At 43.5% G+C, this 70776-nt stretch overlaps 8 protein-coding genes across 8 annotated transcripts in view; all 8 read right to left on the bottom strand.

Moving 5' to 3' along the window:
• LOC133957277 (homeobox protein Hox-A4-like) overlaps positions 1-1585 on the bottom strand; it is a 2907-nt gene extending 1322 nt beyond the window's left edge. The window contains exon 1 of the mRNA XM_062392773.1: positions 1125-1585. Coding sequence (XP_062248757.1) covers positions 1125-1458 — 334 coding nt within the window. The 5' untranslated portion in view covers positions 1459-1585. The remainder of the gene's footprint in view (positions 1-1124) is intronic.
• A 9089-nt stretch (positions 1586-10674) lies between these two features.
• LOC133957278 (homeobox protein Hox-C4a) lies at positions 10675-14840 on the bottom strand. Its single transcript, XM_062392774.1, has 2 exons — positions 12185-14840; positions 10675-11657 (listed from the first exon to the last, which is right to left on the bottom strand). Exons 1-2 carry the CDS (start codon positions 12618-12620, stop codon positions 11296-11298), a joined length of 798 nt encoding a protein of 265 aa, XP_062248758.1. The 5' UTR covers positions 12621-14840; the 3' UTR covers positions 10675-11295.
• Positions 14841-21407: 6567 nt separating this feature from the next.
• On the bottom strand, positions 21408-24434 carry hoxc5a (homeobox C5a). Its single transcript, XM_062391064.1, has 2 exons — positions 23847-24434; positions 21408-22603 (listed from the first exon to the last, which is right to left on the bottom strand). Exons 1-2 carry the CDS (start codon positions 24319-24321, stop codon positions 22395-22397), a joined length of 684 nt encoding a protein of 227 aa, XP_062247048.1. The 5' UTR covers positions 24322-24434; the 3' UTR covers positions 21408-22394.
• An 803-nt stretch (positions 24435-25237) lies between these two features.
• LOC133956219 (homeobox protein Hox-C6a) lies at positions 25238-27820 on the bottom strand. Its single transcript, XM_062391107.1, has 2 exons — positions 26763-27820; positions 25238-26315 (listed from the first exon to the last, which is right to left on the bottom strand). The coding sequence occupies exons 1-2, from the start codon at positions 27157-27159 to the stop codon at positions 26008-26010; spliced, it is 705 nt and encodes a 234-aa protein (XP_062247091.1). The 5' UTR covers positions 27160-27820; the 3' UTR covers positions 25238-26007.
• An 8738-nt stretch (positions 27821-36558) lies between these two features.
• Positions 36559-40409, bottom strand: hoxc8a (homeobox C8a). The gene is made up of 2 exons (XM_062391055.1): positions 39635-40409; positions 36559-38210 (listed from the first exon to the last, which is right to left on the bottom strand). Exons 1-2 carry the CDS (start codon positions 40068-40070, stop codon positions 37888-37890), a joined length of 759 nt encoding a protein of 252 aa, XP_062247039.1. The 5' UTR covers positions 40071-40409; the 3' UTR covers positions 36559-37887.
• A 3450-nt stretch (positions 40410-43859) lies between these two features.
• On the bottom strand, positions 43860-46553 carry hoxc9a (homeobox C9a). Its single transcript, XM_062391071.1, has 2 exons — positions 45793-46553; positions 43860-44736 (listed from the first exon to the last, which is right to left on the bottom strand). The coding sequence occupies exons 1-2, from the start codon at positions 46334-46336 to the stop codon at positions 44492-44494; spliced, it is 789 nt and encodes a 262-aa protein (XP_062247055.1). The 5' UTR covers positions 46337-46553; the 3' UTR covers positions 43860-44491.
• A 7477-nt stretch (positions 46554-54030) lies between these two features.
• Positions 54031-57217, bottom strand: hoxc10a (homeobox C10a). Its single transcript, XM_062392231.1, is given in 3 exon segments — positions 54031-54314; positions 56346-57184; positions 57186-57217. Coding segments are annotated over 3 exon segments (1149 nt in total). The 3' UTR covers positions 54031-54036.
• A 7519-nt stretch (positions 57218-64736) lies between these two features.
• On the bottom strand, positions 64737-68052 carry hoxc11a (homeobox C11a). Its single transcript, XM_062392193.1, has 2 exons — positions 67188-68052; positions 64737-65744 (listed from the first exon to the last, which is right to left on the bottom strand). Exons 1-2 carry the CDS (start codon positions 68050-68052, stop codon positions 65512-65514), a joined length of 1098 nt encoding a protein of 365 aa, XP_062248177.1. The 3' UTR covers positions 64737-65511.
• Positions 68053-70776: the final 2724 nt, after the last annotated feature.

Below are 70776 nucleotides of genomic sequence, written 5' to 3'. Positions count from 1 at the left end.
CCAATAAGGCCCAGCGTTAATCCTCAACCAATCAACCTGAGACCATAAGGCCCTCAGCTCTTCCCGTGTATTCACTCATGCTTGAGACACTCTACAAGACTGGCTGTCTACTGTGTCATGTGTTCAGGGAAAGTTAGCACCCGAAGAAACAGTCTGGGGGAAACATCTGACGCCACTACGGCTGCCTGACAGGCCACATTAATCACAGCTACACACGGAAGCAGGCCTGTCAAATCCCCATCTCAGTCACTTAAAAGGTACCTTGGGACTCTACCACCGAAAATAACCACCATTAGAGATTCCATTTGACATGTATATCCGCGATAGCAGGGGCCTGTTAATAACAATATAACATACAGGGGTTAATGGATACTTAATAAGGCCTGGAGTGACCTCAGAGAGTAAACTGCACTGCTTAACAATCCTGCACCAGACTGAGAGGCTGCAGCTTCCCTGCTACAGGCTAGTTTGCAGCATCACTGTGAAAACTAAGAAGAATGATTAGTGAATATTGAAAAACTATTTGTCTGTTATATATTAAAAAATTATTCTGCAACTGTCTTTATTTCTTGTTGTATGTTTAATTAGACGCTGTGTGATATCCCCCTTAGAACAAACGTATTTGAACAGATTCTACATTTGACTTGACTTATTATCTTATGACTTGTGGGGGGGGGAAGAGATCAGTTATAATAATTCATATTAAAAGCCTGTTCAAGATGTTTTTGTGCAGCACACTGACAGAAGCCTTTCTGTTTTCCACTTTGCCTGCAGGAGTGGAAAAGACAAACAGCTGAGAGCACGACACACACATTTGTTTAGCTGTGCCGCAACATTAACGCTCATTCATACACTGGACTATTTTAATCTGAGAGGAGAGAGAGAGCCTTCACATGAACCTGCATTAAAAATGATGCAGGTGACACAGTAAACATATAACTGGTCTGGTGGTGAATGTTGTCGTTCAGTATGAAATGGTGTCAAGCAACCCAAAGTTACTTGATGAAGGTCAGATATGGTTTGAGTTGGAGCAGTTTCATGGCTTTACCCCACCTGTCAACAATATTCTGCTCACTCAGTTCAAAAAGTGAGAGACACTCAGTAATAAATTAGGGCAGAGTTACCAGATTGATCAGAGTCAGTTGTCCGTGGATTCATCCAGGGAAAAATTACTCCGGAGCGGCAGATGGTGAGTAGAGTGCAGCTCCTGCTCTTGATGTCCAGCTTGCCCTTGGCATGGCAGTGAACCGGGCGCTCCAGTGGGCTCGGAAACGGTTCATCTGGGCTCAACCTGGAACTGACATGAGCAGAGGAGGTCATGTTTTGCTGATGAAGTTCTGCGTCTTGGCCTCCACTGCCTCCTCCATTGTACTGTGGCACTGGCACTTGTCCAGGGCTCATAGTAAAACTGTTGCCATGCAGCTGCAGTGGGAGGGCGGAGGGCTGTTGGGGGTCCATTGAGCCAGCTCATCAAACTGTCTCAAATAAAACCAGGAATCCCTCAGCAGTAGTAAAAGACAAGGGGGGGGCTCTCTCTGTCTAATATCCCATCACAATTAACCTGACTGTGTAAATCCATGCAGGAAAGAACTTGGAGTAACCATGTGGAATATTTGAATAATATTTACCAGAAGGGGGCTGTGGTCACGTGTGGCCGCCTCCTCCAATGACAGAGCTCTGGAGCTGCAAAGTAATCCGCCTGCAATTTGGGGCGAACGATGAAGAAGAAGGAGAAGAAGAAGAAGCTTCAGACAACATTTCCGCGTGCCGCCCGCGTTTCTGCACCTGTAGGGACAGAGGAGGAACATAAAAATCACACCACGGAATATGAATGAACAGATTCCAAAAACTGTTAAGAGAAAGGGGAAAAGAAAGAAGAGGTGTTTGTAGTGTTGAGAGAGAGAGGGGGAAAGGGGGGAGATGACAGGGAGGAGGAGGAGGAGCAGGGGGAGACAGAGAGAGAGAGATTACATGTGTGGTGTGGAACGTCTCGCTGTTGATTTTCTTGTAATATTGTAAATCTTTGGACAGGACGCGTTTATTAGACGGAGCCGCCGCCTGCAGCTGCACGTCCATCCAGTCCTCTGTGTAGCGGTGGAAGGTTTTTACATTCAAGAGCAACGCGACGAGCTCGAGCCGCAGATTGCTGCTGCTGCTGCTGCTGCTGCTGCGTCTCACCCACTCTGGATAATTAGATCGACCACATGCAATTATTTTACTGAAGCTTTCCAGATGTGCAATGCAGACAAAAATATAATCGAATGAATTGCGTTCATGCGTATTTACGCGCAATTCGAATCTAATTATCAATAGTTGTGATAATGTGATGATGTTGCAGCTGTAGCGTTGCTTTTCACATTCTCCTCTGAGGTGGATTTCTGCCTGTAATATAATCAATTACGATAATTTTTTTTATGAACTTTATTCGCAAACAAATTTAGCAACTCATTATAAATCGGCGGGATTTTCCTGCAAATGCGAGCAGATGCTCATAACTGTCGGAGTGGAAGTGTGCAGCTTTAATAGGACTCGCTGGGAGTGGTCAAACAAAGGCTTGACAGTCATTGCCACACAAAGACAAAGGAGGAAATCATCAGAGAATTTGTCTTTTCTATAGGACGATTCGACGCGTTTGCATTAATCAGGCATCACTGTACAGTATCAAGTGTCCCCGAGTGTGTGGATGTGAGAGGCAACAGTCAAACACTGCACATGTTCTGATGGTAAACATCCCGCCTGCTGCTCGGCTGCATGGACAAAGAGGAGGAGGAGGAGGAGATGCAGAGCAGGAGCTGCTCCTGGCTCGTCTGAATGCATTCACAACGTGCACCACTGGAACCGCGAAATACAGCAACGAGGCTGCAAAGTATTTTAATAAAATGTAAATTCTACAACTTAATTTAAAACCTCCATAATAAATATTTTAGGGGGAATTATTTGGGCTGAAATCTGAATCAATTGTGGCCCAATTGAGTCACACAGAGGTGAAGAGCTCATTAGACGTAGTTGCTTAATTAAAAATATACACTAATGTATGCAAATTGGATACACAACTCGAACGATGAAGTGATCACAACATTTTTTTTTTTTTTTTTATAAATAGCAGCCAAAAGCACCCTCGCCCATGAGAGAGGGGATGCGCAGGCTACGGTGTTAGCATATTCCGTTTCCTGTATCCATCATAGTTGAACCATGGCTTTAGATTTAAGTTCTTTCTCGTGTTTCACTACAACAAAGCTGTCGAGAAAAGCCTCTTTAAACGTCTCTCAGAGGTGATGGATTATGCACTCAGGGTTGCATGGAAGGAGAGGAGCCTTCCCCCTTACTGCTGCTGCTGCTCCAACACTGAGCCTTTACCTGAACCTCCACACACATTGCTTTTCTATTTAATTCAATTTAAGCAGGCTGCCATACTTTTTATTTTTTCTTGCAGCTCATTGATTTCAATACAGTTACAATTAGTGCAGGGCTTATTGGCAGCCACAATCAGGATAAAAGTGTCTTGATTTTCCTGTAATTATTATTGATTAAATTTTAATTTTAATCAGAGGCTGGGAAGGAGCTAATGACTGCAGCCAGTTTCCAGCCCGGCCATTAAAATAATAGCAAAGTGCCAAATATCTCCACAGTCCATATAGAGACAGAGTGAAATAGAACAGGAATTAAACTATAACGACGTCAGCTTGTGCACCCAAAAAAAATCTATCAGCGCCTCTCCTTGTTGTTATTGTGATTATTGATGGAAACAGGTAGATTGGGCAGCACGGATAAGGACGCCCGCTCCGAAATGGGGGGGAAAGTAATTAAATTCGTTTTGTTTTCCTTACCTCACACCCTTGAACACACTCTCTGAATTGGAGATAGGATCTATGATTTACTTGCTCAGCAAGACCATAATTTAGCTCCTCCGCGCCTCCACCACAATTCTCCGTGAACTCTGTTTGAACCGCCTCGGTGGCGATAAATCATTTTTCTCTCTCGCACAAAAGCGAGCCGGTCGCTCTGGGTGTCAACCCTTTTACAATTCCTCCTTACACCTTCTGCGCTCCCTCGCTCGCCCGCTGACACAAACAGCCGAGGAGACTGTCGATAAACTTTTTTATTTTTCATAGCAATAAGTTCGCGCCTGCACAGAACGAGAGAGAGGGGTTGGGGGGGGGGGGGTCTCTGCAAATGCGCACAGGTCGAGAAATCCGGAGCGCGCCGCACGATCCATAGTATATTTTTATTTTCTACAAATTATAAACTCCCTTTCACTAACGAAAAACATAATTGGTTTCCAGGGCTCAAACCAAAGCACGAATCAGTTAATGTATTTCCAAAGGGACAGAGCGCGGCAGATAAGGGGAGACTGAGAGAGGGAGCTGGGGAGAAGACGTTAATGGGCAGAGGATGCTGTCGGTTAAAACGGTGCATACAAATGGCGCTGTCTTGGCAGAGCAAGCGGAAGATTTATGGGCCCAGTGCCCTATATTGCTGTAAACAATGCAGAGTGAAATGAAAGGACTAGAGTTTGCAGACTGCACTTCATAGGTGAGGGAAAAGACACACATTGTCATTTTCCCCCTCAAACAGCACCTGACTTTTGCATAAGCATGTGCATTAATTTGGGCCTATAGCTGCTGCTGCTGCTGCTGCTGGTGTGTGTGTGTGTGTGTGTGTTTGTGTGTGTGTGTGTGCGTGTGTGTGTGTGTGTGTGTGTGTGTGTGTGTGTGCGTGTGTGTGTGTCTGTGTGTGTGTGTGCGTGTGTGTGTGCGTGTCTGTGTGTGTGTGTGTGTGTGTGTTTGTGTGTGTGTGTGTGTGTGTGCACCACTGTAAATCCTGACCTCTCTGTGGATGAAGTACATGAAAGGTATTAATCCTGCAGCTCTGAGCCAATGAAGTTCCTCAAAGTCTAACATGTAGATATATAGAGATTTTTATTAAAAAAAAAATATTCTATACAGGAGAAATATAATTTTCATTATCCATGAACTTAAATTAAAAACAGTTACAAAAGAAAAATGGAGCTATTTTCTTATGTAAAAATCGATGGATGTGAAATAATGTGGAAAATGTAAACCCAATTTGCTTGTACCTCGGTTATATGAATGAAAGTGCGGTTTAATTGATTTACACAAACTTTTATGCCTCTAATTGAAATTAAGTCTTGTCAATCCATTCAGCAGGTTTGACTTCTATATTTTGAATTTTGGCAGTTTTTAAGTTTTGATTACAATCCGAAATTAATCCATTTTTTTTAATTGTACGCATCACTTTGCAAGGACGCGAGCTGAAACCAAGCCCTGGCGCTCCGAGGATAAAGATGAACTGTGGTATCGTGCAACTGGTGGCCGCACAAAATACATCAGAGGATCATTTTCAGGGGGAGCAAATCAAATGAAACGCGCGTTTTCACTTAACCTACACATAATTGTCGATCTATAGTCTCGGCGAGCCATATTCAGATCATTTTTGCTAATGAAAAGTGAATAACATAATCATAACTCAGTGCAGTGACTGGGCCCCCGGTGACACCTTGAACGGGGGGGAAATGACTGTAATTTCGAAGGTCCTCAACGATGCAGCAAATAGGCGAATGAAATATTCCTCACCGAGGCGTTATGATGACATAAAGTATTAACTGGCAAGTTTACCCAGGACACTATCATCCCCCCATGAGTGTGTGTGTGTGCGTTTGTTTGCATGTGTGCGTGTGTTTGTGTGCGTGTGTGCGTGCGCGTGTGTGTGTGTGAGTGACGTGGAACATCAAGAGTGTGAATCCCCGAGATGATGCTGCGTGCGTGTCCCCCCCTTTTGCTTTTTCAATGTTTTCCAGCACTGACAGTTAATCATTTGAACGTGTCTGATGGAGTTTTAAAATCTAGTTTTATGTAAATGAGTTTGCCTCTCCCCCCCTATACACACACAGACACGCACACACATACACAAAAAGACACACACACACGCAGAGAGACACACAAAGAGAAGACATGGTGCATCTGCTCCCCCGAGTGAACGGATGGGAGAGAGATTTACGGATTTATGACACACCCACTGCTGGGTCAATGCAAGAGAGTGTCTGTCCCTGGAAAATAGCAGCGTGACCCCTGTTTCAACTCTCAGCCTTTATGCAGCTGCCATGGCTGCCGTTTAAACACACTACACCATAACAATACACCGGGCCCGGGCCTTTCATTACAAAGCAAAGTGGCTGAAGAAGACACTCACCTGAGACGAGTGCAGTGGAGAGGGAGAGGAAAAACAAACACGTGTGCACATATACCCCGACGAGCAAGAGTAAAAACTAAATAAACAAAAGCAGGTAGTAAACCAGAGCCTGCACCAGAACAGCTGATCATTTCTGTATCAAACATTTCGATGTCTGTTTGTGTAAAGTTTTTATATCTCGAGAGAGGGAGAGGGAGAGAAGGGGAGAAACAGAGAAACGCAGAAAGAGAGAGAGAGAGCCCTCGCCTGAGGTGCGCTCGTAAATCACGGGGAGCCTGCAGCGGTGCAATGTGAGCTGAAAATCATGTGTGATTCAACAGTGTCAAGTCAGAGAAGAAACCAGTTAGAGCTGAGTAAGTGCTGAGGAATTTAAACACTGAGTCCGAGGCGCGTGAAATACACCGAATTCCTGCAATAACAACCCAACTGCTCCTTCTCCAAACTCAGAGGGAGCGAGCAGGCTGAAGCCGAGCAGCTGGAGGAGCATTCAAATCGTTTATTTTAAACTAAGTGAGAGAAAAAAACATGAAGCTGTTATTCTCGGATATTGTGTTTTGTTTTTTAATTCATTCTTCTGACAGGTAAGACCATCAAAGTTTAAAGTTTACGTGTACATAAGCCCACGAGAGCAGAAAAGTAAACGCGTAAAGTTTAAAATGTGCGTTTCTCTACTAAGATATATGTTCGTGTTTATAAAAGTTTCGCGCAAAGTGTAATAACAACACAAAAAGGGGGATTGGTCTAATTTATGACTGACACGATGACGTGAGCTTTTGTTTGACAAATTATTTTAAAACCACACGTTTTGTTTGTCCCCATCATATATTCACAACAGGGCTGCGCGTACAAGTTCCGTCCTTGGCGAAGCAAAGCCAACGAAAAGTCAAGAGGAGAAAAAAGTAATAATTTATGCCTCATGTAGATTTTAAATTACAAACGCTAAAAGCAAAAGTGGGACATCACGGTGTGTAATCAAAGATGCATCTAACCACACACCCCCACACACACTCACACACGAGGAGGATGAATGATCACACACATGACAGACACTGGGATTAGATGTTTGGCTCTTGGTGCCAACTGTTTATGTTGGAGGACGTGCTGTCTAATGTTGTTCCGTCACTGCGGAACATTTGCTCCGGGCCACAGACACAGACACAGACACACACACACCCGACTTGTTGCTTATAGTGGAATTGGAAATAAGAATATTAGAATAAATTCACGGCTGCTCGCAACGAGAAGACCGAGTCGGATTGTCCAAATAAACACAACAACAGTGATGCATTGGCTTCGCTGAGCAATATCTCAGGGGTTGTCAACATTCCTGACAATTTATTTTTATTTGGTTATGATCCTAAAGATTTTCGTTGGGGGCATTTTGCAGTAAATCTTTACTTCTCAGCAGAAAAAGCAGAAAAGATTATGTAGGTTATTCGGTTTCCTCAGAGGGAAAACATTAGCATCTGGATTAAAAATAAAACCTTGACGAGTTGTCGAGAGTTGGCAAGTTGAAGGTCCTTGTCTGTTCATAAACTAATCACAATGACCAGTTGACCCAGTCCTGTCAGACACACACAGCTACAACTGGCAGCTCACTTTCAAAATGCAAGTGCTGACCTGAGACCAGTTATTCTCTTAAGTGAAGTGACGACACAAAACTATTTTTACTGCCTTCTGTTTTAGGAAAGTTACAGGAATGTACCTGCTTTTTAAGATATTCCAAAAAATGGCTATGCAATACAATATTTTGCTTGTTTGCTAGGACAAACTTGGAAAATCTGATTTTTGCACATCTTGCAAAATCACTCAGAATATTACAACCATGTGTATTTCTCCTGTCAATGCATTAGCTCCTGTTAAAGTTACCACAAATCTGCAGCACTTGGGTTCAACATCAAATTGCGAGAGGCTCAAATTTAAGAAATAAAATCTTTATGATTATTGTAGAGGATTGTAGGGCTGGGGTTTTCAGCCTGCACTTCATGACTGACTAAAAAGATACACGTTGTCAGAAGCATTCGCATTAGTTTGGGCCTCAAGCTGCTGCTGAAGTTCACAACTGTCAATCCTGACCTACAAGACTTTTTTTAATGAGTTCTGAAGATCTTCAGAGGACTGTCCCAGAATTCAAAATTGTCCTGGGTCAACTGCGATGACAAATGGTGCAAAATGCTCAAATTAAAACAGTTACATGTTTTTTTTCTAATTCTTATTATTATGATAAGTCCTGTACATCTACAGGACGCAGAGTACTGTCCCAGAGTTCAACACTGTCCTGGGTCCATGTGTTGACAAAGGGTGCAACACATTCAGTGATGTCCCACCAAAAGAAAAACATGCAACATGCTCAATTTAAACGAGTTACATGCTTTTATATAACTATTATTACAATTATTACTACATCTACAGGACACGGAGGACTGTCCCAGAGTTCAACACTGTCCTGGGCCAATGTGTTGACAGAGAGAGCAACACATTCAGTCATGTCCCAACAAAAAATAAAATCCACCAAGAAAGAAAAGCGGCGGCCAAGGGGGACCAGCGAGGGCGCGCACAGAAGGTACACGCACAGAGCAGGGAGTCAGGTCACAGGGTTGGAGGGGTCGGCCATCCAGACTGAAACGAGCCTAATGGGACAGAAAATGTGTCCTCGAGCTGAACTCGGCCTTCTCCCACCTTCGCCCCCCAAACTTCAATAAAGTAGCTTTTCAGCCTCGCGACATGGAGGCGACAGGGCCTCGGAAAGGGGCTGGAGGGATGCTGCGACTGTGGCGAGCACATTAATTTCTCTAATCTGTCCGGCAACATAAAGGCTCCTGGATTCATTTCTCAGCGCCGTCTCATCACCATTCTAACGCCTCTCCAAAGGACCACAACCCCCCCTCCCCCAAAAAAACAGACAGCTGATTCTAGCCGCTATAAGGTCCAGTAGACGTGGTCCAGCTCAGATCTCAATGATAAGAATGGTGGTGCTATGGAAAGCAAACAGCCTGGCACATAATATTTGGTTTGGATCAAAACTGGCTGTTGTCTGAGCGTTTTTCTTTCTTTTTTTCAGAACGCGGCACAAAGCTGTGCAGTGAAAGATTGATGATGGAGAATACCTCTTCCTTTTGTGCTCCCCGTGCCCCCCCACCACGCCAGGCATTTTATATAAGGCCTATTCATGTCACAATTTCAATAATCTATCAAATTCTTGCGCTTCTTTGGGTTTCAGTCACGTTTAAACTGAAAATCCTCTCTGCAAAAAGGAAACTTAAAAAAAAAAAAAATGTAGAACGCACGAGTGTGAGAAAATAAAAAAAGCGTTCAGTTGAGGAGGAGGAGGGGTGGGCTCATGTTTAGGTGGTATTTTTGTATTATTATGGTTCTAGGAGTCCAGCAGCAGGTCTATACAGTTGTAAACACTCCTGTGGTGTGGTGTTGGTCCGTCTGCCAGATGAGAAGCGGACGATGACTTTGCACAGAGATGCGTTTTGTGCATTTTCCTTTTTTTTGTTTGTAGGTTTCTATGCGTTCTCAAGAGCTGGAGGCCAAGTGGCTATAGGGAAGGAGGGGGAGGGGTTGGCTGCAGGGGCAGCATGTAAATATGGAAAAAAAAAAAAAATATATATATATATATATATATACAAGCAAAACGTATAGATGGTTAGAAGAAAACGTCAACATTGCTGCTCACAAACAGCAGCCTGCAGGCTAACAAAGGTCAGCCATGCTTGACTCCCTCCCCAAACTCCCTGGCATTTTCAACGAAGACCATTATGTTGAAATATACATCTGCAATTCATGATTTTATTTTGATATTATTACATTTTCTATCTTTTTTTTCTTTACATTTGAAAGCTCAGTGGCACGTGTAGCACACTGGGTATTAAAAATTAGCATAGGTTACAAAATGGATACGAATATGTTCACAACTATCCCTAATCCTTAACCCATTTGTAAAGGTCGTCTAGATTAATCGCACGCAGCTTCGTTTTATTTGTGTGCTCAGGAGCTTCTCCCCTCGTGGCTGTAGCAGAGCTCAGGCAGTGTGGAGTGAAGGGCCTCAGTGGCTCGTCTTTACGGTAATTGAATGCCCTTCAGACTGATGAGGTTGCACATAATGCACAGCGAAAACTATTTAATTTTTCAGAGTTTGTTTTCTTTTTAGGAAGAACTCCAGTCCATTATTAGTGAGGCTTTAACACACCGACACACACACACACACACTAACACACACAACCACACACACACACATACACACACACACAAACACACACAATGTTTGTACACATTGCAAATTGAAAGAGGCAAAACAAAAAATGCTGATGCAGGTCTGATAAAAACACAGTTTGAAAAACACAGTGATTCTCGTTGCCCTCGTGAAAATGATCCAAACAGCCCAAAACAAAATGCCTCCAGACCTCACCCTGCCTCAAAAATGAAGTTCCACCAAACGTATTTAAAACTAGTAGACACTCACTGTTTTATTGACCAATATGATTAGCACAAGAAACACTAAAACTCCGTTTATTGCATTTCACAATAATCTGCTTGATAACTGTCTAATAAACACAACATCAACACCACAAAACTAAAAATTGCAAATCAGGTTCCTGTCTCTGAAATACACGAGGTAATTCTCACACTGTTATTCTCCTAAACATACAAGTTCAAGATCAATGGTGTGTTTCCAGCGTTCTTTTTTATATACCAAAAATAACTATTATTATATTGATTTCCTTCCAGTGTTGCTTGAAATAAATAGATTGTGCATTTCACCTGGGGCAGCAGGGCAAAAGAACGGCCCACAATAACATTTCGATAAAGTGTAAATTTTTCTACCTTTTTTTTTTTCCTTCATTCAAAACATTTTTTTTTTCAATAAAAAACATCATTTTAATTCAGCTTCAAATAAATTAAACCCTGTATCACGTAAAAATAATCCATCGGTATTCGCAGTAATCCATGCTATATAACATGCATTTTATATAACTTTGGACTTAAAGGAAACCGCACAAGATAGCTACGAAAACAAAATATATAATTGTTCTATAAATAACCAGTCCTTCTTCTAGCCACACTCGGTGGTCCGTGGTTTTATAACCTGGTAATATCCTCGCCATGCTGTGATCCGGAGAGTTCGTCGGGGGCCCCAGTGTTAGTGGCCGAGGCAGCGGCTACAGCGCCGGCTGCTGAGCCTGTGTTGGACCCGGAGGAGGAGGTGGAGGATCTCACTTTGGTGTTGGGCAGCCTGTGATCCTTTTTCCATTTCATCCTGCGGTTTTGAAACCAGATTTTTATCTGTCGCTCGGAGAGAACCAGGGTGTGGGCGATCTCGATGCGCCTCCGCCGAGTTAAATATCGGTTATAGTGGAATTCCTTCTCCAATTCTAAGACCTGCTGCCGGGTGTACGCTGTCCGAGACCGCTTGGACTCCGGCCCATTGTAACCAGGGTTCGCTGAGGGGAAAAAAAGGGGAGAGAAGTGGAGAGAAAGGGAGACGGAGAAGGGAGGAGAAAAGGAGGGGTAAACAAGAATGGCCTCAACTGAGATATGGCTGGAAAGATTTATTGGATGTGAATGTTTGGCTGTTTGAGAAATTTCAAAGGGAAGTTAAGAAATCTGTGCGTAATGAGAGGACACTCACTTCCAACTATGAGCTAAATTATTAATGCAAGATTACAAAGCTCCATTTTTTTTCTTTTCCCTTTTCGTTTCTCCCCCTTCTCTCCATCGCGAAATACATAACAGCAGAAGCCACATGGTGATACGGCTGCCCTGAGTATACCTCGGCTATAAAATTTATGGTGGGTGTAATTACCAATGCCGAGTCGTAAATCCGCCTCAATTGTGCCATTTCAAAGGCTTCCCTGCTATCGGAACAGGGGCTGGCAACGAGATGGGAGTCAGAGGGACTGATAAAGGGAGGGAAAGGGAGAGAGGAGCGAGAAGGGGAGCAGGGAACATAAACACACAAGTTGCCTACCGGTGCTGACGTGAATTTTCTTCATCCACGGGTACACCACGGGCTGCTTGGAGGAGGCTGTGCTGTTTGGATGCTCCGGGGTGGCTTGGTTGCAGGCGGAGGTGGCGGCCGGTGGGGTGGCGGGGGACATGGACAACTGTGGGGTATCACATGAAGCAGGCTGCCCTTTCCCTGTCAGCAGGTGCGCAGAGTGGGGTATTCCGTGTCCCCGTGGCGTGTCGGGTTCGGGGATGCTTGCACAGTTAAACTGGCGCTCTTGGTAGCTCGCCCGCGGAGGATATAACTCCTGGTGGTGATGCTGGAAGCCGGGGTCCCTTGCGCGGCTGTAATATTCTGGACTATGCTCGGGGATGTAGTTGTTTTGCGAATATTCCTCGCATGGAGGAAATTTCGGATCAATGTAGTTAGACTCCATCAAATACGAGCTCATGATCATTAATTTCTGGAGTGGAAAATAATTTTTCTAGCTTTGTCGTTTTTCTGCTCCATAAAGCCCTCCTACTTGCGAGCAGCCCTGTAAAGTTACTTTTACCACGTGACTCTATGGCCCAATAGCAGATGGAGAGGTAGTTCCCGGATAAGGAACCAGAGGTATTTAGCATACCTACAGTCGCCATTGAGGGCACAAACCTCCCTCTCTCTCCCTCTCTCTCTCTCTCTCGCGCTTTCTCTCTCTTTCTCTCTCGTCTCTCTCTCTCTCGTTTTCTCTCTCTCTCTCGCTCTCTCTCCCATTCTCTCCCCGGCTCTCTCTCCCCCTGGTTGTTTTACCAAAGCAATTGATCTTGGGGACAAAACTAGTAGCTAGTTGCTGACCAAGGAAAAAATAAAACAGGCAAGATCTGCCTCTCTCAATTATTCAAAGGGACAATAGGTGATTCGCCAAGGATAAGGTGCAACAATAGCAAACCAATCATTTTGTTAGGCTGCACGCCTCAAATAAAGGTTATCTGCTAATTAATGAGGGCTCAGTCTTTAACCAGCAGCACTTCAGCTCTGAAACACATTATGGTCCATTAATGCACTTAAGAATTAGAGCTGCATCACTTCTGTGAGTTGCTGTTCCTATTAAAACCATTTCTGCACAAATAGTGGAGGTTTACTGTGACTGTAAATGTCAAGAGAGGCAGTGGAGGTGTGGTGGGTTTCTGAAAATAGGCCCCGATCATTTATAATGTTAGAGACAGGAAGAGTTGGACCGCCTGAATTAAAGTCTCAATTGATTTGTCTGGTTGTTCCAGTTTATTCTTTCAAAAACTGGGCCCTCTTGTTTTCATTGATAAAAACTGCAAAAAGACGGAGGGATCCAGCCAAAGACTCTAAACAAAATTATTTTTAAAGCTGCTTTGAATAATTAAGCAGCAAATATAACAATCTTAAAAATCAAGATATATGGTTTGCTGATTTGTAGACAATCATGTTCACTTACTTTTAACTATAGCTCCATGTGCAGCTTATTCCAAAGGTGGCTGGAGTCAAAAGTGCGAGGTTCTGTACCACAGACTGAGCAGAAAAAGATGTAAACAATAAATAAAAGGGATGGTGTTAATGTTGAAATATTGCATTGAGTGAAAAACCCTGAATGCAATATAAGCTGTATTTATACCGTCTAATTCTAAAATGTACAGATATGACTCAATAACAACTGTATGTGTACAATTCAGTATCTCGCGTGTTGTGATTCCTCAATCCAAACAGTGAATGAGGACGAGCAGAGAAATGTCACAGAAACAGCCCAGGGTGGGAACCTCTACAACTGATGTCACAGACTGAACCAAAAGGGGAGCAGCCAACAGGCCAGAGCTCCCAGTGTGACATCCAACGGAAGCTAACACAGACCAGCACCATCATGGTGGGATATACCAGAGAACAGTCTGATCTGCTCACTTATCAGCAGTAGTACTGTGCACAATGAAACTAGGTCCACATACCAGAGAGTTGCATTAGAGCAGCAGTGCACTCACAACCCAGTATCTGAGCAATCTTCCTGCATGCAGGGCAGGTCTGCAGAAATACCATGCTGGATAGAGAGTAAGATCATTAAATGCAAACATGGTATTAACACAGTCAGGGGTTTTGCTGGTAAAAGCTTTGCTCCCAGCTGGATTCTGTAGATCTCCTCGTGACTCTCCTTCTTCACAGCATCCAAAAGTCCTTGTCTTTTAACTTAAGAGGCATGTGTTGGAGTTTATTAACAACCTAAATAAAACCCCATGAAGAATAAGAAAAGTAACTTTGTCTGTGTGTGGACAATCGCTTCCCTGTGACCAGCAGATGAGAGCAGGGCAGCTACAATCCAACTGTTGAGAGCAAGCCTCTCAAAGAATCCAACATATACAGGAAGAGAAATAAATGCAACCATGTTCACACTATCCGCTGGACACGATACAGTCAATCTCCTTTCAAAATAAATCGATACATACTGTAATATGTCAGCCCAACTGCCATTTGGAAATGCAGCCTCCACATGCTTCATGCTAATCCAGGCTGAGGCTCTGCTAAATAGCAGCCCCCATTACAGGAGGTATGCTGTTGCACTGTAAAGTGATACGGCCTGGTTGTATAAACTTGTCACGCTGCTGTAGGCTCCTCGTTCTTATCTCAGAGTCAACTTTGGTCAAAGAGACAGAAAGAGGTTAACTCCCAACAGCTCAGCGGCCTCCCAGACACATTAAGAAAAAATGCATTTGTTACCCCTGTCTTCAGTTAAAACCTTCAGCTGAGGAAAATATTCAAATCTGTAAGCATGTATAAATAATAAAAATAAGAAATGACAAGCAGCATGCACATTGTATGTTAAAGTTGCAACAATTACATAACTTGGGTCAAAGAAATCCAGGTCAAATGGCACATTTCTGTCGTATTTGTAGAGAATGCGCACGACATTTCTATTACCTCTAGCGAGGATGTTAGAGGCGTTTTATAGAGCAATAAAAGCCGTAAATCAGTCACTTTAAAACGACCCCGGTTCCTAACGTGTTTTACAGGGACTGACACAGTAGAAGGCGCAGACTGCACACATGGGTTTTCCCTCTGTGGCCGGTACGACTCAGTGCGTGCTCGTCTGGTGTGTGAATACAGTTTGTGACATAGTGAGTGCATTGCATAGTGTGTCTGTGTGTGATGCTCGTATATGTGCAGCAGCAGGAAAAGTCACGAGCGACGTGCAGAGAGGAGCAGGAGCGACAGGAATCCAGAGGCCGGCGTGGTATTTCAGTTGCCCATGTATTCCTGTAGAGACGTATTTGCGATTGTTTGTACTTTACACAAATTCGGTTCTACAGGGTACATATAGACAACTAATGTTGTTAGGATGCAAACTGCAAGAGGAGGTGGAGGTGGAATCTCTCAGGCAAAGATCCGAGCAAGCACGTCGTCGTGTGTGTAACTGGAGTAGCATGCAATCGAGTCTAGTCACAACAGATATTAAGGCTGCAATGGATACTTGAGGAACCGTGCGCCCGAACGGATGCTGTGCGCAAGGAGAACTCGGAATCCCACAAATCAATTCTGCAATTGACACGATACTTACAACATTTGAAATAACATCCCTGAAATATAAAAAATATCCGTTCACAAAGGCTACTAACGAATGCATACACACACACACACAAACACATACACACAAACGCACGCAAGAAAGCTCTCTCACATACACACGCACGCACACTCGCACGTCGTGTGCAGAGGACAAGAGGCTCTTTTCTCCACATTCAACCTCTGCCTTTGAGGTGGCTCCTCTATGAATATTCGCTCGCAAACACGGCGGATACAAAGGGACGGCGTGACAGCACGGATGAAAAATAAGTTTCTATTGTTCCCAACCATTTCTTCTGCTCGCCATTACCATACTGACCGCTCGGTAACCTCTCTTCCTGCCACTCTGGAAGCTAATGAGAAAGGCCTCGGATGACAAATGCAATATCAGACATGTGACCTGTTCCGGGGTTATTAAAAACAGCAAACATGCTCAGATTGTGAATCAATGGAATTGATTACAGTGGAAGTGCACGGGGGGGGGGGGGGGGGGGCGGGGGGGGGAATTCAAGCCTCTGTCAAAATACATCTCAATCTACATTTTTCTCCGCGTGCACTCTGTGGATCAGCTTGATAGATTTTTTTTAAAATTGAAGAACGAAGCGTCCCAAGACCAGGAGCAGTGAACTAACGAGGAGAGAGGACTAAACAAAACCACATTCATGCTCATCTTACCATACCGTGGGCTCATGTGCATGCACGCTGCTCGTCGTGCACCCAGCCATGTGCGCAGGAGCACAGCACATACTCCCCACTCGCCCCACGCGCTCTGGCGGGCGCATTTTAATATTAGTTAGACAGCCTGACCCGCGTTTCACCCCTCGCGTTTGACTGGCTCCAATAGTTCACTGCCACGGATTATTGATGGAGAGACAGCAATGAATTCTTTCTCCCCACAAATGGCTTTCAGATCTTGCACCTAGTTCAATAACTAGTTATAATGCAGAAGTACAAAAAATGAGGCCCTCGGGCGGACTAATTTGATGTTTCATTTGTTCATTTGAGAAATCGGTGAGCTTTTCTCGCCCCCCCCCCAGCCCCCTCCTCTTTCCCCCCAGCAAAATAACAGCGTGTACAACCGTGTTCACACATGTACATATGTAAACAAAATAAATCTGCGCAAAACTATGTGGAGGCGGCTGCTCTGTCCATGCATGGCTGTTTTTAATTTGGTGGACCAGCAGCACCTTGACAGTGCAGCACCCCCCCCCCCTCCCCCCCTCCCTCTCCCTGATGAAAATGGCTGCGATGCGCTTTTAATCAAACCCTTAACCTAATAGCCTTTTACGCGTTTACTCTCCCCAGGTGCAATAACGTTAGGCAGGATGGTCCAGTTAAAATAAAAAAGTTTTAATGAAGTGCAGACAGACTGGAGACTAGTTAGACCTGAATGCCCTGCAAAGGCAGCAGCAGCAGCAGCCAGGGGAGCAGAGGTGGTTGTAGATACTGGAAGTCCCACAGAAACCATTGGTTGGTTTGCAGATCATTATAGTGGCTCATTAGAGTCGTGGTGCACTGTTAAACCCAACTTTTAGAACTGTTAACTACACCCGACCGCAGAGAGACAGTAATCAGTGCTTGACTTGAAGGTTTTGTTGAAAATGTTGATATAAAAATGTGTTTAACATGGTTGTTGTCACTGCGCAGCCACGACACAAACACCAGAAACCTTCAAACACATTCGTTAAGAGCACGAACGTGAGTGTCAGTGGAGCCAGATGTTTGCCCACAGCCACATGAAAAGCTCCACCGGGTAGTGTCACATCCTCTGGCCGGAGCCAGGTGGACAGGCGAGGGGCGACGGGTAAACACTTACTGACACATCCACGGTGCGACTCGCCTTGACCCGATGAAGTGTCTGGAACAAACAAAAAGAAGAAAAGAAAATTAGGTCTGGACTGGCCCAAATATTATCGTCTATTTTAAATCAGAAAACGAGTTTTAGAAGACATTTTAATTAAGGAGGGGGGGAAAGGGAAATTCTACAATTTGTTAAATTGTTTTTTACGTTTAAAACAAATATATAATCGATATATTATTCATTAGATTAATTCCGTTCGTAGTTGTTAAGTAAAGACATCTAGAAGAAAACATTTTAGATAATAAAAGTGATATGAATAAATCACAAGAAAATATGAGCAACACAGGATATACATAATAACAGGAGAGGCAAATATAACCTGTGTATTACACCACTTAAATTACAAGAGGTTTATTCACTCAGACTCTAAACACCGATTTGATGTGTTGAGTTATTATTTAATCTTAATGACGCTTCAGTTTGACCCTGATCTCTGTTTGTCTCTTGATCGAAGGGACACAAATGTCCCAGAACAGCTCGGACATGTGCAGACTCCTGCAGGACATGAGACCGAGGACAGGGATGGAGGACGGGTCATTTTCAGACAGTCAAACTAAATATACAAGCATTTTGGTTTCTCCTCGGGCTGAAATGTTCCAGGAATAGAACATCCCTGGACTTGAATTACGGCGATCAGTCAATTAAAAAAATCACGACTTTGTGTTCACATTGTAAATAAATTGTCAGAGGTGTGCAAAACGATGGAATGGCACTTTGTGGATCTTATTTGGACTCAGACAAAGGGAAGTCTGCTCTCACCCGGAAATGACCTCTGCTATTTGAATGATGGCAGTGTCAGATCCACAGGTCACAGAAAGAGATACACGAGCTCAGGACGTGGCGGAGAAAACGGATGTTTAGACAGTTTTCACTTTTTCCTTTTCACTGGAGTCACATAAGATTGATTTGAGCTGGAATCTTGCATCTTTTTCATTTATTTATCCAGATTAGTTTCAACGAGATATCTGATTCAAACGTTCTCCAAAAGATGCAGTGGCTGAGAAACCACGAGGATCTAAACAAATTCAGATAATTCATAACAGAAGTTCTGCTAAATCTATGAAGATCTCCGATAACACATTGAATCTGTGTCTAATTTATGGCAAAACAGAAAATAATTTAAATGTCTTTATTTTCTTTTGGGAGGAAAACTGCTTTCTAGATGTTAGCTGATTGTTTTATTTTCTTGATATGTTATTACAATTTCTCTCCACCTGCCAACACAAGTAATATTAGTAATAACATCGATAAGAAAATGGCAAATTAAAATAAAATATTGAGAAGAAAGGAGCAATAATCGATGCTGTGGCTTGGAAACATTACCCCCCAACAGTGTCTAACCCACGCAGGAGCGTGTTACACAGTGCCCCCTATCGGAGGTGTATAATTGATCACCCTGCACACCTGAAAACAGAAATGTAATCCTGACTAAAACTCCACCAGACAGTGAGTGACATCGAACAGTAAACCAGACACTAATGCACTTAGTGGCCCTGACCTCACTTCATTTGTGCACCAACACTGAAGCCTGGAAAGTCGTTTAGACAAGAGTTGAAACAAAAGCGTTTCCATTTCTGTCATTTAATTCCTGCATTGAGATCAGATGCTGCAGCACAGCCGTGCATCAACGCCGCACCTTGTTCTGTCAGCTGAGCTGAACTCACCCAAATAGAAAGTATCAAACCACTTGCAGCTGCACACGCTGACCAAGGAAAGAATGTAACTTCATAAGCTGAACTGCTTTTTACAACATGTGGGCAATAAAATGATGTGCCGATCAAATAGCCTCTAAACGGATAAATATAGACAACAAGTAAAAAAAAGCACGAGGGCTATTTCTAACAAGAAAATCTAAATAAACAAGCAAATGAATTACAGAAAATATTTAGGAGACATTTTTGTACATTTTGTATTATTTCTAGCAGCAATGCAGTGAGATATATTTGGATTAGGACAATGCCAGAGATATATTGGATGGTATCTTTGAGTCAGACCTTTGCCAATAGGACAGACACGACCTCAAAAACCACAGGGACTGATGGAAACCTAAGCTAACCTCGTGTCGAGGTGAAACAACGAGTTATCAGCAGCTTTTGTATTTCAGATTCATTTTTAATGACGCACAAAATATTTAACCTACCTCACAACCTTTAAATCCCGTTTTATCATCATAACTTTGCCTCAGATGCATGTTCCACTTTACAAACTACAATACTTTACTCAGGATAAATTTTTTTTAAACTTGTTTTTACATACAATGTGTTAAAGCGACAGAGACAGTAGGTGTGTGTTGACTAGATACAGAGAGAGAGAGAGGGTGGGGTGCATGAAGTTGCACGCCAGATGATTTTTTGATCACTCTGGCCGACCTTCTATGCTTTTTAAAATTGTCCTCGCGTCTCCTTTCTTTCAAATTGTTGCCTCTTCTCTCGCTGACACGACGCGCAGCAAACTGTTGAATGACACTGATTTCAACATCTGCAGCGAGACGTTGAAAAGACGGTTGGTTTTATTTCTCGGGATTAAAGTGTGACACAAGCACGATGCTGCGTAAAAGAATAACCCTCATGACGAAACAATTTCCATTTACTACTCCTGTTTCCAATGCAATTAATATGCAACAGTACACGTATCGTAAAAATGCCTCATAATTAAATCCTTGCTATTATTAAAAACAGAAATGCTCCATGATTGGATACAAAAAAAACACATTTAATACCAATTATACATTAAATTAGCAATTAATGCGTTTGCACCCATGCGTTCAAAGTCACACTGATACAACGCAAACACTATTAGTATTATTACACGGGGAAATAAAAGCACAGTCTCAGGCCTGTAGGCAAAGTTAAAGGCAACTTACTGCAGCAGCTCTCAGTCGCCTCGCACCACACCGACTACACAGTCCGGAGAAAGGTACTGCATCCTCACTGCCACACAGCCCGTTCCTCCTCAGAGAAGGGGAAGCCGGCAGCTGCGATTCCGGACAGTTAAGATTATATATGATGTGTATATATCGAAGGTTTGTCAGCTCTTCCAGGCCATAAAACCCACTTAAATGACACCACGTGATCCCCTTGCACCATTCACAGGCCCTGCTCGGGGCAATTGGCATATGTAACCTTGTAAACTTTAAAATAGCCTAAAAGAAAGACATAGTAAAAGGGGATTGAATGCGTTGTCCACGTTTAGGTTTAGGCCCCAAACAGAGCACATGGGGAAGTGTACGCTGCGTCCACCGGTTTCTCAAACCAGTCAAGGAAGTTGAATAGGAAGCTGTTAGTTTGAGAGGTGAGTTTATTTTTATTTCCCTTTGAGTAGCGCTAGGGAGGAATGAGCTCATAACCTTGGGCGACACTGCGTCACACTGGATTTAACGCCACTGCTGATCACAGGCAGCTACTGGCGTGATTTGATATCCTCAAATAGGAGCAGACGGTGTTGTTTTTTAACTACAGTGTAATGATGCCAGGATTAAAGAGCAGGGCGACATCATAAAGTGGCCATATGGCCGCAACAATGATGGCGCGCAGCTCTGCGGCCAACAGGAAGCCGAAGTTTTGCATCCATGTTCTGTTGTGGGCGCGTGTTATCACAGGCTGTGTGTGTGTGTGTGTGTGTCTGTGTGTCTCTTCCTTCCCTGACTAAACAGGAAGCGGTGTCTGGCTGTGGTGGAGTGCTGGAAAAAGGGGCAATAAAGTTTTATGAGGGGCCTTAAACTTCTGAGCGCGTTTGTCAGTCAATGAAATTGTGGGGATTGCGAGTCAGACTAGAGAGAGAGAGAGAGCAGGAGGAGGACACAAAATAAAACGTAGCCTTTGGAAATAGTTTCTCAATTTCTAAGTAGTTTATTTCAGTGGATTTCATAACAAAACAATATTTAAATACACTTAATGTGCGTAATTCTACCATTAAAGTATAAAATCAGAAGAATAGAAATGTGCATATTGACAATATTCAGACTTTTAATGATGAGAGTTTATTGGTTACAATGAACAAAATGAAAGTGATTCCACAGCCCTCGTGTTAAACCTCCAGTTCACAAAGGAGAAGACAAATTATTTCATTGCACATCACAATATTTTCACACACACTCGCCGCATTTTACATCATGGTTTAGATTCACAGGGATTTGACAGGGACAACATGGATGAAAGTGAAAATCCACTCACTAACAGACACCACACGTCCAACAACATCCTAACTCGGCACTGCAACATGTTAGAGAGTCCATTTAAAAAGATAAGGGGAGGGAAGGAAAGTGGAAAAGTGGGTTTTACTGGTGGGAAACTATTTAACTGTTGCTCACAGGACACCTCATTAAAAGCACTCGGGGATATGTGTTGCCTTCATTTGATCCCGTTCCTCTCCAAGTGTTTATGATGATACACAACTGGAAATGTTGCATGCTGTCACTGCAGCCTCCACCGAACTCTGGTCCACATTGAAAACACGGATTAGTATAAGTATTATTATTGTGCAGCCTCTCAGTGCCCCGCAGACCAGCAGCCTCGCAGCGCGCAGGGCCCTGCTCCCCTCAACCTCTTGTCCCCATCGTGCAGTCAAGTGAGGTTATCATCGCATGGGCTGCAAATTAATTTAGAAATGTAAACCGATGGATCAAAGTGAGCGATATTCAATACATTAGGTCCCAAACTGCAGCGAGTGACACATAATTGGTGATAAAGCACACAGAGCGGTGTCGTGATGTCATTGCTCCTAGCAGTTCATCCGGAGGTCAGGCGGCGCTCCAGCACTGTGCAGTGTGGGGCTGAAAACGTGCTGCGTGCACCCCCATGTTCACCAGGGCCACTTCTACTCCTTCACTTTGATCTTTGAGTCCTTCTTCCACTTCATTCGTCTGTTCTGGAACCAGATTTTGATCTGCCTCTCGTTTAGACACAGGGTGTGGGCGATCTCTATGCGCCTGCGGCGGCTCAGGTACCGGTTGAAGTGAAACTCTTTCTCCAGCTCCAGAGTCTGGTAGCGGGTGTAACTGGTCCTGGACCGCTTACCCTCCGATTCTGAAGTGGCAGTAAAATAAGTTAGCTTTCAGTAGCATTGTAGTGTTGAATAAATATAATAACAGGATGATAATAATATTATTACTCCAAAAAAAAAAGCCTTAGTTATCCATAAAAATAAGCATTAAAAGCAAAAAATGTGAATTTATGTCCTCCTCCGCCCTCATTTAAAAGATCAAATATCTTTACACAACCTAATTCAACCTGATATTACTTACTGTGGATCCGTGTAATAAAAATTTATGTCAGGATGATAAGGATGGTTAACTAGATCCAATAAATGCTCTCACTTTAAAGGAGGGGGCCTTGACACCATTTCACATTAAAACATTAAAAAACTAATTTCAATATGTAAAATGAAATGAGTGATGGCGTGTGGGCCTCCCTTTAAACACTGGTCTCGGCCTAATACTGCTGCTCTATACAGTATAATAGCGTGGGAGGAAAAACAGATGTGTAAAATGAAAAGAAGTGGGATTAGAAAATGGAAACTGATGCTGCCCAGATATATTTCTTTCTCCTATTTATAGACGTGCTCGTGCACAGGCGTGCTAAGTAAAGCAACAGGCCTGTGCTGCTGGACTTTAAATATATATATTTTTTGTACATTCCTGCTGTGTGTGTATGTGCGTCTGGAATTTTTTAAGTATGTGGAGAAAGACAAAATACAAGTAGCTCTTCTCCATCTGCAGCCTAAAACGTCAGGCGGCGGTTTATGGAGCAGGAGCAGCCCTATTCACATCTTATAGAGGTGAAAAGTTCATGATTGGGTCAGGGCATTGGTGTTTCCCAGAGTTCAATTTAAGGCTAAAGCTTCTCTCTGTCACACACACACACAAACACACACACACACACACACACACACACACACACACAGACAGACTGAGAGTGTGACAATGTAAAACTTGCAGTTAAACCAAGACCATAAACAAAGTTAGGCAAAAGAAACACTAATAAACGGAGGCTGAATTCGTAATATTATTTCACATCGTAGATTTGTTCTCTTATCCAATTATACGTCCATAAATCACGCCGCAGATCACCTCTTCACCGTAACAGAGCAGGTTTACGAGCAATGGATGCCTTTGTCATAAAATTTATGACCGCGAGTTTTTATTATTTCCTGCGTTTGGCCTATAAAACTCAAGAGGGAAAGTGGAGCGGGCGAAAAGAAGTGTTGCAGCGTAAAGAGTGAATAAGAGCAAGCATCTTAGTCGCACTTCAGAAAATAGGCAAACTTTACCGTGGCTCATGTGCAGTTTTGTCATCCATGGATAGATCTGCGGCCGCGGCTCAGCGTCCTGACGCTGGCCCGCGTTTGCGTGTCGTTTCGCCGATTGCGCACTCTCCGCGTTTCTTTCGCCCTCCTGGCTCTTGTTGCCGCCGGACTTTGTGCTCCTCTCCGGGTCCCTGTCCGCTCCGCGCCCCAGCAGCGCGCCGCCGTAGCCGAGCCCGCTCGCGTCCACAGCCGAGCTGCCGGAGATCATGGTTATCTGTGGTCCTGACGGGAGAGGAGTATCCGCATTGCCACGCAGGCTAGTTTTCATCTCCTCCCGCTCCACAGAGGTCGTGGGGACGGGACATGTGAATATCCCGTTCACATTAACATCCTCATAGTGGCTGGACCTGTGCCCAGATAGATCGTAACTAAACATACTGTTTGGAGAAGTTGTCTCGCTTGTTTGCCTGAAATTGGAGCCGTCAACATACGAGCTCATGTTAAACCCACCGGCGATAGTTTTTTTTCTTAAACTAGAGAGCGCTGCGGGATGGATGTTGCGGTTATTTCCTTGTTTTTGTTGATCATTGCGTTTCTTTGTAGCCGCTTTTGGAAAATTCAGAGCTGTCTTCCCTTAAAAAAATAATCCAGGATTTATAGGTGGAGTAGGCTTTGGTATCTTTTTTTATTCTTGATCCGACGTGCGCTGCCCAAATATGGTGTATTTGTATGGGATCACGTGCACATGTTGGCCAGTCATAAATTGGCTTTGATACTCAATGGGGATATTGATGAATAGGAGAAACGTGTCCGGTAAACTTTGAGCTGTTGGTTGTTGAGGACCAGGCGGGGATCTTTAGCGCAAAAAAGGGCAGGACAGTAAGACAAGAGCGTCATCTGGTGTCTGGTATGGGGCAGGACGGTCAGGACCGGTCCGAGCTCTTTGCCCCCCCAACACAACCCGAGTCCACCGTCAGCCACACATAATAAACATGGCTAATAATTAAAACAATACTTTTTATCGTAATAATACCCATAATTGTTATAATAATAAAAAATACTGGTTTAAATGCTCACTTCGTTTAAATATGTTTACGCATGAACTCGGAACGTGAATGTCGCGGAAAGTTATGTTATAGTAATACAGCAACGGGAATGTCGTAGTGGATATTGCCCAATTGCTCATTCCCCTGCCCCTCTAATGCCAACCATAAAGTCCAATATTAAATATTGAAGAGCTTATTAGTTGCTTATAAATCACTTCATCGTCCCATTTGTCCCCAATTTGGTTCGTGATATGATTAAAATGTATTTTCAAACTCCCCGAACACCAACTGAGTTTGGTGCGTAATTTACGCATCCGGCACATGCTAGGTATTGTGCGGGGTGCGTCCAAAAATCACAACACAAGCATGAAAGTTTTACAAATGTTTTATTCCATGATACACAATTATGACAAAGACATGAATTCGTAACTCCCAAACAGAGGTGAAGAATCACTAGTGTACAAACCTATCTCACAAGGAAAACCTATTGAGTCAATGGTCAAAATAAAGGGGGGCTAAGCGCAATTGTATGTTATGCTGCGTCTATCAATGCGGCTAAATGCACACAGGTCCTCACAGGATTGACATTATATACGAGTACTTGGATTATATACAGGCATCTCAGCTGTGTGTGGTTGTGGATTTTTGGGGATTATGCGTGCAACTTTCAGGTTTTACGCAGGACACTTTTTTTCTGCGCACGATTCAAGTACTATATTACACTGTGATCAAATGGAAGTGTCCGCCCGGTCCTCTCCTTTGACTGTATTTCGTGAGGCGATCGAAGAGTTCACAGAGGTGGATGAGGTGTGGTGGGGATAAATACACATTTTTTTAATGACGTGGGGGAAATAACATAGAAATTAATACATCTTTTTATTTTCACAATACAAGTGTGACATTGCAATCACACACAAAAAGGTAGCGCTCCAAGTGACACAGGAGCCAACGTGTGGCTGAAATGACTCGACTTCATAAGGCTCAACACTCCTGTGGTCAGCATGAGATATAAGTGGGAGAGCTGCGGGGTAGCCATCATGCAGTGACGCCGCTCTCAAGTCTATTTTTTAGGTAGTTATGTTGGGTTTTAATGGTCATCAGGTGGTCTTCTCTCCTCCTCTTCTGAATTCCCTTAAAAACTATTCTTTCTTCTTGTCCTCATCCTTCACTTCTTCAATTGCGACACTGCTTTCCTCCTCCGGAGAGGCTGCTGTCTGTTCACTTCCAGTGACCGTGGAGGTCAGGTTGCTCTCTTTCTTCCACTTCATGCGTCGGTTCTGGAACCAGATTTTGATCTGCCGCTCCGTTAGACAAAGCGCGTTGGCGATTTCGATGCGTCTGCGCCTGGTCAGGTAGCGGTTGAAATGAAACTCCTTCTCCAGCTCGAGTGTTTGGTAACGCGAGTAAATCTGACGTCCTCTGCGTCGGTCCGTCCCGTAGCCCACTCCTGCTGGGATACAAAGTAAAGTCACATATCCATATCCATACCCATCCTATTTTGCCTTTAAAAAAAAATAAAAATAAACATTGCTTCTTTCTGTTAAAAGTTAAACACAAGTTTTGCCTCACTGTTGGGGTTCATAAGTTTTAATCCAAATCCCCCAAAAAGAAAAACAAACACATTTGTAGCCATAATACAAATCCCTGCCTCAAAGGGCATCTTTGCTTTAATATCTAAAATAACCAAAGCATCCTGGTGTCTCCTCGCTGCTGATTATGGCTACTATATCATTCTTAAAATGAAAGCTGTTTGTTTGCACATGTAAAGGCCCATCTACAAGTCGGGGGAATACAGTAATGTTTTATGGGGTCATAAAAAGTAACTTACTCTCTTGGTAAGACATATCGTAAAACTGGCCCATTCGCTTAATTTATTTGTCGTAGTAAAACTCACCGCCGTGTGAGTTCATTCGCTGCATCCACGGGTAGATCGGGATGTTGGTTTTCTGCTCCTGCGATCCTGCTCTCCCCTGATCCAAACTGTACTCTTGAGCAATGTGGCTTTGTGTGCCGAGTCCCATGTTTGTTTGTCTGCAGCTGGGCAGCACGTCCTTGTCTTGAAGAAACACGTTTGATCCATACTCGTACTGTGCCCTGCCAGAGCCAAACACCACGTTGTCTTGAGGGGAGTAGAAAGGTGTATAGATCCGATTCTGGGTCACAGCGGCGCCGTACGAAGAAAAATGTCTGACTGTGTCATAGGTGGTGGAGTTCAGGGGTACGTTGGGCAAAACATCCTGACCACCGGATAAATGGCAGGAGAGCGACGGGTTTGCGAAATAGGAATTCATACCTTGCTTGTAACCCTCTCTCCAACTCTCCCCACTTCTTTATCGGTCTCTCTTTTTTTCAATCCTCCTCAGTAAATCTCCTTCGCGTCTCTGTCAAACAACCACACCTTTCTCCAAGGTCCCCTTCTTTTTCTTCGACTTTCCGCCTCCCCGACTGGACGTGGGCTACTTTGTGGATTCAATATTATTAATTTCCAATCTCCGGTTAAGACGCACAAACCCGAGTGTTATAGCCGAGGCTTGGCTCGGTGAGAGACAATATGACAATGTCAGCTGACCGTGCTCCGCCAATTGAGAGGCAGGAGTTGAGGAGAAACTGTAGCTTTTAGCTCAGAGCTGGAACATGCTGCTAAATGCCGATAAACACGGCGCAGATTTCTGGAGAGGCGCACGGTGCAGCTCGGCCGTTTGAGAAATAGCTGCAGACGGAGTTTGAGAGATGTGTGCGTGTTTTTAAGCAGGAAGTGCGATGCGTGCGAGTGTGGCCAATGTCATCCAGTGAAGTGATCAGTCAGAGGGAGGCGGATAAATACACATCCACTCATGTGCAAGTGTGTCGTACAGGGTTGAATGGGTTTAACTGATTTTACTGAGATATACACAAAATCCTCGTTGTTTTAATAGGGGTTCGCAACCATGTTTGTGTGTGTGAGAGAGAGAGGGGGGGGTGAGTGTGTGTGTGTGTGTGTAAGAGAGAGAGAGAGAGAGAGAGTGTGTGTGTGTGTGTGTGTGTGTGTGTGTGTGTGTGTCTAAGTCTGTGTGTGTGAGTGTGTGTGCTACAAAAAAACCTCACACACTTTTAATTTCACAACACCACTGCAGAGACCTACACCATTCACATGTCCTCATCCCACACAGGACGCTCGTGCAGCCCCTTTGCATGCATTAGGGGACTAGAAATGAATATTGGCATTTGTTGTTTACCTCAGCCCATATCGACGAGTTTTCCAACACAACTGTTAATGTTTCCATTGTGTATGAATTATCTGGCATGTGAGCAATTTCCATTGCTTTTGCACTGAACCCCGTGGTGGGGGGTTGGGGAGGAGTGTAGGTGGTTAAGAATGCGTTTATGGTCTCTGTTCTGTGAGGGCAATAAAACAAGTGACGCTCCCCAGCTCCCCAACAACTATCTCTGCTGCAGAGCCCTGCAAAACACAGGCAGCACAAACCTCCCCCCCAGCTCGGATGTGAGGGCACTGCACAGCATGTGGAAAATCGTGTATATAATATGTATCGACTAAAGGCAGTGCGCCCGAGAATATCCTTTTTTTGCCACTCTCTTGAACAAAAATATATCCAGTGAGTTATGCGAGTGTCCAGCCACACGTCAGGCAAAAATCCTCCACAGGTCAAGTCAACTGTGGCCGCTGTTCACTGTGAGCTCAGGTACAGTCTCTTTAAATCATAACAATACTTGATGTTTTTACGCGCAGAAACTAAGAGTTGAGTTACAGTCAAAGAAAAAAGTGACGTCTTCAAATGCTTATGCAGATGTTCGAGTCCTTTTTTCCCCCTGCTCTGGTCATACGTTGACATTCCTCTGACACACACAGAGGGAACAGGAACCGATCGTTATCTCGGCAGCAAATGATGGGGTTGGAAATTACCTAAGAATTTTCTTTTTAGCAAATCTTAGGCAGCGTGTGTGTGAAATATGCCGCGTAAAATGCGTGAAAAAAATCCACATAATTATTATTATAGTAGACCCGCGCCCCTCAATCTCCATTATCTTAATCTACGTAATTTTATAATTTGTTTGCACAATTCAGGAGAGCGTATTTTTACGCAATTGGCTTTTTTATTTCTCTGTAATTGTGACGCTCTCCAACTACAGCAATGTGCATACGTCTATTTACAACTATAAAAGTAACTTTGTCCTGGCTTTTCGAAACAGGCCATAATGGACGCCAATGGGATAATCGATACGGTTATTGAAAATGTCTGTTTCAAACGCAGTCGTTGTGGCTCCAGCAGCCTATTGGTCCACCTCATTGATTTCCTCAATAGGGTGAATACGCGCAGCCTAAACGTGCAGCAGTGTTTGGTCTGCTGTTTGGGATCCTGAATAGCCCATAAAACAGACAAGAACAAAGAGAAGGAAGTCGACGGTGCAATAAAAGTTTCCCTTCAGCTTATTCGTGGCCATATGTGACATCCGCGACGCGCAAATTTGGGACAAATAGAAACCGAAACGAGTGAGGCTGCACCGCCCGTATGCCGCTGTCCTGGGATTCTTACATTTATCCTCTTCACTCGGATATTAAGTTAGGAAATAGTCAATGACGGATTAATTATAATATAGTTACAACTAATTAGATTAATTTATTTACCACGCAGAGAGGGGACACACACAGCACTCACATGTTACAAAAGGGAAAACGTGAGTTTAACTGCAACATGATCATCTGATATTTAACAATATAAATAAAGCACAAACTGTGATCTTTTAAATCTGATGTCTGGTGGTGAGTCTAACTTTATTAATTTGTCATGCTCACAATGTCAGAGACAATTTGTAAAAGTCAGTGACAATTTCTTTTGTCGTCTCCTGGTCACCAGAAACTGATTATAATAGAAATTCTAAAATTAATACGCCGTTACCTTCAAAGCCTTTTTTTCCTGGTAATATCATCTAAACAATAATTTGAGGTTTCTAAACACAGAATCCCTTCAGGCTAATTGTCATTCACAGGCTTCCCCCAACCCCACAAAAAAACACGCCGCTCCATAAAGTCCAGGTTGTAAATAAAGGCTGAACAGTAAAGCCAATGTGTGGACTGGAGGGGACTGGAATGCAGCGGAGGTTGTGCCAGGGTGCAGAATTAGAAAGGTCATTCTTTCCCTCGTGTTTTACTGCTTTATTGCGGCCCGTGAGGCAAATCACATGCGTGGCTTTTGACGCAGGAGGCAGTGGAGCCGTTTGGTCCACGTCTCCACCACGATCCTCCAAACAGAGAACGAGACCAGACGGTCTGAAAGGAAAATATAAATGATTGACAACAGCCTGTTATTAGGTTGTAACCCGTTATATTAAGAGTCTGCATTTAGTATGTATTAATTTGTGAATTCGAACTGCAGCCTTCAGAATAATGACGTTACGAATGGCTTATTATGATCATTATTGTTGTTGTTATTATTATTTTGTATTATTATTATCGTTATTATTATCATCATTGTTATTATTATAGCTCACGCTGCAACACGTTTACATTCAGTTCCCCTGCACGAGGCCTAAGTCTGGCAGCCCTGCAGCACAAAAAGGGCCCATCCTCTCCCACGAACCTTTTTCTCCTTACGCAGGCACAGGCTACACATCCACCGCCACAACATCGCTCAGCATTAGTGATACGGGACGTGTAAAACTTCGACATTATCAGCCAAGATTAAAAACACAGCGAAGGGAGCCCGAGTCTGCTCAGCCCCTCATGCTTTCTCTCCCCCGCCTCTAAACCTTACTAATAAGGAGTAATTCACATACTAACAATGTAAAGCCCTCTATAAGCACTTTACCATCGCTGGCCGGCCCAATTAATGTCCGGAAGTGTTCGACTTTATGCTCGTTAAGCACTCAGGAAGCTGTTGCCCAATGAGCGCATGTTGATCCACACATCATAAATTAGGACCATTAGTGGGCAAAATTTTTTTGTGCTGTCGGGATTAGTAAGTGAGGTTCTGAATGTGGTGATGCGGACAGATTCATGACTTCATGGAGTTTTATGTGAGCCCATCTCTGCTTTTAAAAACACTGTGGGCAAAACAATAGACTGTGCTTTTCAACTCTTGTTTTAAACCAAATTTAACTAACGACCCAAATGGCTTGCATCTAATGGGCTCTCTCTCTCCCTCTCTCTCTCTGCAGGCAGATATATACGTTGGGCATCAGCGGACACGATCCATTGCAGCAACAATGTCTCACGAGGGAAAAGCAAACCCTGTGTGTAACAGTAGGTTATCAGACTTTTAAATCTTTTCAGAACGAGGCTGTGCCAATCACTGTGTTTGACAAGACAGAGACACGGGGCCGCTGAGCTGCTGCAGAAAACACACAACTCCAACGCCATGAAAACACAAACTGGGTCTATATCTGCACACACAATGTTACAACACTGCTGAGATGCATCAGAAACACACGAAAAGCCACGATCATAACACGAACTATATCTGCACACACAATAATATAACACGGAGGCAGCGTTACAGCGTCCACACACACACACACACTTTAAGATCACGTTGCAATATCCACACGCCTTTGTTATGTGATGCAATGCAGGCCTCAATTCTTAATACCGTGTCTCACACACGCACACACACATACACACACACACATAAACAAGCGTCTGTGAAACTATCATAGTGAGCACATTTATTGGCATGATCCATTCCCTAGTCCCTTACTTTACCATATAAACTAAATGCCTCACCATAACCTAATTCTAAACCTAAAACCCTAAATCCCAGTCTCAACCGTCAAACAGCTGATTCAATGTGGGTCATAAAGTTTGGACCGGCCAAAATATCCTCACGTTCCCAAAATGTCCTCACTCTGTAGGTTGTATGCTCAGAGAAATACAAGTACACACACACACACACAACCCTAACTGAGCAAGATTCTTTTTGTGAATGATTGATGAATGAAATTACTTCATCACAACTTGGCAAACATCGTCTGGTTGTGGTCATGGTCTAAATAAAACCACATCCTCACACCGTCGCCAGTGATTATGTCACACAGCCATTATCTCTCTGCATCTCATTAGAGGCTATCGAATGAAAAACACAACAACCGTGTTGCACAACGACAAATCTTTTCCCTTCTCCAAAAGTGACAAACAACAAATCAGAGACGCAGAAAACACTCCCTGCTGGCAGCGGTGGATGAGCCGGGTCAGCTGACATCCGCAGTGAACCGCCGCCGAAACCCAGCAGCCATAAACAACAAGCCTCAACACCCACCCACTTCCACATGGGGCGCTGCCGGTCGCTAGGGGGCACTGCACAGAGCTAAGTGCGAATATAATACCACATATTGAATTGTCTGTGAATCTGTGTGTGTGTGGGTGTGTGCAAGCGTGCACGAGACATATGTGCGCGTGCGTGCAGCTGCATATAGATGTTATTGAGCTTCTTGGCACACTCTGGATGTAACAAGTGACAACAAGCATGGGAACAAGAAATGGGCTAATTAGAGCAGATCAGTCAGCTCGGGACGTCATTTGTCACTGCCTCGGTCAGAAGGGCCTATGAGGGATGAGGAAGTTTACTATCAGTGAACAATTCATTACAACTAGCTGGCACAGCATCTGTACAATGCCCAGATAATGTGGCCTGAGGTAGAAGAGTATTTAGACTCGCAGGGGTGGTGGGTTATTGGCTCAATGAAGCCACAGAGGCGCAGTGACAGTGGCTGTGCGCACCAGCAGCCTCCCGGGCTACAGGTCAGGTCAGAGCTACACAGGGAGGAAGGAAAAAAAAAAGACGCCTCCGCCTTCTCATGATCTCACACACTCGCTCCGCTGCATCACGCATCGTATCCAAGCCAGAAAACTGCGGCCGAATGCCAAACACACGAACAACACATTAAGAAAGAGCCACAGACAAATGCGTAATCTTACCTCAGCGGGCATGTCCGTGTAGTTTGCAGCTGAGGGGTCACGATGGCGAGCAGGGGGGAATATCAATACAGCGCACATCTCCCGTGCGCTGCTGGCTGTCCTCGCGTCGCAGCGATGAGGAGCCTATGGAGGCTCGGTGTCTGTTTACCGGGGAAAGTCTTTTTTCTTCTCCAGCAGACTCGATCGCTCCTTTCCCCCCTTCCCAGTCGTGGCTTTATTACCTCCGGGGGGGATAGACGCAGGCGGTGGATGGCAGAAGCGGCGGCTGTCCCGAAGATCCCCTCTGTCAGGAAGTCGGATATCGGATGAATATCACATCGGAGTAGAGCCAGAGAGACAGTGCCGCGTTTTTATATTCGATTAAAGGAGAAAAAAGAGGTTTCTACGCCCCAGCTTGGTCTGCGGCTGATACAAGGGAAGGACTAGAGAATAGACAACAGCATAAAGTTCATGTTCATAGAGCGTACGCCACGTGGCTCGCTGCAGCCAATCGCAGGCAGGATTCAGTCGTAAACTTTTATTACTCAGCTGTAAATTTCTCCCTTTAACAACCAGGAATGTTTGCACCCATCTTTCTCTTTTTCCTTTTTTCCCACAATGTGACAAAAGTAAAAATGGCCACACGATAAGAAAATGACGGAAGATTCCCCCATATGCCAAACATTAGAATTAAAGGATTCTGATTCTGATTCTGATGCCACACATTAGACGCGCGTCAGAGAGATATGACAGTGCTCCCCACCTTCGTTGGACAGGCTGTGTGCCAACACGTAGGTGCCCGAGCCAACGGGAAATGGGATATAAAACTGTTTGAGTAGGAAGGAGAGGGAGGGGAGAGAGACATGGAGACAGAGAGGTCTTATTAAACTTAGATCAGGCAAAACTATACTTCCAAATGAGGGCCTGTGTCTCCCTGGCTGGCACATATGATGGAATACGTGGCAGTTGTCTCATGTCACTGCACCACACATCCAGCATCCTCTACACTCCAGGTTCCATGATGGAAACAAAGTCAAAAATTATGCAAAATTTGACTGTTTTGCTACAACCCATCATATATTTTTTCTCCAACTGGAAAAGCAGGTAAGGTGGAGATGGAGCCTCCGGAGAACAACCGCAGCACATCAACTATCAGACCTCATGACAAGAGGGAAATAACATTACTGCCACACTGTAAATCTGGTTCTGACTTTCAACAGGTTTTTCCGGACATGCAGAGTATAGAAACTATATATTTGCCTTAGGAAAACATGGACCTTGAATTTACATGTGACATATATGGACAACACGAGGCAACCACTGGGTTTATGAGATGATTATTTTGCCATCTGCAGAATTGCAGCATCGAAATACATCAAAAATACGAGATTTCAAGATGAACAACAGAGGAGAAATCGTTTAATTTGAGTCCAACGCGCAGGTTTTATGACTCAGAGAAGCGAGCGCTAGCTTTTCTTTTATGTGAAAAAGGAATTATGCAACGAATGAAATAAATAATCAGAATGTCTCTGTGTTACGTACTTGGATGAGCGGTGCATCTTGTCCTTGCAGGCCGTGATCTCCACACTGAGCCTCGGCTACACACACGCAGTCAAAAAAGATGTGGACCCATCGTTTACACCGCCAATAAAGTTTACAGCGGGTCCACTAAACTTTATTGGCAATGTCAACCCTATGGTAAAAGTACACAAACGAGCACACACACACAAAAGGGCCCCCCCGAAATTCGTGGCACAGAATTGCTGCGACTTGGGGGGGACACACATCCGGAAATGTTCTAAAGAAGACACGGACGCAAACAGAGGAATAAAGAGCCTGGACGAGGAAGATGCGCTTTGAAGCAACATTGATTAATTCAAGGGAAAAATAAAGCAAAATAAAAAAGAGAGAGGGGTGAACGACACTGAGGTGAGCATCTGCAAAACTCCATTTGCTTCTGTTGTATTGATTTTGTACTTTTCTTGTCTTATATTAATGGTGAGTTTTTTTTCTGAAAAAAGACTTAGCACAATGTAAATTCTGTAACACTTAGATGCAACTCGTTGAATTTGACCAATCAAGCACACGAAATGATGTCAGTTGTTCCTCATGTTTTTCTCCACAGGTTAGTTTGACTGGGGTTGAATGTAAATAAAAAAATATGAAGTCAACAAGCAGCTTCAGCTCCTTTCTTTTCCATCTGTCTATAAAAAAATGCCTATAAATAAGTCTGAATATTCCAAATCAAACTGTACACCTGTTAAATTAAAATTAAAATAAACACATTGAATTTTCATTTAACGATAGGCCTATATATTCCTCTGAGGGATAGCGGTGTCCTGACGCTCGCACCTGATACCGGTATACAGAGTTTAAGTATTAACACACACAGTGTCTCACATACACACCAAATGGATCACTTCAGCTTAATAGTTAATAAGCTAAGCTCAAATAGTTTAGTATAATAGGCCTACCTGGGCAGATAAAAAAAAGAAGAATAGCGACTTGGACTCACCACGAGCTTTAAATAATTGAGATGCTTGACACCGACTCCAGCCACAGGGACACACGACAGCAGCAGTTAGTTGTTAAGTAGCACTAATACATTTGTATGAGTAAGTCAAATTTAAAAAAGGGGAAAGTCAGCAGCACCAGCACAGCGGCGTGTCTGGGCCTTCAATAGTAAAAATGCAGCTCTGAAATACATGTGAAAATCTGCTTTAACGCTAGGTGGAAGACAGAGAGGTCCGATTACACGTTTTGAAAAAAGGGGATCGGATTTCTGTGAATATAATCGAGCAGGTCCTGGTGTTTGAGCAGATGTAACAACACTCGAAGTGACCCGGATTGATGTATGTGAGGCACGTTGCTGTGCACAAATAAACGCGGCTCTTGCTTTTATGTTTGGCTGCTGCTCATATATGAGTTTCGTTTTTAAGCGGCGACCATAAACACAGCAGGAGGAGAAGATGAGACTCAAGGTGTTTTACCTGCACTTGGCCTCTCACGCGCTTTGATTCCAGAGGTTCCGTCTGGACGCAACACCTCCAGCGCCCCGAGCCTCCCTCATGCTCTGCCATTATTTAGTCTGATGATGAACATAACACGCCAGCAGATGTTTGTTAATCTCATCTCAAACCGCCATCATTCATCCCAAGATTCATTAAGAAAAGGTTGGCGTCCTCCCCGAAGAGAGGAAGTTTGTTTTTGATATTTTATTAAGCAGATGAATCAAATATGACCCAGGCTTTGGAGAGTGCGCATGCTGTGACTGGGACCCACAGCCTCTCCTTAAAAGGTAAAGGGAGGGATACGTGCGCAAACGCAAGTCTGGCGTTTATTTAATCGATCGCGTTGCAAAGTTTAAATTATGCAAACTTCAGAGAATGGGCGATAAAATATGCTCGAGCATTCCTCTTCCCTCCTGCCGCCGCCTGTTAAACATTTTGCGCACATGGGCTGGAAATTAAAGCATCATCAAAACACCAGCATTAGTGTATTTCCAGTTGAGGGGTTGATTGTTTGTTCCAAATTACCTCTAGACATGCTATGATATGAAAACTGAGGGCTGTGTATTGAGCCCTGATTGTTTCTATCGCATCTAAAAGTCTCGATCTTAAAGAGAAAAACTTTGAATCTGCCAATCAATAAATACAAAGAATTTGTGGATAACTGGCTTTTCACTTTCACGTGTGCATGCGTCATATTTTGTTGCGTGTTTTGCGTGGAAGCCGGTGAGTAGCTGCAGAACCACCGAGGCGGTAATATCAATAACGAAACCCAGAAATGATTGTGAGCCATCTTGTTTATTCGTGATTTTTACATCAACAATGGCGGGGGGACACACAAATCCGTCTTTCACAGGAGAAACACCAGGAAACGAGCATATTGTTCACATCAATATATAACAAGACGTACATAAAGATTATATTCAGTGCAAAACAACTACGCTATATCACCAGCACATTGAAATAAAAATTCCCTTACTTTTTTTTGTTTTAATCCTTGTAATTGTAGCAGGTATTATCATACACAGTAAAATGTGCGTCATAGGCAGTTTTAGTTGTTGGGGAAATAGCTTGCGATCGAATCAGAGCGATGCCATGTAAGTGTGGAATATAAATTCTGCAAAGGCAAGGCTCTGAGTTTAGGTAGTGCCGTGGTACAATCTCGAACTTGTTCGCTTGGCTTTGAGCTATAATTGTCTTCCCAAGACTCACAAATTGTCTTCAAACAAGTGTATATTGTAATATTGGGTAAATGCTACATACATAACTTAATAATATAAGGTTTTTTTGATATAGAACACTTTCAAAATTAAAACCATATGAAATCTCTTATATTCAGAAATCTCTATTGCAATTTCCCCAGGTTTTAGGTAGCATCAAAGGATTTCAAACGATTGCATTTCCCTGGTATATCCTAGAAAACAAGAAGATGTCTGAGGAGCTATAATGGCTAATCTTTGTCTAGGCCATTCACATGAAGACGAGTAAAACAGTTTACAGTAACAATTAGAAGAATAAAACGTGTGGGTTTCTACACAGGCTGAGGGCCAATGTAACTGCTGCAATGATGAAGATGATGTCTGAACACTCACGACTAAGTTATAGGCCTACATTGGTTACTCTGACTGAAATGATGATCTTATTTTTTTAAATGTAGGCTATAATCTATTTACAACACAGGTCGGCGTTGGTCATGTCTCTGATCTTATTGGCTAGGCTGTTGATGTTGTTATTATTAAAAAGCTAATTTGTGAAAGTTAAAAAACAAATAATAGTAATCATAATAATAATAAGAGCTAAGCCATTTTCCATCTATCATGCGTTTTTAGATTTATTCCCCCTTCTCCTACTACAAAAAAAATAACACAAAATGCCACAGGCTTGTGTAGCTTCTAGAAAATTTCAAATGGAAATGCGATGTTGGAGAAACGTGAGAAGGGAGAATCTTGTCTATTTATGACAGCAATATTGTTGGGATTCCTGTTCCCTCTAGACAAAATGAAAGGGTGGTCATAAAGTTGACGCTCTCTGCCTCCTTGTGACTCTTCCCCTGTTTATGGGACCTCTCTCTCTCTTTTTTCTTCCTTTTTTCAGCCATATAACCATAAAAAAGGACCATAAAATCACTCCTTGGTCTCTTCTTTCTCTTCCGCTTCTTTCTCCTCGGCCTCTTCCACTTCACCGTCCTCGTTGCCCTCCTCCTCGCCCTCGGCTTCGGCTTCGGCCTCTCCCCTCTGACCCGGAAACTTGTCTTTGTTGTTCTCTTTTTTCCACTTCATCCTCCTGTTCTGAAACCAAATCTTCACCTGCCGCTCGGTGAGGCTCAGGGCGTGGGACACCTCGATCCTCCGCTTGCGGGTCAGGTAAGGGTTGAAGAGAAACTCCTTCTCCAGTTCAAGAGTTTGGTAGCGACTGTAGGTTTGCCTCCCGTTCCTTCTGCCTGGGGCTTGAATGAAATAAAGCCAAAGGTTAGCAGGACGGTTCCCCATTAAAAAAAAAACACATGCAGATGACTTTTATTAATTCTGTGTTGAATTGCATATTTTTTTTCCAATCAGAATGAATAGGCGATTAATCCTGGCGTTCACCCCACGTGCCAGCTCATATCCACCCATACAGACCGTGGAATACCTTTATTTAAAAGTTGTGTACATTATCAGTAATATCTATTTTCAGTTATATCTATTTATAAATAAAATTCTTTGAGTAATAATGTTAATTTTCCGTCCTGTTTGTGCCATTAACAGTTGCTGGAGTGATCAGCTGTCTGATGCAACTTTAACGCCCACTTCATCAAAGAGTTCCTATAGGTGAGTATGAGAAGACAGTGTATTTTTTTATAATTTATTGTAAAAGAGTTTGTCTATTAATTTTGAATTATTATATGTATATTATGGCATGTTCCTACAAACCTCTTGTATTATGGTCTATTTCAGATGGAAGCCTTTTAAAGGTAATACGCATGGTTTACCTCTCTAGTGACATGGCTTCTAAATGCCTGATTTTCACACACACACACACACACAGATACAGACATACGCACACACACAGGACAAATAAGGAGAACGTATAGTGTGGAAAGAGGTGAAGGTGCACTGTAACAACAGATGGGGGCATGGCTACTGTTAAATGTCTCTGAGTAGATCAAAATGAGGTTTACACCTGTGTGGAGTTAATGTGGCCTAATAGCCTGAACATGATGATCCGTGAATGGAAGAGGTAATGTCTACAAAGCCTTTATGATTATGGCCGTCTGAGTCTGAGCCACGTTGGGCCTGTGGGTCGAATTACTTCCAAATCCTTAAAACCCGGATTCTGGATAAACCGGAGCATGCTGTGTCTGCAGCTAACCCCCCTGTCACTCTGCATGCTCCTTCTGAGCTGGGTGGTAGCATCATATTTTAAACTATGACTTATTCATCCTCCGTCCCCCCCCACCACACACACAGTGCCTTTCCGGAGTTTGGAAATATCTTATGTGAACGATAATTGACTTTAAAGAGCTGGTGTCATGAGCTGCGATGAGCAATCCAGTGTTTTAAAAGGCACTTTTCAAAGCAACAACTCAGCCCTGTATGGACATGTGCTGCAGAGGAACAGCAGCCTGCAGTACAGGTTGTATGTGCCCCATCATGTTCTATCACTTATTCCGTTTTATAGTTATTGAGTCACACTCGCGTATATATACACACACATGTGCTCAGGCACATTCAGCACACATGTAGACAAACACACACAGGCAGACACACGCTGACGCACACATACACACACACACACACACACACAGACAAACACGCACACACACAGGCACTCACAGGCGCGCGCACCGAGCAACACAGAAAGAAAATGAAATAATTGTACGATTCTGACCGTGGGGTCTCATCCAAGGAAACATAAGACTGGGAGAGGTGTTTTGATTTAAGTGGCCTTGTCCTTCTCCGGGGTTAGAGCTGCTCGACGATTTACAGTCTGGGTATTGCGCTAGGCTTGCGTCTTGCTGGGTACCATAAAGCGTTTGCCTCGGAAGGGCTTCATATCCATAAAATTTCGTTGCGTCTCCGTGGCACGCCAGAGCGCAGGGGTTTTGCTGGTATCCGGGATTCGTGATCCCCGTGGTCCCGTGGTGGAAAAAGTCCTGCACATGATGGGACGGGTGCTGAAAGCCCGGCGCGGCTGCTCCGGGTCCGTAGACCAGCGTGTGGCTGCGGGCGACGCTTTGTGGAAACCTGCAGTCGTAGTAAGTTGGCTCCAGTGACTCGCCGCCTTTGTATTTAGAAAAAAGAGGGTTAACAAAATAGGAGCTCATGTTTGGTTGGCATCAAGCAGACGGGCTCTCTCGCAGCGGAATATCTCCTTTAGGATGATGGCAGCCTTTTGTTTAGGGTCCCAACTCGCGCAGCGCGCACAGGCAGACAAACCGGAACTAGGAGAAACGCTGCCCCTTTGGACAATCTACGGCAGCTCACTCTCTCCGAGCCGTTCCTCTCATCGGATTTCTCTCGGTCGTGAGTGGGGTGGCGGTGTGTTTTTTCCGAGGCTCAAACCCGGCTCATGGCTGGTGCTTCGGATGTGTACGGGTTAGAAGCTGACTTGCTCGCCCGGCACAGTCACAGACGCTGCTCTTTTCTGTCTTTTTCCTTTTTTTTTTTTTTTTTTTTTTTTTTTTTTGAGCTTCCCACCCAACCACCCCCACCATGCACAGGCGCACCCCCCACTCCCCCCTCCTCCTCGTCATCCCCACTCCCCCCCCCCACCCCTTCATCTCTCTGTGACCGGTCAGACGTGGGCCCTTACGTATATATATCCACCTTGAGAGGAGCTACACTCATCATAACCAACAACCCAAGAGGCTTTAAACGTGATCAATGTCGTATTTACAACTTAAAAAGCCGAGCTGATCAATGGAGTCGAGGGGGGGAACGGTTAAAATATAAAGACTGCGAAGCATGATGCATTTCCACCACATGTCTGAGTGTATAGTTTGTCGTGTCGTCATGTGCGTGGAGGTTTTGAGGCAATAGTGCCCACCGTCTAAAGGTGTCACGAGCTGGTGTTTGCCCTCCCAGGCCCAAATGAAGGTTACGCACCCATTCCTAGAAAATAGTTGACCTTTAACTGACTGCAGGAGCTCGTTAAAAGCGATTATACACAACGGTACAAAAGCAAAAAATACACAACTGGAGCCTTGTGACACAGGCGAATCATTCGGGGTTTCACACAAAAACATCCCGGCCGTGTCACGTCGCCGAGCCGCAGGAGCAGAGCGGCACACTTTGCACCGTGCGCTGTAAAACACCGACACACGCAAATATAAACACGACCTATGAATGCAGGGTGCCGCTTACTGACCCCGTAAAACCGACGAGGATGAGCAGTAAATCTCCCACGTGGAGGAGTTCATAAAATTTTACATGGGATGTTTAGCCACAATCAACGCACGCACATTTCCACGCTCAATAGTCGTATGGACTCTCTCCCTCCTCCCCCCCTCTCTCCAAATATGCCAGTGTGGTTTTTGTGAGGTTACTGACGTTTTATACGCATCATCGTAAAATATGAAAGGCGCACGGGGCGAATTTATAGACCGTTCACACTCTATAAATATGCAGATTGACAATCATAGTTGCACATTTCTCGGGTGCTCTGAACTGCTGGTGCAGATGCTTCTATATAGTGAAACATGGAAATGTACAAATAAGCATGTAGCTCTTTTTAAATATAATAAACTGCATGTCCTAAATTATTCTTACTATTACTATTGTGATAATTATATTTGGTTGTTGTTTGATGCAATTCATTGTATAATGCTGTTGCTATTCCTGCTGTCAGTGTGGCCATGTATTGTATTAATATAATGTAATTGATGTTGAATGTTTTATGACTGCTATTAAAGTAGTAATTATATATTTTTAATACGCTTCCCTGACTCTTTGTTCATTATATTTTTACTTGGTTTGTTTTTCCACCGAAACCATTTTAACTGATACATAATTCTTCATAGCATTAAAAATACCAAAAACTATTTTAAAAATAGCAACATTACAGACACATAACGTCTTAATAATCTATTTATATATTTATAGAAATGTTTATATAGTTGCCCCTCGTTAAAAGTAATTCCTGTCTAGGCTCGAGAGAGGAATTCCAAAGAGCACACACGATGAAAGGTAATAAAAATACCACGTCAGCCACGTTGGTTCATAAAATCTTATAGATGGGATAAGATTTTCAAAACAAAAAATTGACATTTACTGAAATAAATATTTAACTCAAAACATAGATGAATATTGAATAGTATAATAATGATAAAAGATGAATTTGAAATAAATCCAGTGTCTGCACACATTATGTAGTCAACACGCCAAGCACCTTAGTGCATTCCTGAATGCTGTTCTGTGGCCTATTACGCAAAATGCGGTGCGGGACCATATCTGTCATTTTGTCATCGATAGGTTGCTATTCATTCTTGAGCCAAGCCACAGAGCTGTAAAAAGAAAAACCCATTCAACATACACACACTTTGCTCAAAACGTGGACCAACAGCGCCATCTAGTGTCGAGATGCGTACCTTAATCTGAGTGAGTCCACCAATCAGAAACAGCGATGGCGTGGAAAGAAAGGATCTCCCCATTTGTCCAGAGCCTGAATGATTCTGGTCTTTATCCTTAAATAAAGCAGCTGTTTACCAGCACATCTGGAAGCACACACCTCCACTCTCCCGTGTTGTACAACCAGCTCCAAGTGTGTGTTTTATCATTTAATACCCATAACCCCTGTGTGTGTACCAGCGTGCTTTTCAGCAGCCATACTTATAAACAATAACTATTGACGTTTTCCCATCTAACTGTGGGCTAATAGACCACTCTTGTGAAGTAGGGGCTGCGGATGGCCCATCAGACCAGAAGTCCCCACGAACAGTGCGCACGACTCTCCTTTGAACGCGTCCACCACCACCGTCCATTAAAACCATAAAGTAATTTAGCCCAGACGTCTAGCCAGTTAGTCGAGTTTGCTTTGTTCGTCTGCATTTGAGACAAACAGCCGAGCTCCAACAGGGGCTGTAAAACTGGCATTTTCGTCCGAGCCGAGCGGAAATGTGTTGGATTGGCCTTTGAAATTGTTGCATCCTGTCGGTATTGTTCGCCACCACAAAAAGGCAATTTAGGCCTATCCCAGGAAACAAATGCGAGACATGGGAAATTGTCTCTCACCTAAAACTCGGCTGCTCGGATTCAGTCTGAGGGTTTCTGCGAAGTGTCATCTAATTTAGACGGAGATTGATTTAGATTCAAAACAAATAAGCTACGCAGCAGTGGTTCATATTTACAAATCAATCTGCCTGCGTTCTTAGAAATGGGATATTGGAACAAAAGTTTTCAAATAGGGTAGAGTGTTATGTGCATTTGAATTAGCTCTTCTAAAATTAGTTTGTGTTGGAGTTCACACTGAAATAATGGCTACTGCTGCAGCCCCCCCCCCCCCCCCCCCAAACACACTTTAGTAAAAATGTAAACACAATAGCAGAAATAATGATCTGCCGCAAAACCATTACTACTATTATTATTAGGACAAATGTGCCTTTGCTCCACATGGTAAAATGTGCATTTATATAATTTGTACGCACATATTCCTCAGTCTGTGCGTAACTTGTTAAAGCTGAAAATGTGGCTGATTTAAACTCCCGTATAAAGAAATAACACAAAGCCTAAATGAAAACAACTCTGTCCTGCTTAAGTCGTAACTGCGCAGACACCGTGAGGCTTTCGGCTTCGTCATTGTGCGCAGTAGCAGAGCCCACCGAGGCCTTATATCGCTGTACACGACCAAAACACAGCAGAGGAAGAGTTGTGTGGAGACACAATTAATTAGAAAACTATTAAATGTTTGCGATCTGCGGCCTCGCTAGTACAATGATGATTGAGTGTGGCTGCACTTTCTCTGCGGCTTTTTTAAATTAAGATATTATGCGAGTCGAGGTGCAGTTCGTTGGGCCCTCGTGTGTAGCCGTGCACTAATGACCAAATGCGCAAACGATTGATGTCCATCTTGAGTCACAATAAATACAGACAACAAGCACTTAGTGATTATGTTTATATTTGCAGAGTTTCTATGTCTACACTCTATAATTAAACTCGTAGACTACAGTCCCCAAAAAAAAAAAAAAACAAGAGAGAGAAGATGCACAAATACAGCAACAACTATCACAAAAAAATACAGGACAAACTAGATCGCAGATGTTTTCTGTGTCTGTACAAAATACAACACCTGCACAACAGCGTACAAAGGAAGTAAACATGAGAGAAGAAACATTCACATCATAAATTATTGTGGGTTTGTGAAAATTCTAAAGAATTCAAGTATTTTCTTTCTTCTTTTCAACGTAAACAAACTGCTGTGGTAGACTTTTCTATTACAAGAACAAGAGAATTATAGATATTCATATAAAGGTATTTCAAAGTGAAAACAGGATGTGGGTATCTTTGAATTCTTTTTTATTTCTGGGTTTCTTTTTCTTCAACGCTCGACATAACGTGTTCACTGGAAAAATAACAGGATCAGCCTCAAACAGTCTCGAACTGAAGGTTAATACAAAATCCAACAAAGTGATAAATATGAAGAAGAGGGAGTGAGGTGGAGGAGAGGAAGGGGTCGTCGTGTGTTTTGGTACATTTGTGCTGTCCATGTGACTGGGTTCATCGCGCCTGAGCCCCCAGACTGCAGTCCACGTTATTGTTCTTTTCGATCGTTCTTTTCTTTGTTCATTTTCTTCATCTTCATCCGCCGGTTCTGAAACCAGATTTTGACCTGCCGCTCGGTGAGATTCAGGACCCGGGCCACCTCGTAGCGGCGGTCCCGAGTCAGGTACATATTGAATAAAAACTCCTTTTCCAGTTCGAGAGTCTGGTATTTTGTGTAAGGGCATCGCTTCTTCCGTGTGGAGCGGGCATGTATCCAATTTGCCACTGGGTTATCTGCAAGTAAAACAAAAGTGAAAATAAAGATGAAAATAATAAAAAGAAGAGGAGAGAGACACACACACACACACACATAAACAGTGATATTATCAAAACTGATACTAGAAGACAAATGACTGCCTCATGGGGGGGTGGTGAGGGGGGGGCGCGCCTCTGGATTCACAGCAATTCCAATGATGGTGATGGTGATGATGCGTCAATTTAAACACACCACACTGGGCTCTGGTGTGGAAGCTGATCGTCAACATTTAGAGGGAGAGATTCTCAGCTCGAGTCTGCACTGATTTGCTTCCTTGTCACTTTAACTTGCGAGTCACACCCGTCGTAAAATACTCAATGCGCTTATTCACTTTATTGGCCCATAAAATGGCCAGTAGTTCAAGCCGTTACAGGTCCGTGCTGAAAGTCCTCCTATGTGTCCCTACATTCCTCAAGTTGGCCGCGGGAGCCATGTGAATTTGTTCTGGATCCGGAGATAAACAGCTGATGTTGAACGCAACTATCACTGCGTGTGTATCCTCTCGTTATTACGCGTGTGAATAACGTGTGTAACCAGTGGGAGTCAAAGGGAGAAGTGTGGCTTTATGTCGCACGACTGGCCTACATTTCCCCTTTTTAAAGTCGACTTATTGGGGCTTGACTTGCTGTACGTGATGGCACGGGGTCAAAAATATGCTCGTAAAAATGCACCGTGAAGCGTTTGGGGATGAATATTGACTCATGTCTAAAAAAGAAACACCTCGCACGTTTTCCACATTAAGCAGCGTCCCTCCAAATTCAACGTCTTCCTGTAGGTTTGAGTCCATGTTTACAACCCCGTCTGGTTTTATAGCCCCAATATCAGCCTAATAGCGTTTGTCTTTTATAGTTCCTAAAGCTTCTCCCCCTAAAGCAGAGGCGATTCAGCGCTGCACAGCAAAGAAGAGGCTCAAACACTTTCTAATTTCATGCGGGGCGTTAAAAAAAAGCCTCCAAAGCAAAAGCAGTTTTTACACAATCTCAAAGCAACAGACTCGCACCCGGCTGTAAAAGACTGCAGGAGCTTGAACTTACTCGGATCTAGCTCCGGCTTCTCGTCTTTATGTTTCTCCGAAGCCAGGAGCTCCGACTCGGGAGAGGGTATGTTTTGCTGCGCCTTGTCTCGCGTGTCAGTGGACGAGCAGTACAGATAATCCGCGTAGGTCCGTCCGCCGGAGCCGAGGCACTCTCCGGCTCTGTGCTCCTGGAAGGCGTCGGGCTTCAGCCCGTAGTGCCTGCCGCTTCCCGGATAGCCATGGAAAGTCACTGCGCCTGATATCGGCTCCAGCCATGAGCGCACGTACCTCGAGTCTGTGCCTATGTGAGGTTGGTGACTGTATGGATGGTAAACCACTGATGACTGGGAGTGCACGGGGGCCCAGGAGGTGGAGAAGACGGGCGCCTTGGGTGCGAAGCTGCAGGAAGGGTAGTCGGAGCACTCCGGTACTAGGGACGTCTGTCGAGGGCCGCCTGGGTGCGAACCGGGCGCGGAGAAGCGAGTCGCAGCAAGGACATCCTCGTTTTCATGGTTGATCAAGGAGTCCACATAATAATTACTTATGGGACCCGTGGTCGACATGTCGAAGCCTCCCCGACTCTTTTACATGCATCCGATTATTATATGGAGTGTATGTGTACTTTTTTATCTAGCCATAGAACAATCAAGGCAGGTAATTATTTCTCAACGCTTCCCTGCCTGCTATTGGCTGCCTCGTCGTCACGTGATTATATTTACCCCCACAGAAATTGTACACTGGATCAATGCGCCACTTATCCTGGGATACCGTTGCACATAAATCGGATTAAAGAATGCGCTCTCTCGCTCCTTTTCCTCTCGGACGCACTGGAGGTAACTCTCACTGCCCTGTTTCTATAAGAAGATGATATTTAGAAGTGTTACTAGCGGTTGTGTGCAGTGGCGGAGGGGACCTGTGCGCGTCGCGTCTCACAGCGAGCGAGGCACTATTTGATGGTGTAATCAATCTCTGTCTGGCAGAAACCACCGTAGCCCCACGTTGCCGCGAGGAGTAGTGTTACAGCATTAAAGTGTTTATTGAATCGTTGACGAGTTTTATCCTTATTAAACCCGCAGAGCATTCGATAACGTGGAGGGTTTATAACTTCCTGCGGAATGTTGTTAATTTCTTAATAGAGAGAAGAGCCTTCACAGTAGCCTCGCGCTCATGTACATATATATATAGACACAGAGGCGAGGGGGGGAATCAAACTCCGGGATGCGGGATACCCCGACAATAAAGTTTTCACTGTTTTTAACGATGGCGCAACAGACCAAACAATTCCTAAGTGGGGATTTGCGGGAGATAGGCGAGGAGGGGATTCGGATTCTTGACAAGCAGCCCACTACAGCGGGCTATATTCGGCTGGTGACCGTTCATGTTTTTATGCCCATCAATAAATTTTAACGAGGACCATTTGATTGTTCATAAACGTGTCGTTAATAAGAGTACATCCGGGTTCCCCCTGCCTGAGCATTAAACCTGCAGCGCCACTGTAGATGCGTGTGAAACTATTTATATTTAAGACAAGGAAAAGGAGAAAGGGCCGAGGACACGAGATGGAGGAGGACAGAGGAGCAGCGGAGGTAAACGGGTTCGTTGAAGAGTTTCGACCAAATGAAGGCACTCCTGATTTGGACTCATGCTCGTGTTGTGTCCAACGCCAGCTCTTTACTGTGTTCGCCCTGCAGTGCCCCGGTGTAGCTTGTCAGTTATTAGGCTGTAAAAACAACCCTGAACTCTTCTGCAGGAGACAAATATCAGACAATACTTCCGTGCGCAGGAGACGGAGGAAAGCGAGGAAGGCACCAGTGTCATTGGGGAACACAATCAGACTAATTGTACCATAAATAATAATGAGGGAACTTTAATGCATGTGTGCGCAGACTGGACGGGGGCAGAGCTAATGCATCAGTAAATCCCACTAAAAGCAGCACATGTTATATTTCTGTGACGCGGTGACTTTGGTGCAAAATAGTATTTGTTCTTTTAGGGGGAAGTAATAATAGAGATACTGACGGGTGTTGTTTTTTGGGGCTGTTTTGATTCTGTGTGTGCGTTTATGTTGTATCCGCCTGTGGTTTCGGAGGCTGTTTGTTTTGTTGGGTTTTACGCGTGATGGTGTTCGTAATTGCTTCTGACATTGTATCTTGTTTTTCTCTCAGTGTGGACAAGTGGTTGGTTAAAACAAAACAAGACAGGCGGTCAGGAAAAGGGCTTACTAAAACTTAAAGAAAAACATTTATATGTGTGTGTATAAGAGCGTGCAGATCAGACGGTGGTCATGCGTAAAAGTGAAATTATAATAGTGAAGCCGTGCAAACCACTACACGCTGAAATTAAATCAAACTGGGCGCAGTATGATCCATAAAGTACGAAGTGACAGCTTAACCAAAGACACAAAATTCAAAATAAACAACCATTTTGAAGTCTTAGTTGTTTGAATCCGAACGTGTGGAAATTAAAAGAAAACTTTTTTGTCAAACCCAGACTACGCGGGGGAAATGATGTCACCTATTGATCAAATTTCCACATTTGTTTGTCCAAATTATTTCTCACGGTTCACAATGAACTGACGTGTTATTCAATATTCAGTTTTCGCGCACATGGCAGGACACAAAATGTAATCGGTATGTATAGACGCATTCTGGAAGTGCGATGTGCGTCATGGCTGCTGAGTTCAGTTTCAACCATGAAATTTAAAAGGCCAGACGCCAGACCTGAACCCCGATTGCGCCAAACGGTATCCTGGAGTGCGCTGATGACTGCGCCAGCCTGCAGAGACTCAAATATTCCCCCACATGTTTACAGGAATAAAGCCGCTAACTGCATTTACCTCATCTTACACCAGATCGTATACGTGTGTGTGTGTGTGTGTCTATGAGAGTGTGTATGTGTGTGTGTGTACGTGTGTTTTCTGCAGGTTGAAGGTCTGAGTCCGTTAATTCAACTGCTGCCATTACAGCTGAATGACAAAGTGCCCAATGACCATTTATTACAATAACACATGGTCATATAAATACATTATATAGTCATATAGCCATGTTCACAGTAATCCACTAAAATCCTCAACCCTTTATGTTCTCGTGGGCGTTCGAGCCCGTGCGCGTGTGTGTCCATTAATAGTATGTAATAATATTCTACACGACGTATCTATTCCACTTGTTTGCCCTTGTTTGATGAGCTATAATAAAAACTAGATAATCCAGATTTCCTCAGTTGTTTCTTGTTTCTCAGATTTCTGTCTTGTGCCACATTCGAAAAAAAACTGCAACTGCAACTGAAACGTCCAGAAGAAACGCTTCTATCCCGCATGGATAACAGTATGACTTTATATCAAATGGTCACGCTAGGTTCAACATTTGACATAGAAAAACACCCTGCTATCAGGAGAAAAAAGCAAAAAATAACAGTAGTTAACTTCGTTCAACAGAAATCCTCCAGTGTCGTCAAGACACAAAAACAAAGACCAGATAAAATAATGCGTAAAAGTTAAGGAGACAAATCAAACAATGTTTGTTCAGTTTGCTTCAAATAGACTTCTCTAAAGCCAAGTTTAGTCCTTTTTGTTATTATTGTCCCTAATCCCACATTTGCCTCTTGAAGGCTTCAGTCTGTCTCCATCTATCCTTTGACTTTGTAACATGAACATACGGCGTGTTTCAGACAGGATGTGCCCATATACCTAAAATATGACGATGAGGGCTTAATCGGTTGTGATAACATCAGAACTTGAAACTGATACGACCACATGAGCCTGTTTCTGACATTTCTCTATCACACGATCAAGTCGATAACAACAGAGCCAATACGACTGAGATAGCTGTGCCAGTGCAGCGTTTCTCCCAGCTGACGTGGACAGACTTGTTTTGGTTTAACAGGACGTTTATTAGCAGTTTTTGAGTCTTTATGAGTCAATTGGAGAAAGAAGCCTGACACCTATAGTCACAGTCTGGGTGCAGGTGTTTACGTTACAGTTTGAATTATTTGAGGACCAACGCTTTTAATCCGATACCTTCAAACCACTTTTAAAAAGCTGCAATATACATCATGAAACGATTGCGATTTAAATAACATAGCAAATATTTAAATATTCTTTATTTAAAACGTTTCAATTTCAGAATACGACAGAATATTCTGCATTTATTTCGTCATGACCACAAGGCAGATGGACGTATTAAGACAAGGTTATCTCCTGTGCATGTTCATGTAAATATACTCTTATTTATACTACTTCTTTATACGGTCTCATACCTCTTATGGCTTATTGTGTAAAGGCGCGTTATCCATTATTCCAGTAACGGTGAAATAATCACAACATATAGACCCAGGCACTGTTAATATTGCCATGACGCTCCACATCAAACAGGAAGTTTCTCTACCCGAACACACACATACACACTCACACGATGCAGTGAAAACCAATTAGTGCTTTATCTAAACATTGGAGCAAATTATCCGCACACAAGCTGTGCATATGGAAAAATTCAAAGTGAATATCAGAAGTTATTTATAAAAGTCCCCATGTGTGGAACAGACACCAGCGCGAATACCAGAGTCACTGTGATCAGCACAGAAACAGAGAAGCCAGACACGCGTCTTAATTATAGAATAAAGCTCAATCCGAATACACGTGTTCATTCTTAACCCTTTCAAATCTAATTCCCTCTTTTTACAGAATAACACATTATGGGATCTTTTGCTAATCCAAAGAAATGTATATTGTAACAGATATGATAAGAGTAATCCTCGTGTAATAAAGATCAGATCATGAGTTTTAGCTTGGATTTTGGTCCAGCGTAATGCAGTTTTAATTTATAATTCCACACCAGTGAAAAAGGAAATTGGTCCTAATTAGTAGCCTAATGATGATAAAATATGAAAAACGCATTTTGAATTCCATTTGGATGAAAACGCTCAAAACAAAAAATAAGAAGAAATATCTGAAGATTTTCCAGAGAAAGAAAGCTACTTTCCATTGTCGTAGCAACCTAATCATTTTATAATTATTGTAAAATTGTACAAAAACAAGTAAGCATAGTTGCTTCGTGTCTGATCATGCCAGTGGCAGTAACACATCCTCAGCTGTCCCGAGGAGGTGTCTGTGTGAAGCCCTCAGTTCCTGTGCGCCACTACAAAGTGAAATAGATTGCTTTATGTGTATATGGTTTTAGGGTGAATCTGTGCAGCGTTCGGGGCTGTTTCCAGCGCTGTAAAGTCTTTGTCAGTGATGCATTCCAAGGGAGACACTCATTCACTGCAGCTGAATGAAAGTGACTTTGGATTCCAGACTGTCTCTTCCAGTTGCAACACCACCAACGGGAGGAGGGGGCTGAGGAAACAAGGGGAAATAGTGACCGGTATAAACACTGGTCTCCCTGGCAAGAAAACAGGGAAAAGGTGCTGACCACGCCACAGGAGCAGACTCTTCCATAAATAAATGATTGTGTTTTTCTTCTCGATAAGCTGTCCTGAAGATTTCTGTTTTCCTCCGTGACCTTATTTTACCTCTGCTTGTACACTGCTATTGATTCATGTTGTCAATAATCAAATGGTTTGGCTTAGGGCAAAGGAAAAATAAAGTTAGGCTTGTACTCATGATGTAAATGTGATTATGTCCTTTATTCTTCATTGACAAGATAAATGCATTTATTACCATGTTTGCTGAATCATTTCAATGCTATTGGACAATCATGTTGTTCAGTACTGGTGCTCCAGGAGTTTAACTCCGAACAATATCAAAAAACTAAATTATTTGTATTTGTAGAGCGAAATTATTATATAAAATAAAGGTTGGGCATTACAAATTGTGTTAATTTCCATGAAGAAAACTTCTGACACTGGGATGAACACGAGTCAGAACAATGAAAATATGGAATAAAATGAAGGCACAAAACAATAATTGCAGATATTCCACAGGACAAAAAATATTAAACAGGTCTGTATTAGCAAAATGTGATTTATAACCGAATGAGTGAAGCCATTGAAGAATAAACTGTCAAAGTGGTTAATTATTTGAGATTGTGTATTGTCAGGTATTTTATAATTATGTTTATGCCTCGTATAAAAACAAAATGAATTCAGAGAAGAAAAAGACACATGTCTGAGTCGTGCATGAGCAGACACAAGAACAAAGACTGCTCACATGGGATCATCGGGATGTCAATACGCATCAATTTATATATCTGCTTCATTTGCAGGATAAACATATAAGAGCCAAACATCCATCCATCCATCCATCCATCTATCAATCCATATATCCGATCATAAAGCAGCTGAAACCGTTAAACCCATGCAGACAACCAGTGATGACAGATGCAGCACAACGCAGTCTAAAACTTTACCCCATGTTGTTTACAACCTATTCTCCCTGTGAGAGCTTCGGGAGGTTTTACAGCCCGCCACAAAACAACAGCCAAAGAAAGAAAACGTCTCTGTACGAAGATACTGCAGCTCAGTTCATTTACAATGCCATTTGCGGGGGGAACCTGTGGGACTATAGGAGGTAATTCGGGGGAAATCGTGCCCTTGATGAAGACGAACTGACGTAATCAAGGCAGTTTCTTGTTGCCGAGCCAGGAAGCCAACCCCAACAACATGAAACTACCTAAACCACGCTTCAGCTTCGCGCAAAAAAAGGGGGTTAGAATCCACGGACAAGGACAATGCATGCATGCACAAAGCCAAGTGAGGATTAACACTATCCAGCACAAAGAGGAAAGGCGAGTACCAGCACAATAAAAAGCACACCAGGCTGCAGCCAGGCTACTTTCTCAATTACACTGCTTAGAGGGCAATGCACGTGTTGACGAGTTAACTCATAAAGAAACGTGTCAGCATTAATATCCTGAAGTTGTAACAGCATGGGTAGTATGTAGCTGCAAAGCCCAGCGTGTAATCAGCTGGTACATATATGCAACCTCTAAAATGAAATCAGACTGTATGCATCCACAAACAAATATGCCAACAATATTAGCAACCAGCAGAGGGGAATAAAAACAAAAGAAACCAGCAGCAGCTGAATAATATCCGCAACTTCGTGTGAGTTATCAGCGTGAGCAGGCGTGCACCGTGCGTGCCACATGAGCTGTCAGGCAGGCTTCCCTGACAGATGTAGCACAGTGCCTGCACAGGACGTGGAAATATTCATGAAATATGAGTCCTACCTTCGCTCGCCTCCCGCAGACGCCTTCCTGCCGTGTTTAGTTATCCACGTGTTTGCCGTGATGCGTGTTGTTGTTGTTGTTGTTATTGTCCATGCAGCCGTCGCGGTCGCTGTCCCTTTTATCCACCATCTTTCTTATCTCCATGCTCCCGTGCAGCTCCCACTATCCCGGGCAGGCGGAGGGTGGCTGCTCCTGCCAGCCCCGGCGACTCGGCTGGATCCTGCACACATTGCAGTCTCTACTGTGTGGATTAGCCCTCCTCCACACACACCTTTAAACGCATCTTTTACTGCTGCAGCACATTATATTTGCAGATCATAAAATCCTCCCCCAACGCTTTCCAGGGCGAACCTGACATTAGAATTTTATGACCTTGACTTACTGTGGTCACCTGGATAATATTTAAATCAACGTTATGGTCTCTCACTTCTATTAAACCTGCCATGATCTCCTTCTCTCATCCGCAGTGTCTCTCCCTCCCTCTCATCCCCACCACTGTGCCATCAGGGGAAGGACAAAGTTGGTATAAAACCTTTCCGTTTCCCCCCCTCCTTTTATTGTTTTGGAATCGTGTGCCATGACATAGCTTGATATCATCTTGTGCATGCACACTGCACAGCACGGCGGCAGACACCGGGGGAGGCAGCTGCACGAGAAGGGGCACAACGTTCATCATAGCTCAGCAGAGTGTTACTGCTTACGTGCCACGAGTTGTTGATGCGCTGCTGGAGAGCGTCTCCTCCTTTGGTTTGTTTTTGTGAATGTTATCGCCAGGTAACAGAACATCACTTTCCCCATGCTGCAGCAAGTGTTCACATGGAAATCAAAGTCTAGTCTGAAGGCTGAGGAGTTCTCTCATCAATTAAGGAGTGTGTGTGTGTGTGTGTGTGTGTGTGTGTGTGTGTGTATCAGATAAGAGAGATCATTTATAAATGATGAATGATAAGTGCCTGCCTGTCTGTATTTGTGCCATGCGTCATATCTGTGTTATGTCTAAATGTGTGTGTGTGTGTGTGTGCGTGTGCGTGTGCGTGTGCGTGTGCGTGTGCGTGCGTGCGTTTGTGTAGATGTTAATGTGTGTGTGCGTAAATATCTCCTCAAGAGTAGCTGTAAACTGCACCCTGCCCCCTTTCGCGACTCTCCCTGTTCAGCTTCTTGAGCTTCATGCGTCTGTTCTGGAACCAGATCTTGACCTGTCTGTCGGTCAGGTTGATACTCCGGCTGATCTCCAGGCGGCGCTCCCGAGACAGATACATGCTGAACAAGAACTCCTTCTCCAGCTCCAGCGTCTGGTGCTTTGTGTAGGGACACCGCTTTTTCCGGCCACTCTTGGCTTGCAACCAGCTCCCCATCGTCTTCCCCGCGGATAAATCATCTGCAGCGGAGAAAAACACAGAGAAATTACAACCAGGGCCAGAACGCAGAGGCCCGGAGGATTTGTGCAGGGAGTCACATGCAGCTTCATGACACAATCAATACAGTGGATGCTGCTACACGCACACACCCATTTCTCAGACGCACGTTGAAGGCCGTCCAGCAGCAACAGAAGGAAACATTGTACCTAGATGCGGACACTCCGTGACTCACTTGAACAAATGAACGACGCCAAACACCCCACGTACAACTCCTACTGCTCTCAAATTGCTTTTGTATGACGTATGGTTATAATGAGATCAAATCAAACTTAAGGTGTGTAAGCACTTCTTTTGTCTTGTTGGACCTCAGACTCCCATAAAAATGTTATTACTTCTGCACACGAGTGCCAAATGAAAAAAAAATTGGGAGGTTCATCTCAAAACATTAGGAGGTCTCTGCAGCAAAATGCAGGATTAATAATAATAATAATAATAAAAACAAAACAGGGACAAAGGAAGACATGTGTGTGATACAGAAGGGACAAATCTCACTGCTGCACATTAAGTTAATTCCTTGATTAGCTTGTGGACTCTGGGGAATAACGCCTCTTTTGCAAACACAAAGAGAGAGACACACACACACACACAACATGCAGGTTACAGTAATAATTACCCTAATGTGAACACTGAATTAGAGGCCCACATTTAATCATTGTCAAAACATTTAATTCACTAATATGGGATTAAGAGGATACACACACACAAACACATAAACACAAACACACGCACGCGCACACACACTTGAACATATTCAAGTCGCCTCCTTTGCCTTTGGTATATCTTCCAATTAAATTAAAGGAAATTTAAAAGGAGCTTATCATGTATGGAGCTTTTAGCCAAACCCATAAATAACACAACAAACTGAAACCAGGTTTAAACCGGAGCAAAAGATAAAGAGGCAAAGGGATGTGCAATAACATAATTGGAGCTAGCTTCAATTTATGAGGGCGAGATTATCACATGAGACCGTTATTATTGTAAGTGAGAGCATAATAACATAGAATATAAATCGACTGAGCACAATGTTTGAAATAAAATCGAATTAAACCGTGGTATTTGTGGTTTTGAAAGAAAACTCCAGAATTTTTTTATATTATTATCAATCTGCCACTTTTAGAATAAAGTAAAATAAAAGACACCTGTGCTCAGACGTGAACCTTTTATTGTAAATTATTATGCTTCAAAAACTGGGCGGGATTTATTCTGAATTATCTTCATCGGTTGATTTCTGAAATATCATGCATGAGAAATGTGGACCGAGGTTATGCAATTGTTAAGCCACAGCCAAACGTTTTCAACTGCAGATAAAACCCGTAAAATTTTCTTATATTGGCTCGGTGCAAGACATTTAAGGCGCAAAATTGTGCTGTTAAAAATGGTTCCGTGATGAATATGATCCATGTAAGAGAGAGAGTGGAGGAAGAGAAGGTGAGAGGGAGAGGAGTGTGTGCGTGTGTGTGTGTGTGTGTGTGTGTGTGTGTGTGTGTGTGGGAGAGAGAGAGAGAGAGAGCGTGTTTATTTCAATGATAACTGCCCATCTCACATTCTCACATTAATGGTGTTAAATACCACGGGAACCATAACCCCTGCTAGGCGAGGGCTGTCAAATGCCCATACAGCCCCATATGACTGCTATCAAACACCAGTCTGCATTATTGGACCGTGACACACAACGTGCACACACAACACAACACACACACATACACCCACACACACACGCTCACACATACAAACATAGCAATGCATCCATGCACGAATGGAATATTTTGGGGAAGCTGTAACTAACAAATTATTTGTGTGCACGTGTTTGTCTCCATACGTGCATATGAGTGTGTGTGTGTGCGTGTGTGTGTGTGGATGTGTGTGTGTGTGTGTGTGTGTGTGTTTGTGTGTGTGTGTGTATGCGTGCGTGTGTGTGTGTGCGTGTGTTAGGGGGCGGGGGGGGGGGGGGTTGGTGGTGTATAGTATTATTAGTAGTAGTATTAATCTACCTTTGAATTCCTCGTCCGAGTTCTCTGAGCAGCTGTCACTCTTGGCCTTCTCTTCCTTCCTGCCCGGGCTCCCCTCTGTCTCTGGAGCCTCTCTCGCTGCTTCCCGCGCCGCTTTGCCGCAGCTGATGGTCGATGCCGGGGCTGATTCAACAGATGTCGCCAAGTGTGTCAGGGAGAAGCCGGAGGGGAACTGCTGCGGATCGTCCTGCTGCGGCCTCCCACCGCCGTACACCTGGAAACAGCCGCCGGACGAGGCGGCAGTTTGCTGAGGCCGGCAGCTATTGTCCCCCAGCCGGATGTAAGTGGCTGGCTCTGTTGTGTGTTTCCCCTTATTGCTGTCATCCTGATAGAGGCAACAAAACGCCTCCTCTTTGACGGTCCCCGCTGGAAACGAGCAGGGTTGTAAACACTGGGCAACAGGTTGCTCGTCCCTGCTGCTTTTGGAGGCTGGGGTCCATGTGGCCAGCTGGGCTGACAGGTAGGGCCCGTCCTGGAAGCCGCTGAGCGCCAGGGCGCTCGGAGGAGCCTCGTCCAGTTTGGAGAGTGGCGACGGTCCAATCTTGCCCATGTTTCTCATCACTGAATACCCGTACTCTGCGGCTGAGTGGATGTACATTCCGGGGCTGCTGGAGTAGCCCTCACCCCTGAAGGAAGATGATCCTCCCATTAAGGAATCCATCGGGAAGTTACCGGGAGCTATGTTATTCGGACATGACATTTTTTGGGCATTTGGCAACACAGTGGTCGTGTGGTGTGTTCCACTGGTCGGGGCTACGGGATTTCTGCGGGACAATCAGGACAGTGGGATGCTGACATCTTTTGGAGGGGGGTGCAAAAATATCAGCAACATAATTATGGATGCTGGGAGACATGTCATGTGATTTTCAGACCAATAGCGGCGTGGAAGTGGCCTTGATGCTCCAGACTGGCGTGACGTCAGCGCGGTCAAGTTGGAGAACCGGCAGGCGTTTGGTGGAGCAAGAGCGCCACCTAGCGACCGTGCGGGGGTCAGGACACCAGGAGGAACAAAGGACGACTGCTGCAGCGGGGGATTTTTTTTTGGCGACTAACTACGTGGCTCATGAGATTCTGATTTCTGTTTCACTTCAGAACTTCCGATTTTATTTCAACTTTTTATTCGCTCGACTCGTGATTTGCGTTTTCGTCCTGAGCTGCGAGGGCGACGCCATCGAGGATTTGGTCATAAAGTGTTTTTGTGGTTTGTTCTCATCGACTGGCTTTGTTGTTGCACCCGGTTTAGCAAGGTAAGCTGTATATACAGGTGTGTTATTCGACAGAGAATCAGATAAGACGTGAGGCTCTTTGTGAATTTGAATTTAAAAAAAAAAAAAGAATAACATGACAGTTCCTGACGTTATGTTTGGAAATCAGGGATTCGCTTTTGCATTTGACCCGAAGGGATCATTGTGAAATGCGTCTGACTGACTGTCCTTGGGTAGAATTACTAAAACACGTTTCATGCAGTAAATAAAACGTGTATTTTGCCCTGCAGATTATCTCTCTGCCTTTTCGCTTCATGTTACTTCACCGCTGTAACAGAGCTGCACCTTAATCCGTTAAACAGGCCCCACATTTAATCTTATTAGGTCTATAAGTTACCTTTAACTACGCTGAAGCCTCTCTTCATGAACTAAGTGGTTCTCTTTGGGAAACGGGCTACAAAATGTTAACTAGACGCTGGAATTAGTTCGCTAGTGGCTGATAGGCCTGTAAGGATATTTATTATTATGCTGCAACAGGAAACTAAACCCCAAACAGGATTACGTCAAGCATTAAGTTTTTCTCCACCCCCCCCCCCCCCCCCCCTCGTTCTCCCTTTTTTCCTGGTTTTACTGTTACCACAAAACATCTTACAGCCTAATAAATAATTCACTGCATACCTGGGCTATTGTTATGCGCAATTTTGTCTTACTGCCAGGATGTGTCTCGTTGTTGCACGTGTGATTCCAATGTTACAGATGTGAAATTAATAGTCTTACCGGTTTTTTTGTTTTTTGTCCTTAATGCTTCTCAGAGGGGAGGATAATTAACTCTCAACTAAATGAATGCGGGTTTTGCACGTACCTTTTTTTTTTTCCGTGTCCAACTAAAACATTTGCTGTGACTATATGCATTTCTCCTCAAAAACCATGCGTCAAACTATTTATATTTGTGCAGATCAGAATAATTGTTTCCATCTTGTATTTCTCCAAAATAATGTGCTGGTGCGATGGTAACAAATTGTACCGCGCGTGCAGGCGAAACCAGGTGATTATATTAAAAAGGGAGACAATGTAAACACTAATTCAGTGAATATGACTAAATGTGCAGGATCTATTTGCTACACATACAGAGCAGTTTGAGAATAGTTAAATTAAAAATCACAGACTAACGTTATAGTGTGAAATCTCAGAGGCTAATACAGTAAGACACAAATATACAAAAACAGCACAATGTAAAATGTTAAATGTTTTTTGGGACTTTTGCATATAAAAACACTTGAGTCAGCTTTGTATCCACGTCTTGTGTTTATTTTCTCATTGCAGATATTGTGTTCAGTTCGAAAAAAGCGCAGTTGTGCTGGTTACGTGTGTGTTATTTGTGCTTCAGTCCGCACACAAACACACGGACCTACGACATGATACAAAGACTGACACTGTGCTGCGGAATCTTTAAGAAATACTCTGCTTTACATCTGTCAAGAATCTATCGGAGAAAGGTTAATTCAAAATTAACTTTTTAAACCACTGGGTTGAATTATTTTATGTTAAATACATAAAACTTACAGGACGAATTTAATATTCTCGAAGAGTGTTGTTTATATATTTTCTCATTTTCAAACGGACACAACATTTTCACTGAAGCTACAGTGATGCAGAATATGGGGTTTTTTTGTTGCCACAAACCAATGTGAAATGTTCACCTTTGGAATATTAACATTGTCTAGTAACTTCTTAAAAAGATCAAACATTAACTTTACTCATACAAGCTGTAGTTACATGTGTTCAACTGGTTCAAGTGTTCGTTAAGATCGTTGGGTCCTCGAGTTTGGTTTGTGTGTGACGTGCACGCGCGCCGGTCCGTCTGTCTGTCTGTGAGCTCAGTCATTTCCAAAGGCAAGGGCGACATGTTTTTCCTTCTTTCTTATCAATCTGTGGATCTGTGAGTTCATTTGCATTTAAACGGCGATGTTTGCACTATAACGACGTGACACCTGTGATACACTCGTTTTAAAGTGAAATCCACATTCGAATAAAATGAAATACAGAGTGTCTGTGGTCAGTCAATCCATTTCCTACATGCACGACCAACGTGCCCTTACGTAGCTGCACAATAGGGAAAGTCACGCAGCTGCTTTGGTGATTTTTGTATTAAATGAAAGACAATGTGGTTCTTTGTGTGTGGAGACTTTAGAAGCAGTAAAAGTAAAATAAAACTGGATCGATAGGGTACACGTTTTGTGTGATTCGTGAAAAATATACAGTTTGAAGATTGAATGTTTTTTTTGTACGTATAGGAAAAGTAAAATACACACACACGCACCCTCATGTAAGGATATGATAATAGCCACACATAATGCCAAGCTCAACTCGCACCTCTGACACGCACGGAAAAAAAATCAGCTTTATGGCACATTCAATACTCGCCTGCCGGCTATTCGTACTCAGGTTGGCAAAAAAAAAAGTCATACACATACAAATAAATGAGACTGAGGCCTAAATGTACATGTGCACCGTGCCCTGCATAATGCTCGTGTCTTACAGGAGAACATTGGTACCTTCACGCGGTGGATCAGACCTGTCATTATCATCTCAGAGATCCGGTATAGCAACAAGAAAATTGTACTGTGATGACGTCACAGTCCTCAAATGAAATGATGAGTGGTTGTTGTTGTTGTTGTTGGAACGTCACACACCAGACACAGTAACACAATGTTTTCATGTGAAGGCAGAACACACGGTGTGCACGTATTACAGGTGTAACGTCCCAAGCTGAACCATCGTGAAAATAATGTTAAATATTGGTAATTTGATTCAGTCAGTTGTTAGCAGTGGAGGTTAGTTGTCGTGATTTGACGCGTACTAATTTACATGAGCTTTGGGCATAACGCAAGTACAACTGGGATTGTGACACAATCACGTGAAAACGGTGTAGTAAACAAAACAACATCACAACTTTATGTTGCACTATACAACGCCCAAAACCCCTGTAGGGATTATTGAGATTAAAAGGGCGAATCCAAAATGTACATCTTGGACATGCTTTTATTTCTGCTTTACAAATACGCTCTGTTATGGTGTTTCCAGTTCACAGATTATTTGTTTGAAATACAAACCAAAACGAAATCCATTATTACAAGGTCCGGCTATGTGCTTTCTGCAGTTGATTCCCTGTGGTTAATTCAAACTATTTTAATTTTAAGGAAGACTAACTCTCAATTTGGGGTGAGGAGAGTTCTTTTTTTTTAAGTGTGTAAATGCTGCTGTGTGTGTGTGCGATAATCTTCCAAGGTTTTCTTCACACACGTACTCGATAGTTTGTAACCAAAAGGGGCCTATACACACGCACACAAACACACACACACACAGTCAGAAAAACACAAACACATACACACACACACACAAACACACACACACACACACACACACACACACAAACACACATGGAGTTGACTGAGACTGTATTTTATCAGGGTCTTTACACTTGTCTAAACTACAACCCCATACCTTCACCCCTAAATGGTGGTCCAAGTGATTCCAAACCTGGGGGCTGTTATATTATTGCAAACAGGTATGGGTGTTGAATGCTGTGGGCCAGAAGGCGTGCTAGCGGGTTTCCTTATTGTACTAATCAGGAGCCACTGGGGCGACACAACTAATTTGCTCCTGGCAGCCACTTTGAAATGTCTCTCCAGTTGGATGTGAGGAGGTTCTGCTTTGTGTCCTCTGTCATGCTGCTGTCCACTCCGTGCGCAACTGCAAATGTATCGTGCCAGAATCATATAAGTTTTAATTAAAAACCAAAAGTGGCAACCGCCAACAAAGTGCAGCAGTATTACATTATTGCCGCTGACGACCACAGCAAACAGACACACACACACTAGCCGCCAAATCGAACGGAAAACTTTGTCGAGCCTGAGTTCGGTACATGGCGATAATAAATACACAGTACGCTGCAAATGCGCTAATGTAAAGGGAAGCGTTTTGAGAGTTATTTTGTTGCAGCAATAGCAGGGGCTGGTTTTACAGCGTCGAGCTGTTTTATGGGCCTGTAAGACAGGATAGGTGCTGAGATGTGAGTAGTACACTGTAGTATAAAACCCTCCAATAGCCTATAACCAATTGATTAGCATTTGAAGGGGGAAAAAAAAATAGGATACCCCTACAGTCACTTCATAATTAAAGATAAAACACGAACTCATTTAACAAATTAACTGTTGAATCGTTTTTAAGCAGCAAAATATTTGGAACTGGTTCAGAACCAAATTGAAAAGCATCTTCATTGGTATTGAGCTGTAAGCTTTAGTAGTGTTTTTTTATACACATCACATTTAGTATTTTTTGCAAGTTGTTCTTTTTTTTTGCTGTTAATTTTAATGCAAAGAAAATGTATTGTGTTTTTGGATTATTCAGCAATTATAAGAACGATGTCACTCGTTGTGTTACCATCTTTTACTATAATAAATAATGGTTTATAAGCCTGTAATAAAATGATATACGTCAATATTAATACACACTTTACTGGATTCGAGAGGAAAATATTTATTTACTGTCAATACACTTCCGCCAAATAAAAAGGAAATCTGATCTTATTGCTCGTTTTCGAAGTTTTATCTTCAGAGTAAAGCCTCAGATTGAAAGAATTAATTTTCTTTTTACTTTCTAAATTAATCACAATAGATTTTATCCTCTCGCCCCTGTGGCTCACCCCCTTCATAAAACACACACCGCCATTTTCCCTCTGCACAACACCCAAGTGCACAAGCCACAGACACGAGCCATGAGCGGATCTGCCTGGACTCTCCTGTCACGCAGCGCATCACGGAAGAGGATGTCTCTCTACGACTAATAATAGCCTACTACTCTGATGTCACCGGGGCATCCATCTCAGGAAACGTTTTCAAGAATCCGCTGAGGAAACAGAACCGGCGCAGAGGCCGGGAGAGCAGCCGGCCCCCGTGTGGCTGATGGACAGCATTTGCAGGGGGGGAGCCTCTGCAGCGCTCTCCGTTGGTGACGTTCGGCGTTGGGGAGAACTACAAATTACCCACGTCACCGTCCCAGGGCCAAGGTTGGTGGGAGTGGCGAGAGAGGAGCTCCTATAGCCTTGATCTCCGTGTGCATTGCCTTCTCTTTTGTCAGAGCGGCCCCCCTGTCCTTCCTGATAATACACTGACATATGCAAATTGGGCTTTATCTCATTCCGTCCAGAGAAATATTCATCCCGGGTCCCTGCTAATATCATCCATGCGTGTGCGTAAAAGCGCGTGGAGGCGACTGGAACGCGCCACGCTCCACCCCCTTTTCTCATTTCTTTTCTTTACATTAAACCCGTTTCAGCCCATCGAGACTTTAACCTTTATCCCGACTTAAACCCGGTGACCCTCACCTTCAACGAACAACTGGAGTTAAAGCATAACCACGCACACCGCATTGTAAAACCGCCTCGAGTCACAAACAGCCCGAGCTAGAGACACATCTATAGGATTCCCAGGATGGATCGACTCACACTCACTATCCAAACCTTCTTGTTTGCACCCAGGCAAAAAGCACCACCCATTACGACAGGCACCCTGCGACAGACACACACCAACGTGTATTTTTTCCTTTTTTTTTTTTAAGAGAATACAAATATAGGTCTTACAGTTTATACCAACCTGTTTTAAAAAGGGCTCATGCGTGAAAACGTATACATTTTACAAGGACAATAAAGTGTATTTACTGGGCGTGCTAAAGCTGGCAAAGTTACCTGCTGTAGTTTAATGCGAGGGGGTCAAAGTTGGTCTGTGTACACATTCCATTTTCTGTTCCCACTCACTCTCATTGGCCCTTTCCGCCGCTGCACACATTTCCGGGCTAAAGGGGCTCCTTGATTCCACTTTATTGCAGCGGGTTAAAGGTGAAGGCCTTGACATTATTGAAGTTCAAAAACTACATTTAATTATAATTGTAGTTAGTTAATGCACACGTGCAATCATCATGCACATATGCTGAGTGCGCATGGATCACAATGCAAAATGCACATGCGGTCACATGAGGTTGGCTGCACTGACACACACACACAGAAACACACACACAGGAAGAAAAAAAAACAACATGCCAACTATGATTTCCTTTCCCTCCTGACACACAAACCAATTAGACAACAATTATTTATTCATAAGTGATGTGTTGAGACGGGATGAGGTTTTTGGTCAGCTCAGATAAATACACTATTCTTTTTAAACGCTTGGCCGCAACAGAACTGCAAGCATTTGCATTTCGCCAGATCTTCCACAGGCCAGATATTAAAATATATATAAATAATAAAAAACAATACAAATTACACATTTGAAAAAAATCCTTCTGTGAAAAAGGAATGGATTTAAGGCAGTTTTCCAATTTTCAGATGAGACGAATGGAGATGACAGCAGTGCGCAGAGGGGCTGGGGTGAGCAGGCTACACCGAGACCCGAGTTCATGTCGAAGCCTCCTGGCCTGTTTCTATTTTTTTTACCTCCTCGGACATCCAGTCCTACTTGTTTACTATTTACTGCAGAAGTGGACGCCATTCCCCCCCGAACAGACGGTGCAATTAACAGAAAAAAATAGCCATTTAGTGCCCCTGTCTTTATGGCTTGTGTCTAGACTACAAGAGTGGCGATTCCATTTAGTGGGCACTAAAAGGGGTTACTCTTCCAACTCTCTTTCTCTACATTTCTAAGATCCTGGCTCTATTTTGGTTCAATACCTCTCACTCAGAAAAAAAGAAAAAAAAAGTCCAAACGTGATCTCTCAGAGCGGTGCAAACTGGAATTAGACTCAAATCCAACAAGTGCAGGCCCGCCGACACCTCGGTTTCACAACCGCCACCGAATCGACCACAAAAGCAAATGTGTGTATCACCATGAAGTGGCTCTTAACACAATCTGGAAAGCAAAAAATAAATAAAAGAAAGTGTACACGTGTGTTGTGTGTGTGTGTAAGCCAACAAGCATTAGTTTATACTCACAGTTGTGAGAAGTTGCTGTTGACAGAAAGAGCCTCTGTGTCACGACAAAGGCGCACGGAGTAAACATTGCGCCCGGTGCGGAATAATTAGTCGTGAGCAAAGGTAGTTGTGATGGTGACAATAGCACAAAAAGCACAAAGTCGTGGAGTTTTGCCTATACGTTTCTGTTTATTTCATAGGTATTATATTAATGATACACAGGCCAACGATCAGCTCCTCTTCTCTGGAATCCAAAGCACCAATGTCTCAAGCAAATAATTTAACGAGCGTTAAAGCTGTTTAAAGTTGTTGGGGCACTGTATTGAAAAAGGGCAAGCAGCAGGGATGAGGGGAAAAGGTAATTCAACATACGCCTATTTACAGTCACGAAATGCACATTGCATAGGCTACTCTGTACAGGGAGGGGGGGGGTTATACTTTCACAGATTGGACGTCACAGTTCTCACTGGCAAACAAAATGCAGCCTGGAGATCTTCTATAACTTGTTCATATACTCTGGCTGAGAAATAATTAGATACTGATTTGCTATATACAAAGACCAGAGGGAAGAAGTGGGGAGTGAGAGAGAGAGCGCTGAGTTGTCCGCGCGAGATAGATTCAAACTGGTTTTTGATACATTTGATATTATTAACAAATATGTCTATATGAACAATATAATAAACACAATGGCGAATCGTGATAAATAGAGGGACATATTCAAGAACAGCATATAAATGATTATTCTAACCACGTAGGCCTTTCTGGGAGGGGGGAGATCAGCTAGAAATTCTTCGCCGCCCGCAGGGTAATAAGAAAATGGCGACTTTATCCCATGCTGGCCTGTTCCTCCCACTGTCCACTTTTAACATTGCACTGTTGGTGATATGGGCTCCTTTAGAAAATGGTGATGCCCTCAGTGAGATTAGAGGAGGCCTTCATGTCACCGAACAAACACTGTGACACTCTCTGCTCCTGCTCACAAGAGGGGGTTTCCAGAGAAGTACTGCAGGCGATCCCTGCTCAGCTTCTTCTCTTTCATTCTTCTATTCTGAAACCAAATTTTAACCTGGCGGTCGGTGAGGTTCAGCATTCGGGACAGCTGAAGCCTTTTCTCTTTGTTGATGTAAACGTTGAAGAAGAACTCCCGTTCCAGCTCTCGAATCTGAAACTTGGAGTATGGACACCTCTTCTTCCTTGTGCGAGGAGTGCCTGCGGGAGACCAAATGAAAAACGATTTATTTTAAAATACAAATATTAATCAGGGTGCCAAATGAGAGACAAAACCAGCAATAATATCAGATGAATTAATGATAATAATAACAAGTGCCACATTGGAAAGAAAAGCTTTGGAGCCGGGGTGGCGAGCGAATTCCGTTTCAGTGGCATCAGTAATGATCCCATTTCAGTCAACATTCATCCAGCAGTTGTAGCCCAACTGAGGCTATCAGATAAACCAGCCATAAAGAGTGTTAAATATCCGAATCGCTCGGTGTAAATAATATCAACTTACAGCCTCTAAGTACGTGTTTATCTCTTATAAATATACAACAACAGAAGTATTTCACCGCATTATATGCGTCACATTCCTCTCGAGCTAAACTAACTATTTACACAATCTTTTGGCAGTGGGCTGAAATGCGTTGCTCATGTTTTGCAGTGGCCTCTGCAGACCTCTGTGGCCCAGTAACTTACTATCAAACAGGTGACTGGGGAAGATGATTATTTATTTTATTGGGTTTTTCGCTGTGCATGTGTGTGTGTCTACGTGTGTGTGTGTGTGTGTGCAAGAGGCACAAACATGAGCTTGAGCTAGCTTGTATCTACAGCCTGTCTGCTTGGGCTAAGGCAGTGTACATGAGGCTAAACCCAGAAATAAGAGCTGTGTGCTGCAATAATGACAATCCCATCGTTATATCAAGCAGAAGGATTTACTAAATGCGAGTGATTAAAATCTCCATTTTGTCAGATTGCATGCAAAGCATTAGTCTTCAGGTGAAATGTAAAATTGAGATTTGAATTTCAGCTTTTATCAGGGGTCATTGAGGCAATTGTAATAATGTGCAGACCTGTGCATTATATGCAGGCAGAGTAAGCCTGGTTGATTTAGTTTCTGCCTGTATGAAACGGTTCTAATATTTCTATAGACAGATAATCAGACAGATTGACAGATAGATAGATGATAGATCGATAGATCGATAGATAGATAGATAGATAGATAGATAGAGGCACATTTAACCGTAAAGTGTGTAATACTCTGTGCAGCATGTCTTTTGCGGGCAAACCCAGTGCTAAACTAAAATTTCACAAGACGCCAAAAGCAATGTTCTGCCCAATTGGTTTTTACTCTCGACAGCCCAACGAGAAAATCCCTTAAAATTCCCAACGCAAGTTCACGATCAAAGTTAACATTTGTCACAATAGCTCTCTCTTAAAAATTTCACAGACTCTCACCATAGAGGCGGCTGTGTATAACATCCCCCTTTTCTCAAAGCGCTTTCCCATCGTAAAAATTCTTCCCGTTGCAAGAAAGAGCTTTGTAGGGTTATAATAAAATCCTTTGAATGCTTATAAAACTCCACATAAAATCTGACCGACAAAACACCGGGCTAGTCCCCTTAACCTTCCCCCATTTTACAGCTTCGGTATACCTACTCGAGTGGCTGCTCTTGCTGGCGGTGCCGTCCTTGGTTGTCGCGGAAGAAGACGTGCATGAGCCCGAATTTGTATGTTCCTCCTCATCGTCCGGATCTTTTTCCTGCTCCGGAGCTCCGGGTACCGAGGCTGCGGGTGGCGGCTGCTGCTCCTGCTCGGAGTCGCCGTCCAGCTTTCCCCCCTCGCCCTTTTGTAAACAATTGTCTGACTGATTGTCCGTGCTGCTGCAGTACGCGGTCTCGAAAAAGCGGTCGAAACCTTGCGGGAGGACGCTGTTTTTCCCCACGCCGGAGTAAAAACCTGTGGAGGGGTGATTGGAGCCCGGGTGGGTGTGATGGTGATGGTGGTGGCTGTACACGCTCTCGTTCTTCATAAGCATTTCTGTCATGGTGGATGGTGGAAGACAGTCCCTATGCACCAGATCCTCTCCCGAGTAGCACGATGCATAGTTGCTTCTGTGGTGCCATTTGCTGGCAGCGTCCAAGCCGTACGAAACTTCCCGTACCGGCTGCACTTGAGACAGGTTTGTGGAATAAGGGTAGCTGATCTGCCGGGACGGGGCCTGTGGAAGAAACGAGGAGACGGCGGAAAACTCGGGGACGTAGTAGGTGCAGCTGGGGAGGTAGATGTTGGACGCGCAGCCCGTCCTGTCCCCAAACTCGGATGTCCGGTCTTTGCGCGTCTGGGAGCAGAAGTTGCCCAGATTCACAGAGTTAAACATCTTTCTCTCTCTCCCGTACTCCGTACTATAGATAGATGTTTTGGATACGAGCTGCAGCAGAAGGGGGAAATTTGGGAAGGCGAGATGACGCGCAATCCGTCTAAGTCGCCCCGCAGACACGTGATCGAAAGTAGATATTGTCATATATCAATTTGGAAGAGTTGGATGTGTAGGAGTGGTTGGCTTTAGGTAAGATCGAGGAGGTTCAAACGAATATTTCTCGAACACCACAGGCGCACAAGGAAAACCAGTAACAGATTCCTGTTTGCTGGCTTATGACAATTAGAGAGATATGTTGCTGTGTGTGTTTATGTTTATGAGCTGGTGGCAGGCTAGCTAAACAGCTCCAGCTCCTTAAACAGGCATGGCACAAGCTGCAGAGTGCACCCACTGGCACGTATTATATAGTATTATCAAGAGTAACAGGTAAGATGATAATAATTAATATTATTACCACTAATATAGCCTATTATGATTATTTACAAATACTGTTCACCCACAGGTACTGATACCATTTTAATCACAGAATGAGGTGCTTTTATTTTATTACTGACACTGTTGCATACAGAACAAAATCTGCATTAAGAAACGAGGATACGCCCAATAAGGTATAAATCTGTTGAAAAGCAAAGCCCATGAGCTCATTCATCGTTTCGCCATTTAGAAAAAGTTTAAGTGTGAATGAGTCGTGTTCCTCTCTGAGACTCCACAGGACATTTTGTGATCTCTGAATATGCAGGAGATCTTTTCATAGGGGTTATATTAGCTCTTTTGATCCCCCCCTTTCCATTCTTGAATATAGTGGCTACATAAATCTGCTGCACACGTGATTATTAAACAGGGCTCTGGATGAGCCGAGCTCGCCTGGTTAGAAACATGCAACATATCAATTCATCCATTTCATTTAGCTTTTATTCGTGGTAACTCTTTTATTTTTTTTTCTCTCTCTCTCTTTCCCTAGATGGAGAAAAAGAAAAGCAGGATCAGCGGTGGACGACTGCGATCGTGCTGTAAGGCTGCAGCTGAGCGCCCGTTGAGGCACAGTAGAAAGCACAGCACACATGTTGACTGAAGCAGCTAAAGTCATCGGCCCCACTCTCATTATTCCCTTTGACTTTGGATCATGACAGGGTCCATGAAGGACAACTGCGCATTTCAAGACCCAAGTTCCTGGAGTTCCATGGTGGGAATACTGCTGCAGCTGAAGCCCTGAATAAAGAGCTTCTCCCCCAGTGGGAGAGAAAATGTGCCTTAATCACACGAACACAAACTCAGAAAAAAATAAACATTGTTATTATTATTATCCCCCCTCACTGATGATGTCAGCTTTATTCCAGTTTGGAGCGTTCATTGACAACATCCCCCAGATCACCCTCGCAACGCCTGAGCCTCTCTGTAAAATATAAAAACACATGTTTTGGGATATAATATCTAAATCACCTGTCGATCATATCAGATATTTTGGCTTGCAGTTTTTTTTTATGTAAATCTTAAAAGCAGAGCCACAATTACTCCTCTTGGCAGACGGCAGCTCACAGGCCCCTCTCACACTGGGCATATTGACCAGGCAGCTTGAACGTATCCGACGTTTCCCTCTAAAATAAAATAAGTCCCAGCTGATGTTCCAAGCGGCCGTGATCCTTTTATTCTCCAGCCGAATGTCGACATTTATCTGTGAGTGAATGTTAAAAAGAAAAGACGTGTCGCCCGGAGTTTTTTTTTTTCTCTCAACAAAATGCAATAAAATGAATGGTTTGGAGAAAAGATGCGCCTGCGTGTTCTTTCCTGCGTCATTGTAAACTTTTAATTGTACTGTTGAGGGCCATATAGGACTCTTTATAGACTAACTGATACTATCACATGGTGAAATTAATATGATGGCCCATTGTTTATGATTATAGGATGCTTCCTAAATGTTGCAATAGACTCTTGAATTATTATCCAATATCCCAATAACGCCATCGCTCTATTACGAACCGGCCTGTATGGGACACCTGTGTTGTGGCAAAATAATGGAAAACAAAGTGAGTGTTTTTTTTGTGGTGCCCCTAAAACAGCGAGGGCAAGAACAAGCCGCATCATCAGAACTGTTTGGACATAAGAGTCCAGTGGAAGAAAAAAAGAGAAGAAGGTGGCATTGGCATTAGCTTGTTTATTAGGCCACAGACAAAAGGTTGTCTCACATGATGCATCCTGCATCCAAGTACAAAGAAAGCAGACAGCTGTCCAGACACAGCACTTGAATTTGACCACTAAAATTCTCTCTCCGTCCACCATAAAACTCCGAATGGCTGTAGTAACGCTAAATTCCTTTGTTCTATAGAAAACCATAAACGGTGAGAATGACAGGAATTTGGATTTAAGCGACGAGATAATTCTGCACTGGTGCGCTGAGTTTTCACACCGAGCAGCAGAATGCGTTTCGCTGCACTTGGAGTTTACCGGTCCGTGTCGGAAACGCACTGAATTAATGCCTAAGATAATATAAGGAAAGGCATCCAATTTTGCGTTTCGACATTTTGGTAATTTGACTGAAACATTTGAATATTTCATTCAAATTAGTCATAATAACGGAGCTTGATTAACTATGGAAATGCACGAATTTGTAAGTTTATTTGTGCCTCGTGAAGTGCAGCCACTGCAACGAACAGCCGTAGCTATGGAGATATAAACATCTTGGCCTGTAGCGTGTATGGACACATGCTCGACACATGCCGCACCAATAGTATTGCGCAGTTTGCATAACAATAATAATAATTTGCACATTAAAATGTCACTGTCCAATTTATCTGTTTGAAATATACACAGCGGCCTGGAATCAAAGGATAAAACACAGGACTTGAATTTGAGAATGGATTTCTACAATCT

The sequence above is a fragment of the Platichthys flesus genome, chromosome 7 (genome assembly GCF_949316205.1).
Source record: "Platichthys flesus chromosome 7, fPlaFle2.1, whole genome shotgun sequence".
Taxonomy (NCBI): domain Eukaryota; kingdom Metazoa; phylum Chordata; class Actinopteri; order Pleuronectiformes; family Pleuronectidae; genus Platichthys; species Platichthys flesus.
The sequence above is the reverse complement of the archived record's forward strand: the minus strand, read 5'-3'. Positions and strand labels throughout refer to the sequence as shown.

Excerpts from the sequence above, each read along its gene's own strand:
- hoxc5a (XM_062391064.1), bottom strand. The coding sequence starts at position 24,321 with ATGAGCTCGTATGTTGACGGCTCCAATTTCAGGCAAACAAGCGAGACA. Across the intron at positions 22,604-23,846 it reads AAAACTGCACATGAGCCACG|AATCGGAGGGTAAGCGGTCC; the intron begins GTAAAGTTTGCC and ends CTGCCACTTCAG.
- LOC133956219 (XM_062391107.1), bottom strand. The coding sequence starts at position 27,159 with ATGAATTCCTATTTCGCAAACCCGTCGCTCTCCTGCCATTTATCCGGT. Across the intron at positions 26,316-26,762 it reads GCGAATGAACTCACACGGCG|GAGTGGGCTACGGGACGGAC; the intron begins GTGAGTTTTACT and ends GTATCCCAGCAG.
- hoxc11a (XM_062392193.1), bottom strand. The coding sequence starts at position 68,052 with ATGACAATATCTACTTTCGATCACGTGTCTGCGGGGCGACTTAGACGG. Across the intron at positions 65,745-67,187 it reads CAGCAAGAGCAGCCACTCGA|GCACTCCTCGCACAAGGAAG; the intron begins GTAGGTATACCG and ends GGTCTCCCGCAG.
- LOC133957278 (XM_062392774.1), bottom strand. The coding sequence starts at position 12,620 with ATGATCATGAGCTCGTATTTGATGGAGTCTAACTACATTGATCCGAAA. Across the intron at positions 11,658-12,184 it reads GAAAATTCACGTCAGCACCG|CGAACCCTGGTTACAATGGG; the intron begins GTAGGCAACTTG and ends TTTTCCCCTCAG.
- hoxc9a (XM_062391071.1), bottom strand. The coding sequence starts at position 46,336 with ATGTCGACCACGGGTCCCATAAGTAATTATTATGTGGACTCCTTGATC. Across the intron at positions 44,737-45,792 it reads GAAGCCGGAGCTAGATCCGA|ATAACCCAGTGGCAAATTGG; the intron begins GTAAGTTCAAGC and ends TTTTACTTGCAG.
- hoxc8a (XM_062391055.1), bottom strand. The coding sequence starts at position 40,070 with ATGAGCTCCTATTTTGTTAACCCTCTTTTTTCTAAATACAAAGGCGGC. Across the intron at positions 38,211-39,634 it reads TCCTTGGATGAGACCCCACG|CCCCAGGCAGAAGGAACGGG; the intron begins GTCAGAATCGTA and ends ATTTCATTCAAG.